Raw genomic sequence first — 64,277 nt, forward strand, 5'->3', positions numbered from 1 at the left:
TGATTAAAAAATAATTGAATATTATATACAGTAAAAAATTGATATTATTGAAGGTTAAAATTAAAATGTATTTCTATGTATCGTTTTTGTTCCCAATATTTTTGTTCTATTTAAGTCTCTAACGTTTCAAAATCGTTTCAATTTTGTCCTGTCTTCAATTCGGTTAACGGATCCCTAATGACAGGATAACATTGAGCCAATTTTGAAACGTTAGAGACTTAAATAAGACGATTAAAATGTTAGGGACAACTTTAGGACTTACTCCAAATGTTGAGGATAAAAATAATATTTTACTCAATTATTAAAAATTAATTATACATTTTCAAATTCTATAAAAATATTTTATCTTTTAAATAAATAATCAAAAATAAAAAAAAGAGTATTTACTCATACTATTAGTACCGGTCAAATATATATGTATAATATGAAGAAACATATGTTTGGGAAAATATTTGGATAAAATGTATGTGTGTATAACACATATTATTGGGTGGAACATTGAGATTGCAATGAGCCCCAAAAATTTGACAAATTAGCAGAATGGCCCCACCAACATTGGAGTCCTTTTTTGCTGCCGCCCTCCACACCAACCAAGTTTTAGAAATTCTTATGAATCAGTGTTTTAAAACAAACATCTAGATAAATAAAAAATAAAATATGAGTAAACATGAATACTTTTAGACAATTGATGAGTTCATAATTTATTGATTAAGTTCTTCACATCTCTCATTTAAATTAATAATTATGTTTTTTATTAATCTTTTTTTCCTTCATTACCTTTGATGATAAACATATATATATTAAATAAATTTAAATAACCTACAAAAATTTATATGGCAGGTATGTCTTGTGGTCCTAAATATTTCGTTTTCTCTTTCGTAATTTCCTACATGGAGCTGACACGATGATATGTTTGAGTTTCAAGGGCAAGATTTCATTTTCTATAATAATAAAATATCAATTTTAGATGAATTTGTCATCTATTATCAGTTCATTGGTCAGAGTTTTTCTCTCAAATTAATATTTTTAGATTGTCTAATACTGGAATTGTTGGGAATAAGGAGTATGACCACAATCCAATCAATCATATTTCAAATAATTTGTTATTGTTATTATATTAAATGTTAATATAATAACGTCCTAGATTAAATTTGGAGATTTATTATTTTGATAGTGATCATAATATTGAGAAATAAATCTTTTATAATTTAATCTAAATTGTTCTTGGTCATAGGATTATTAAAAAGGGCATTAATAATCCGGAAAGACCAATATATATATAATGATCTTCATTGGATGAAGATTAATAGATCTCATTTATTAAATTATATATATAGATGGTGCATATAGAGATATGACCATTGAACTGACTCACTTTGAGAATTCCTAATAGTTATAATTACCGTATATTTGTCAATAGGATATTCTCAAGATGAACATAGTAATAGAGTTTCCTTTGACCTGCGACTGTCATAGTAATTAACAATGTATTTATTATACTTTGATTCCAGACACCTAATACCCTAGGGTGCTAGTTGAATGGATATTGGGTATGATTTAAATACTTGTAGAATTAATGATTTGTCAATAAGGAATCCGTCAACTCTCGGTAAAAAGTTTGAGCTCTATGATTATAATGACTGGATGAATAAAACCTTGGCCAAGGGGATTGAATGAATGAAGAAATGAGTTTCTTAAGTCATTCACAGTTCATTATAATAATGGTAACATGTTAGAGTTTGACAATTAAACCATACTCTAAGAGTTAACCAAGAGCTGGAAAGATGGAAGGAAATATACTTTGTTCTTCTAAGGTTCTTAGTAAAAATATATTACTTCATACTATCGGGCCGTTGAGGAGTGTTGCTAGACGCCAACCTTGATTAGTAAATTTAGTATGACTAATTTACTACCCGCTTAGTATTGAACCTATGAGGTCACACACTAACGAGTGTTCTAATATTTGCTATAGAATTATTTAATTTATGTTTTGATTTGATCAAATAAATAATTATATTAATTTAAATAGAATATTATTATATTTTTTGCTAGCACCAAAAATATAATAATAGTATGATAATTGAGAAATATTAAATGAGATTTGAGAATAATTAGTTATTCTATTTCTAAATTTGAATTATAAAGCTGGATGAGATCCTAACTGATTTTGTTTCAAATTGAGTTATGATATGATTCATAAATTTAAAATATTCAAATTAAAATAGTAAGATATCATTCAAATTTGAATTGAGATTCAAATTTAAAATCAACAACAAATCTCATACTATATATAGGTATGCCAAGAGTAGAGGCAAACATGAGAAAGACAGAGAGAATAACAAGGGTTGTTATTCCTTTACCTCTACGCACATAAATGTATATGAGCCTAATTCTTAGAGAAGAATTTTATGGTGTGCAAAGAGTTGCAAGAGGTTTCTCAATTTAGATCAGATGTCCATTGGTTAAGGGGTTGACAGCAAATGTTGGTCTCGGTGTGGATACGCATAGCGCCTTTGTACCATCGAAGGAGAAAAGGATTTTTATTAGCGTACTCAGGTATTTAAATCTGATCTACTATATATTATATTATTGGAATAAAGTTTAAGCACAAAATAGATCTTTAGGATTACTTTTATTTTCTTCCGCTGCGTGTTATGAACACAATCACACATGGTAATCCTTCAGAATTAATATAATATTCTTATAAAATATTGTTAGAAATAAGAGATTAAATTTGAGGAAGAATTTGTGTATTATTGAGTGTATTTAAGTTGTCTATTCGAATTGTCTAATTGATATTAATTATATTCTAACATTCCCCCTCAAACTCAAGTGACAACTTGATTTTGAAACTTATTTAAAACAATGAAATAAAGAGAAAAAATAACTGCATAAACTGATAAAACGAGTGCAGACAAAACTGTCTAAAAAAAGCGAAAACTGCAGCTTGTCTAAAGGAAGCGCAGATGAAACTGTCGCTATCTGAAGGAAGTGCAGATAAAACTGCAGAAAAGAAATGCAGACGGCCTGCCACAAAGAAACACCAGACGAAACGCTGATGAAACTACCACGAGAAAATGCAGACGGAACTACCACGAGAGAACGCAAACGGAATTGTCATGAGAGAACGCAAACGGAAGAGCGCAAATGGAATTGCCACGAGAGAACGTAAACGGAACTGCCACGAGAGAACGCAGACGGAACTGCCGAAAGAGAGCAAAAGCTATATGATTTATTCATGAGAATAGGTAAGCAGCGGATGACAATGGTGTTTGATCATTAAACTCAAAATAGGCTAGTCGGTGAGGTGAAAGAGCATCAAAGGAATGACAAAAGAGAAAGAAGAATGACATCGAAAAAAAGAAAAAATAACTACAGTGATTTCACCACAAGAAAAATAACTTATCCTCCTCAAGGAGGATACCATGGTTCTGATACCATGTTAGAAACAAGAGATTAAACTGGAAAAATGATTTGTGTATTATTGAGTGTATTCAAGTTATCTGCTCAAGTTATCTGAAATGGTTCAATATAAAAGGGTATTTAAAGGTACTAAGAGAATCATAATAATAAAAACGTAATCTCCTATAATAAATATTTAGATATATTAAATAATACTAATTGATCCTAATTATATTCTAACAAATATGTTTCCAGTCTTTATCACTTTGTATCGTATTTGACATATATTTTTTTCAATCACAATTAATATTTATTTGTGTTTTATACGGAATATTTTTGAATTTTTTAAATAAAAATATGGATAGTATTTTTTATTATAATTTTTTTAAAGTTAATTAAATTTAAAATTTAGCTATTTTAATATTGAAAGTAATGAAAACAATGAGTAATAATTATACTTGTTTTTAAGATATAAATTATTTATTAATAGTAATATATAGTTTGTAATTAAATTATAATAATTATAATAGAAATCTATTTATGAGTAAAATTTTTAAACATTCTCAATCTTATATTAAATTTGATTTGAACAAGTATAATAATCTAATATGAAGCAAAATTTGTCTTTAAATTACTTTATCTTTTTAATATCATAGCAATATATATATATATATATATATATATATATATATATATATATATATATATATTATATCCTAATATTATATTCATTCTTAAAATTAAAGTAATATGACCAACGTTATTACCTAATGAACTTTATCAAAATAATATTTTATTTATTCTTGAATTAAAATAGTTGTATTTGTACCTAAAATTTATTTTTTTATCTTTTTGTTTGTTTAAACACCTATTAAAACTACTAAAAATAAGACGAATATATAATTCAATGCATAATATATTATCACAAGCATAACAAATTTATTGGTCGAAAGTAATTTACAATATTTTTCCTATTTTAAGATAGATAATAAAAATTTTACTAAGATAAAATATGATATAAGTTATACTTATCATTTGTGCATATATAAGCACCATTGTATATAAATTACTCATGATCCCTAAAACAAAGAGATAAGTTAAAAAGACAAAAAAAAAGGAGGCACAACAACGAACATTAACAACGAAGATTAAACTATGTTATTTTATCACTTAATCTCTCGATTAAAAATAAAATTAAGCACATACAGAATATAATTTAAATATTGAGAATTCTCAATATGTAAAGAGTTATAATAAATTACTTTGTATAGATAAAAATGATAAAATTTATAATGAAAAATAAAAAAGTTAAAATAAATAAAACTAAAATAAAAGAAATAGAAGAAATAGAGTGTAATAACAATTGATAATGATTTTTACTTTACAAAAAAATATAGAGTAAAAATAATGAATTGATAGGAGGGAAAAAATATTATTGAATGGAAAAATAATTAATAAAAAAATAATATTCTTTTTTAGTATAAATAATTTTTTATATTGAATAAGTTATGAAATATAGAAATAAATAAAATAAAAGAGAACGAATGAAATTATATTTTTTTAATAAATTGGATAAATATTCATGACCATATATTGATGGTGGGCATATAATGATTATACAATAAATTGTAAGAAAACACTAATAAAATATTAAATTTGATATTAAAATAAATTAAAAAAGATATAAACGATGAATAAAAATCTGAAAATATATAAAAATATTTAAAATTAAAGAAGGAAATAAAAAGAACTTTAAGTAAATAATGGCTCAAATATTAACGTGACAATCAATTGAATAAAATAATATATATTTAAATTAATTAAATTAAATAATTGATATAATAAATTGATTATAATTGTTTGTCTTAATGAAATAAATTAAATAAAGAAAATATTTTATAAATATATGATGTAAAAATTATAACAATTTTAATAATAATCATTAATCAAAATATATAAGATGAAAAAATTAATGTAAATTAAAACAAAATAAATTTATTTATTTCAGTCAAATTAAATAATTAATATAATTAATTAATTATAGTTAATGTGATCAAGTAAAATATTAAATAATCTGATATTTAATTCAATCGAATCAAATAAATAATTAATTATAACACTCTTAAATAATATTAATCAAAACACACAAAATAAAAAATTAATACAAATGCAACAACAACAATAAAGCCTTGTCTCACTAAGTGGGGTCGGCTACATAAATCAAATGATGTCATTGTACTCTGTCATGTATCATGTCTACAGAGAGACCGTTTACATGTAGATCTCGTTTGACCACCTCATGGATGGTCTTCTTAAGTCTTCCTCTGCCTTTCGCTCTTTGTTCATCTTCCATCTCATCCACCATCCTGATTGGATGTTCTATCGGTCTTCTTCTCACCTATCCAAATCACCTGAAACGCGATTCAACAATCTTTTTCACAATGGGTGCTACTCCAACTCTCTCTCTTATATCTTCATTCCTTATTTTATCCAATCGCGTATGACCACTCATCCATCTCAACATCTTTATCTCTGCCACACTCAACTCATATTCGTGCTCCCCTTTAACCGCCCAACACTCCGTACCATACAGCATAGCCGGTCTTATAGCGGTGCGATAGAATCACTACAACAATATAGATTATTTTTGAGAGTTATAATGTGTAAAAAAAAATTAAAATTTGTCAAAAAAACAAATTTTGACACTATTTTAACTATGAAAATATGTTAATAAAAGTTTTGTCAAAAATAGTATTTTTAACATATAAGCGATTGTGAAAAAAATTTAATTCTTATTTTGATAAATATTGGCTGTCAAAAATAATTTGTTAGAAAATTTTGAGAACATATTTTCTGTGATACTTATTAATTGCCAAAAAATACTATTTATTTTGACACTTATTGACTATAAAATATTCTCAACAAAAAATTTTAACAAAGAATGAGATGTGATCTTGAAACTAAAGAATAAATTGAGATTTTGAAGATAAAGAATGAGTAGTATAATCCTAAACTGAGAGCAGTGTGATGTCAAAATTAACAGAGCTCAAAGAAGAAAAAAATAGTAGAGTAAATTGAAAACAAATGACTGTCAAAATTGAGGAGCAATTTTTACGGTCAAATTTTTCGTCAAAAAAATATAGAAAATTTGACATTTGTGATATTTGTCAAAAATATATATTAAATTTGATATTTAATTATGGTGTTAAAAAATAAAGTGTCAAAATAACTCTATTTTCTTGTAGTGAATTTACCTTTAAGTTTTAAAGGCACTTTTTTGTCGCATATAAAACCAGATGCACTCCGCCATTTTGACCAACCTGCTATCCTATGATTTACATCTTATTCAATCTCTCCATTATCCTGTATGATGCACTCAAGATACTTAAAACTTTTAACTTTTCCTAGGATGTTTTCTCCAATCTTCACCTCTATATTGGGGTTTTCCCTTCTCAAACTGAACTTACATTCCATATATTCCGTCTTGCTACGGCTGATGTGCAGACCATACACTTCTAAACCTTCTCTCCATAACTCCAACTTCTTATTTAGGTCTTTCCTTGACTCTCCCATAAGGACGATATCATCGGCAAAAAGCATGCCATGGCAGAGGCTCTTGGATGTGCTCTGTTAGTACTTCCAAGACTAATGTGAAAAGGTATGGATTTAAGGATGATCCCTGGTGTAATCCTATACCAATAGGGAATTCCTCCGTCACACCACCTTGAGTCTTCACACTAGTTGTGGCCCTATCATATATGTCTTTAATTGCCCGAATATATGCGATCCTTACTCTACTCTTTTCTAAAACCTTTCATAAGACTTTCCTTGGTACCCTATCATACGCTTTTTCTAAATCAATAAACACCATATGTAGATCCCTTTTATTACTACAATACCTCTCTTTATTTAGGTCTTCCCTTGCGGTACATAGCTGGTCCCAAGTCCGAATAAAGGAGGGGGGTTGTGTTAGATATTCGATAACTAACATAAGAATATAGCCGAACCCCCATGACATGAATCAAAGACATAAAAATTAATACAAATGCAAATAAAATTAATTTATTTATTTTAATTAATTTAAATAATTAATGTAATTGATTAATTATAATTAATATGATAAAACAAATATTAGATATTTTTTTTTCAATCACAATTGCATTTATCGGTGTGGACCATTCTTATTTAACAAAGCATTTTGAGATGGGGTTTTAATTTAGAGTATATTTTTTTATTTTTATTTTTAAAAGAAATACAGTTTTACAACTATTCTAGTAAGATTATTTAATTTAAGTAGGATTCCTTTTAATAATAATAAAAAGTAGACATGATTTGAAAAATAAATAAATAAAAAGAAAAAAACTATTTTCTCCATACAGAAAGTGTGATCATCCAGATGTTTATAATAACTAATGAAATCTAAATTGAGTACATAAAACTAAAAGATATCTTCGTCATCAGTTTTTGTTGTTATTTCATTATAACTTATAAGATCATGCATGCATGTCGCTTGTTTATTAATTAAAAATGGAGAGTTGAGAATAGAATAGTGATGTTGTTTAATTTATTTATTTTCTTCTTTATGGAGCATAAATTAAACTATTCTTATTTGGTAGCTGAATCCTGCATGGATCTGATGATGAGCTGAGTCAGTTTAATTCAGCCAAAATACTTGGATCCAACTTTGGAACAACCAATTTTGGTCCTCACTCTCATTCAATTTTATACCAAATTAAAGATTAAATTCGTCTGTGACCACAATTTTTACCTAATTAAACCAGCTTGATGTTGATTTTTTTTTTACAAATATTTTATATATACTAAAAATTATTAATTATTAAATTAGTTATTATATAATTATATATTTTATATATATATATATATATTTTATTTTTAATATATTATATATTAATGACTAAATTTTAACGTACACTTAATATAATTATTTTTTTAATTTTAAGATAAGATAACTTATTGAATTTGAATATACATTAATTAATTTGTGAGCAGAGGCATTCTACATTCGAAAATATTTAATAATAAAAAAATATTAACTAAAAATAGTTAAAATTTATTTTATTTAGAATTTATTAATTATTATATCAATTAATAAATAATAAATAAAACATATTTTAGGATTTTTGTTGTCTCCCTAATATTATCGTTCTACATTATATATACATATTAATCTTAATAAGTAATGTTAGTAAGAATTAGAACAATATTATATATCTAAATTTTTTTATTAACTAAATTCAACTAAATTAATATAATATAACAAAAATTAATTATAATTAGTATTATTTTAAGTCCTATTGTTTAATTTAGTTAGACTTTGATTCATAAAAAAAATTATATTTATAACACTATTTTTTTTATAATGCTTTATAGTTTCTAACACGTGAGATTTATTATTTACCAGAATAGAATTCAGATATCATTAAATTAGGTAGTTGTACTCTTGTAAGATCTTATATATTGTAGTTATAAGATCTATCTAGATTAATCTATATATATATATATATATATATATATATGTTATTGAAATCTGGTTAATTGAGTTTCTTCAATTAATAATGTAGCTGATATATCATATTTTAAGGGTATTTTTAATTAATTTTATTTAATTCATTTAAATGTGCTAATTAATTATTTATTTATTTGATTTAACTAAGAAAAATAAAAAATTATTTAATATTTTGTTTGACCATGTTCTGTAACTAATCAATTAACATTATTTAATTAATTTTTTTATCAATTAATTTTTTTCGGTAATATTTTTTCATCCTAGAATTCAGATATCATTAAATTAGGTAGTTGTACTGTTGTAAGATCTTAAATATTGTAGTTATAAAATCTAGATTAATTATTATCAAATTAAAATATACACTAATAATCCTACTACAAAGATAATTGCCAATATAGAATATTGTGGTAATATATGATAAGAATATTTAAATAATATTAATATTAAAAATATCATAAAATACTAAAATGTATGTAATGTTATATAAAAATAGATTTAAAAGAGTCATGTATAAAATACTATGATTTTACTTTAATAAATTTTAAAGTATGAACTATATTTGTTTGTCATAGATAGTACAGTCAGCATAAGTCAGTTTATAAATTCAATGGTCAAATTCAAATTTAAGGACCTACATTAAAAATTGATAACTTTGTTCTATCCATTTTTGGATATGTGGCGTTTTCTAATAAAACTATGGAGAGAAAAAAAACCTTGTATATATTGTAAAGAAAAATGTAACATAAATAATTGGTTTCAAGTATTCAACAACTATATAAAAATAAGAGACGTATATTTACTATCTATTATGACAATTAATTTAATTTTGTTACTTTATAAACACATCAATAAACAGGACAATTATTTTAAAATATTAAAAATTTCCTATATCTAAAATAAAAATAAAGATCGAATTGTTGACATTTAATTAAGGAAATATGAATTTCTTTAGCTCAATTCAATTATGAAACATAGCATTTATTTGGATATAAATTTTTTATGCCTATAATATATACATTTTCCTGTTTTACTTTGGTAAATTCCAATATTTTATTTTTAATTATTTTAATGTAAAAATATATCTATTTTAACCCTTTATCCACCCTTTTGTCTCTAATATGACATTGTTGTTTAATTTTTTTATCTTTTTGAACTCATCTTTAAACATTTTTTATTAAATAAAAAATAATTTTAGTACAAAAATAATATAAAATATTTTATAAAATTATTCAATTACAGCTAAAGTTTTTTAGCTAGTCATTCAGATAAACAAAGTAAAAAATAATTAATTTTAGTAATATAATTAAATGTTAGTATAAAATCGGGATATGAAAATCGTTTTTTAGATAAAAATTAATTTTTTAGCAAAAATAACTATATTTTATATAATTTTAAAAACGAATTTTAATACATTTTATACAAATATTTAAAAAAATTAAAAGTGAGACTCGAATCCACAATTTTTAGATAAATATAAAAAAAGAGAAAGTATAGAAAGTCAATGAAGTATCTGTACAATGTGTATAATGGGTTTAGGAATGTTCGATTAATAGGATATTACATGTTTATTATCACTGGTATTCGGATAGTTATTCTAGATAATATAGATGTATTGTATTTAAAAAATTAATAATATTTTATTTTAGATGTTCATTTTTAATTTATATTATACCAAATAAACAACTCAATATATACATCATACAAATATTATATTAACTTCCTAACAAAATTAAAAAAAATTTATATCATTTAAATTATAATTCATTATTAATTTTATACGGATATTTAATTACTTAACTTACTCCCGTGCATCAAAATTAAACTCACATAAATTTATAAAAAATTGGAGTGCTTATTTTGTCTCCTCCCTCTTTCTGTGTGTGAAGAGAAATTAGAAAATATATGTCTTTGTCAATGGAATCATGAGAATTGAGAAGGAGCAATGCTAAGTGTGTGTATATATAAAGCAATCCATTGCTACCACTTTCCTTCCACCTTCCATCTTTTCCGTTTTCCGTTTCCCTTTCTCTTCCCTCTCTCTGTTCCCTTCTTACCTTCTTCACTCACTCACATTCAATTATTGGAAACCTAACAGCACAACGAATTCAATCGAAACAAGAAACAAAAATGAAATATGTTTTGGTAACCGGTGGAGTTGTGAGTGGACTTGGAAAGGGAGTAACTGCCAGTAGTATTGGCTTGCTTCTCAAAGCTTGTGGACTTCGAGTAACTGCTATCAAAATTGGCATGTTTTTCTTTTCCTTCAACTATTTAACCATGCACGCGCGATAATTGTTACTTTCTTTTCGGATTTAGATTTACAAAGTGTTCAACTCTTTCTTTCAATTTTGGAACGGAGCGAGCTGGTACGTTAAATTGAAGTCTCACATTCTGAATTTTGATTTACAGATCCTTACTTGAACACAGATGCCGGAACAATGTCACCATTCGAGCATGGAGAAGTGTTTGTGTTGGATGACGGAGGCGAGGTACACAATTTCTCGCTAATTATCCATCTTCAATTTTCAATTTGACGCTAGATTCTCCCAAAAATGAAAAGGAAAAGCATGTTTGTTTGTTTGAAGAGAAAATGAAGGGAAAAGAAAAGTTAGTTAGGTAGCAACTTTAGGCAAAATTTTCCGGAGTGAATAGATCAAAAGCACATGGTGTTTGTTAATTTCTTACTTTTTTTAAGTAGAATTATAAAAAGAGAAATGATGAATCTTGATAGGTGGACCTGGATCTTGGAAACTATGAGCGCTTTATGGATATCAAGTTGACTCGTGATAATAACATAACCACTGGGAAGATTTACCAGGCAAGTTTCTTTTTTTCTTTCTTTCTTCACACTCCAACATGTTTTCAATAATATATGATGTTGTTTACTTGTTTCAGTTCAGTGTTTTCTCCTCTTTTAGATTCTGAACAAAAAAAAAAAAAGAAATTGCAAATTTACAAAAGAACCCTTGTTTATGTTTATCTCCTTCAGTTTTGGATTTTTTAAACCAGTCAAGAGTTAACAATATTCAACTCATACAATGAAAATTTGTGGTTGTGGTTGCTGATGCAGCACACATTAAGATTAAGACTGTGTTTGGATATTGTCACTGGAGATAACAAAATTCTTCTGTATTTCTGAAACAAAATGCTATCCAAACACTAAAAATCAGCTACCAAATATGTTTAACTCATTTTTAATGTATATTTTGTATTACAACATATATTCTATATGAACGACTGATGTTCTATCTAAGCGTGAAAATAGAAATAGAAAATATCTGTTTTTATGGTTTCTCCTTTTTTTTTTAAAAAAAAAGCTCAGCTGAGCTGAATGTTTTATTTTATTTTATTTTATTTTTAATTTTTATTTGTTTATTTATTTTTTGCAGTCTGTAATTGAAAAGGAGAGAAGAGGAGACTATTTGGGAAAGACTGTTCAGGTTCCACAGCTTAATTTTGTGATTTTCTTTTTAATTCTTTTTTCAATGTTTGTGGTGTCTAATGATGTTTTTATATTTCATCTTTTTAGGTTGTCCCTCATATCACGGATGCAATTCAAGAGTGGATAGAAAGGGTGGCCCACATACCAGTAGATGGAAAACCAGGTTCAGCTGATGTCTGTGTCATTGAATTGGGTGGAACCATAGGTAACACACTTACACTCTTCTAAACAATCTTTTCTTTTTCTTCTTCTTTTTTAATACACTTTTTAATGTCTAAGATAACATTATTACTAAATCCTTGGTTTTATTATATGCAGGTGATATTGAGTCCATGCCATTTATTCAGGCATTAGGACAATTCTCATATAAAGTAGGTAAGAATGATACTAAATTTTATGGCAAAGATTGTTTCTCTGATGAATACTTGATGTACAAATTGAAGTATGTGTATCTGTATCCGTATGGAGTACTTAAATACTACTAATTTTATGGAAAAGATTGTTTCTCTGATAATACTTGATGTACAAATTGAAGTATGTGCATCGTATTTGTATCTGTATCCCTATCCATATTGAGTACTTAAATGTGTGTGTATGTACGTATGCAGGTGCTGGCAACTTCTGTTTAGTTCATGTCAGCCTTGTTCCTGTTTTGAACTGTGTTGGTGAACAGGTAAGGATAATAACACGTCTTTTGAACAATTCTTCAAGGACTGTGTATGATTCATGTAGAAGATTTGTTTGGTTTCATCTGAACGTGGCAAATTTTGATTTTGATTTTGGTTTCAGAAAACAAAACCAACCCAGCATAGTGTTAGAGGACTAAGAGGTCAAGGACTGGCTCCACATATCTTAGCATGCCGCAGCACAATGGTTCCTCTCTCCTTCCCTCTCTCACACACACGCACGCATGCACACACACATATATAAATCAATCTTGTCCATGACAAAAAAAAAAAACATACTGGTGACAAATTAGTTGTTCAGGATTTTGAAAGGCGACGAATTTGTCTCTCACTAGTTCTTTAGTGGACAAGTTCGTCCTTAGCCATCTCGATACATGTACAAATTTTGTATGAAATGACTAACCTGTCGCTTTTTATATCCGTAATGATGGAAGACAAATTTTTTATTTTTTAAAGCCCGAGAGTCGGGTTTATACCTCTTATTAGTGAACAAATGTGCACAAAACACACAAGAATTTCGATGTATATTTTCATTTTAGGGGTCTAACACAATTGCTTCTCAGGTTCTGGATGAAGCTGCTAAAGGAAAACTCTCTCAGTTTTGCCTGATTCCGGTATGTGGTTTTAAGGATTAAAGATATTTAGATGATCTTAAGTTTTGAAATGGTTATCAGTTTTCTGAATTGAAATTATGTATGTATCTATGTATGTTTCCAGGGAGAAAACATAATTACTCTGTATGATGTTCCCAACATCTGGCATATTCCTTTGCTTCTAAGAGTAAGTTTCTTCCTAAAACTGCTGAACTTCACAAATCATATCTTAGTTTTAGGTACCAATTTCTTACAAAATTTTCTTATTCTGGTCTATAGGATCAGAAGGCTCATGAAGCAATATTTAAAGTGCTGAACCTTAATTGGTTAGTTTCACAAACTCCCTCAAGAATTGTTCTATTTCTTGTCCTTGAATTAATGGAAATTGAGGATTTTTTTTTTTGTCCTTTTGATCTTTCTTGACGGCTTAATTTGTGGTTTTGTATATACAGTGTAATTAAGGAGCCTAGATTAGATGAATGGACTAATAGAGCTGAGGCTTGCGATTTGCTGCATGAACCAGTGAGTTTCTGCTCGAAATCCAACCTTGTTCGTTGTTCGTGATTATTAGCGATAGTTTCAATGTTATGTCTTGCAAATTTCAGGTTCGTATAGCCTTGGTGGGAAAATATACAGAGCTTTCGGATGCCTACCTCTCTGTTCTTAAGGTCGAGTTAGTTATATAAACTCTTGCTGCATCATTATTATGATTTTCCTAAGATTCATTCTGCTATGAACATGTAAAGCTTATTTAGATTTTCTTAGAATTAACATTGTTACTTACAATATCGACTTTTCAGGCCTTAGTGCATGCTTCTGTTGATTGCCGAAAGAAACTTTTTGTCGACTGGATTCCAGCAAGCAACCTTGAAGATGCAACTGCAAAGGAGGTAACATCAATTTGATTCATTTACATTGCATGAGCATGTTATTTATTTATTTTTTTATAATCTCAGCTTCTTCTCATTGTTCCTTTTTTTAATGTTGCAGAATCCAGATGCTTATAAGGCTGCATGGAAGTTGTTGAAGGTTTGAATTGCAGTCTTTTAATATCAATTACCTTCTCTTTAATTCCAAGAAATTTCAATGTTCATTTATCTAACTGGAGTCTTTATATTCAGGGTGCTGAAGGTATTCTTGTTCCCGGAGGATTCGGGGATAGAGGAGTGCAAGGAAAAATTCTCGCAGTTAAATATGCCCGCGAAAACAGAATTCCATTCCTTGGCATTTGTCTTGGAATGCAGATTGCTGTCGTAGAGTTTGCACGATCTGTTCTGGGTGTAAAAGATGCTACAAGCACTGAATTCGATCTGAATACCAAGAGTCCATATGTTATATTCATGCCTGAGGTGTCTATTCTTGTGTCAACTATGTTCAGTGCTAAGAAAAGTGTCTGTTATTCCTATGTGTGATTTTCTTAAACCGATTTTTTTAGGGATCGAAAACACATATGGGGGGTACCATGCGTCTCGGATCGAGGAGGACATATTTCCAAACCAAAGAATGCAAATCTGCAAAACTGTAAGTATTAATACTCCACAGAATTATTTGTTGAAGACCATTTTTATGATCATGCAGGACAATATGATCATTTTTAATTTTGCATTCAATAAGTAGATAAACATATCCATATACATATATACTGTTATTAGGATTTTAACCTTTAGACCCTCCCTCTTAGATATGGCTGCAGAAGCTTCATTGATGAGAGACATCGGCATAGATATGAGGTATTGCATTGCCATGCATGAGAAATTATTATTCTGTAAACTTTGTGTATCGGACAGAAAATGATCGTCGCCATATATATGCAGGTGAATCCTGATTTTGTATCTCGCCTCGAAAATGCTGGTCTTTCGTTTACTGGGAAGGACGAAACCGGCCAGCGCATGGAGGTTAATACATTCTGATGGAACTTACACTTAGTATAAGTCTATCAGCATATGCTTTAAATCTAAATTCTTGTTTGTTTATTCATGCTGCAGATTGCTGAACTACCTAATCATCCATACTTTGTTGGTGTTCAATTCCATCCTGAATTTAAATCAAGACCAGGAAAACCTTCTCCTTTATTCTTAGGTAATTCTTTGATTCTTGTCATCCAAGTTAAATTTCAAGTTTATCATCTATTGCATTCTGGTACTAAGACTAGATTGAGACTTGCGCGATGCATAGACAGAAAAATTGGATAGTAAAAATTTCTGTTTACATGATCTTGTCATGCACAGGGTTTATTGCGGCAGCATGCGGCCAACTGGATGTGGTCTTACAGCGCTGTTCAAACGTTGACAGCAACGGTCTTCTAAAAGTCCCACCAATCAAAACATACCAAAAAAAAAGTTCACTAAAGCCAAGTTATAGGCCCCCAGAATATGTTTTGGAAAGTGTCAAGGGTTTGAATTTCTAAGTTGGCTATGCTGGTCTTTTGTTTCTTGTGAATTGGTGAAATTACTGTGGAGGGCTTTTCAGTTATTGATGTTGTCTCTGAGAACCAAGTCTTGTACAGTCAATTGAACCTTGGTGGTAGGGTATATAGTGTTTTTCAGAGGATACAAAGAGAGAGAGAAAGAAAGAAAGAGCTTGGGATCCCTTTCTTTTTAATGGGGGCAAGCTTGTTTTATGTTTTTATTATAATTGTGTCAGCAGGGTGAGGAACTCTCTTTTAGCTTCCTTTTTATCTTATGTTTTAGTGCAATGGCAAAGCTTTGGTTTTTGCATAGATTTTCATGATGTCTATAGAGTGCAAAGAAATTTCTTGTGGACTTTAATGTTTTATTTCTATATTATTGACTGAATGACTGTAATGTTAAGCTTCTTTTTCCTTTAGGTTGTCATGTACTAATTATTTCAAAACCAGCATATATGTATCACAAATTTACAAAGATTAAGAAATGATTTAACCAAACCATATTATATTTAATGTCTTAGATTCTTAACCATCAAAGTAAAAAAATTGGTGCATCAACAGAACTTGTCATAAAGTTTGGTCCCCTCTCTTTTTGGTTCCCTAAGTGAAAGCTGAGGTGATATCCACATCAACTTTTTATTTTAACTTGTAAGGGGAAAGTGGAACCAATGCATGTGATGTTTTTCCAACTTGACAATGAATCCCTAAGTTGAGAAGGGTCCTCCTACTTACCCCCCAACAAAGATGAGGTAAACAACTAAACATACCACAACATCAGTCAACCAACAATTCAAGGGGGTTTGATATTTTTCGTTTGCCATTGCTCGAGTCTAACTGTCTAAGTTACTCTCATGCCTTTGGGAATATGGTGCTCACAACACCTTAAAAAGAAGAAACATTTTAGTTTATTAACTAAAGATGTAAAGCTCACTTGAATTATTATATATTTTTTCTCACCTTATCCTAATCTGACAAACCAAAAATTAATCCGCTTTAAATCTAAACTACATTTAAGGATTGTTACTGACCAATAGATTACTGCGTATACAAAACATGATTCAAACATCCCGACACATGCTTAAACAGACGAGTGAGCTGAACACTCGTCCAACTCAAATTTATTAGCTCACTTGAATTATAAAATTTAGTCCCACATTATAACATGAAGCATTTTTTTTTCTCTTTTTTGGATGAAACAACTAACATTTGGGTTTTATTACCTGGAAGTAAAATCCTAACTAGTTCTGCCTGACCCAACGGAGGTCTCACAAAGGGCAGAAAATTTTCAGCCATTTTTTAAAAAATTATTATTTATTTCTAAGGATCAAAGCTGTTAAGTTTGAAAAACTAATATGATCAAACATTATTTTTATGATATGAGGGGCCATAGGCCCAAGAAAGGTAAAAAAAAACAAAAGAAAAAACCAAAGAAAGCACACTAGCGCCTACGGGGAAGCATTATTAATTAATTGATTTGTTTGATGAATTTGGTGGGTGTGCAGAAGAACAACTCAGTTTTTATAATGGGCCAAAAGCCAAACAAGCCCAAGCTGATCATTGAATTAATTTAGCCTTGTACATATTAATAATGGTTGAAACCTTGAAATTAAAAGAAAAGAAATCCTAGGCCCAAATTAAACAAGCCACATATCAAATTGGTCCAACATTAGTGGCTGCAGAAACAAAGAGAAATCAAAATGGGCTAAACAAATGGAACCAAGCCCAATTAAAGGAAACAACCCAAGAGTCAAGAATGATAATTCAAAACAAAAGAAAAGAAGAAAATGGCCCAAGGATTTTAAGGCATGCTTCGATTACTCCATGACTTAGGAGCCGAAAGTAAAAATTCAATTGAGTTTAATTTTATTAAAAGCATGCTTCGGTTACTATATCTCTTCGTAACTGTAACTTCAAATTCAATTGAGTTTAATTTACATTGAAAGCTTTACACGTTACTTTATGTATTGGGTAATGGAAGTGAGAATTCATTTTAGTTTAATTTCATTTAATGCTTCCATCAAAAGTTTCTTTCTTCTCTCTTCTCTCTTCTCTCTCCTTCGGTCACGTCTATCATCAGAAAAGAAGATAGAAGAAAAAATAAAGTCTCAGAGAAATGGCTATAAAGAAAGGCTCAGAAAGATATTTTCTACAGAAGGAAAGATTTGAAAAAAGACTTCAAGATTTTGTTGCCAAGAAAAGGAAAGGATCAACTTCGGTCAGGAAGTAGGTTTACCTTGATAAAAATTTTATTTTTGCTTTTTGTTCCACCAAGAAGAAGATAGCCTCTGAGTCTCTAGAGGGAAAGAAGCAAAAATGGAAAGCTTGAAGCCAGTCTGGATCAGAACTACATCAACACTCATAATCAAATCTTGGGGCCAAAGTCAAGTTCTAGGGTCCAGATTGAAGAAGATGGATGAAAAAGGATGAGAGAGATGCATGCAACAGATTCGGGTGATCTCTCTCTCTCTCCTCTGGTGAAGCCGCCGCTACTCTGATGTTGGAAAAAAAGACAGTGGTAGGGTTGAACATGATTCAACCTTGGAAGTTTCACTCTTTTATATTAAGGGTGAACGGCCAAGGGTTGAAGATAAGGAGTGAGAGACACATTTAGGTTTCCATAGCTCTTTGAGATGTTTATTCTTCTCCTTTATGGCTTTCATTGAATATTTCTTTTTTTTCAGTTTAGTCTGTCTGTGTTTCATTGGTAAAAGGCAAAATGTGAGGTTTTGTAAGAAAAAGCCAATGAGTAGAAAAAGGCAGAGAGTTAAAGAAAAAGCCATAGTTATCTCAGAAATTCTTTGTATGTATTTCTGTTTTGTTGTTATGAACCTGAGGGGATTCTCTTCCAAGTTGGGTTAGCACTTTGCGGTTGAAAGCTAGGTTTGAGTCCTAGTCAAGTTCAGGTTGGGTTAGAATCTGGACTTGTTTTCTTACAAGTTGGGTGAGCACTTTGCTGTTAAAAGCTAAGGTGAGTCCTAGTCAAGTTCAGATTGGGTTAGAATCTGGACTTGTCCCAAATAGGATTGGGTAGATCCTAGAGAGAATTGGTGAAATTCTGTCACTGTTGTGATGGAGACTGGATGTAGGCTGCATTGCACTTAGTAGCTGAATCAGGATACATCTTGGTGTGATTCTCTCTTCTCTACTTTGTTTCTGCTTCTGGCACTCAGGAGACAAAATAAAAAATGTCTCTCAATTTATTACGAGACAAAATAAAAATGTCTTTTAACTTTTTATGAGACAAAAGTAAAAATATCTTCTGAAATTTTTTTACAAGGGCAAAAGTAATATTCTATAAAAAGGGTAGCTAAGATTTAATTTCCCCTTCTCTTAGTCACTGATTACCATCAATTGGTATCATAGCTTGTTCTCAAAGAGATCAAGTTTCACAGCTTGGAGGAAAGATCTTGATGGTGAACTACATGGGTTCCAACACAGTGGCTTATATTCTGACAGAAGGACAGTCCAACAACAGACCTACATTCTTCAACAAAAAAAAGGAATTATAATTATGAGAAAGAAAGAATGAAGATCCTTATTCAGTCAGTTGATTATAACCTGTGGAAGATAATCATAAATGGTCCTCAAGTCCCTACAAAGGCTAGCGCTGGTAGTGTTGTCTCTCCCAAAGCCAAAGCAGAATGGAATGAAAATGACAAAAAAAGGGAAAACTAAATGCTAATGCTGTCAACATGCTGAACTATGCAATCAGCTTTAAAGAATACCGGAAGGTTTCAAGATGCAAAACAGTAAAGAAAACCTTGGATAATCTTCAAGTCACACATGAGGGCACTACACAAGTAAAAGAAATCAGAATTAACATGCTGAGCAAAGAGTATGAGATGTTCTCTATGAAGGAAGGAGAATCAAGTGATGACATGTTCAAGAGATTCTCTATCATCATTAATAGTTTGGATGCTATAGGGATTACTCATTCCGAACAGATGCTAATGAGAAAAGTCTTGAGAAACTTGACAAGGGAGTGAAAAACTAAGGCCACTGTTATCTTATCTATGAAAGCAGTAACCTAAGTCAAATGATCTATAATGAGTTGAGAGGAAAAAAATCACTCACAAAAAAAATGATACAAAAAAAGAAAACAAGTGGCTCTTAAATTTTGCACTGAATCATTGGATGATGAATCCAGTGACTGTTTATAAGATGACGAGTTTGTATGTTTTGCTAGGAAACTTAAAAGGATGATGGGATTCAAAAAAAGAAGCAGAAGTGACAACTCAAAGAAACTAAAAAGGAAGGGACTTATGTCTTCTTGGGAGGATCTCAAGATTGACTCAGATGAGGAAGAAGACTCCGAAGATAGAGCACAAATATGTTTCATGGTTGATGAAGATCAACAAAAAGAGGTAAATTACTATGACTTATCTCTTGATGATTTGCATGTAACTATTGATGATCTCACTCACTATTATGAAATATTGCTGAATAAATATAATAAATGCAAATCTAAAAATAAAGTTTTGAAAACTGAAAATGAGTTTTTGAAAGAAAAAGGTGAAGGAGACCAAATGTGCTTTTGATCTCTTTGAGAAAAATAGATTCTTAAAATCTGAAATGAAAAAGTTCAAAGAAAAGCACATTATTGATCCCTCTCAAGAATTTGTTGTTGAAAATAAAAGATTAAATGATATGATCAAAAGTTTGAATAATGATTTAGCAAAATGTGCACATAGTTCAAGCAATTTGGACAAATTACTTGCTAATTAAAGACCTTTGTTTGAGAAATCAGATTTAGGATTCGTAACAAAAAATTATGCAATTTTTGAAAAAAATCACTTGCAAAATTCACAGAATCATCTTCAAAATAAAATCATCATTTGATAAATCTGGTCTTGGATATTCATCTCACATTGATGTTGACTTTAAAAAAATCATATTTTAAAAAAAATGCATCTTATTCAAAATTTGAACCTGCTTCAAATAACTCTGGTTTGGGTTACATCTCTAACAATGAGGCCGTTTTTAGAAAACTCTTCTTTCACAAAAGAGCCTCAAGTTCTAGAAATTCATATGTGGCAAGAAATTCTAGATTAAAATTTTTTTGCAAGAGGAGGTACTAATGTTAGATATGGATTTTTCAAAAAATACACCATTTTTTAAATACCAGAAAATTCAAATCATTTGATCACCATCAGCATCATATCTTAAATTGTTCTCAGCAACATGCTCACACAAATCTCTCTTTTAATTGCAATAAATTTTGTCATTCTTCTTCTTAATGTTTTATTGATAAAAGAAGAGTAGAAAACAAAATATACAAGATTGTTTGTAATTTTAATGCACTTGGGCAACCAAGAAGGATTAACTTCAAAGAATCCAAATTATTTTGGATACCTAAAAAATTTGTGCAGTTTTACTTAGCATCCAAGAAGAAGAAAGACATGTGATACTTGAATAGGGGATGCTCTAGGCACATGACCGAAAAGTCCACTTTCTTCATCAGGCTTGATATATATACGATGGAAGCTTTGTGACTTTCGGTTACAATGAAAAATTGTGACCGTAGGTAAGGTTGGTAAGAATTTCTCAACTTTCATTGATGTTGTATTTTGAGTTGATGGGTTGAAACACAATCTTCTAGACATTAGCCAATTGTGTGATTTATGTTATTTGTTTATTTTCAAAAAATTGGAATGTTTGGTGGTAAAAAAATTTTGAAAATAGTGTTTGAAGCTAAAAGATGCAATAATGTGTATGGACTAACCTTAGAGGAACTAAAAGAACAAAATATAGCTTGTTTTACTTCTATGGAATCTGAAAAATGGTTATGGCACAAGAAACTGGAACATGCAAACATGCTTTAAATTTCTAAGCTTGTGAAAAAGAATATGGTTAGAAGTCTTCTTAAAATAAAATTTGACAAAGACATCATTTGTGATGATTGTCAATTGGGTAAACAAGCTAAAAATTCTTTCAAACCCAAAGATAACATCTCAACCAAAAGAACAGTGAAAATGCTATATATTGATCTTTTTGGTCTTATAAGGACTCAAAGTCTTGGTGGTAAGCACTATAGCTTAGTGATGTTTCATGACTATATTAAGTTTGGATGGATTATTTTCTTAGCTCATAAGAATGATGTCTTTCTTGCTTTTTCAACTCTATGCAAAAAGATCCAAAATGAAATTTTTTGAAAATTATTTTCTTAAGAAGTGATCATGAAAATGAGTTTGGAAATCAATACTTTGATGAATTTAGTATTTCATATAATTTTTCATGTCCTAAAATACCTTAATAAAATAGAGTTGTTGAAAGGAGAAATAGAGGCCTTCAAGAAATGACTAGGGATATATATGTTTTGGTGAAAATGAAATTCCAAAATTCTTTTGGATTGAAGCTATATTTTGAACAAAATGAGATTAGAAAAGTTTTAAAGAAAACACCATGTGAGCTTTGAAAAGGAGTACCACCCAATCTTAAGTACTTTCATACTTTTGGATGTAAATATTTTGTGTTAAACTCTAAAGATAATCTTAGAAAATTTGATCCAAAATCTTATGCAGGTATCTTTGTTGGATATTCAACCTCTAGTAAATCTTATAGAATTTATATCAAGAAACATAGAATAATTAAGGAGTCCATACATATCATTTTCTTATGATTCTAACTCTATTTCAAGTGTTGTTGAGAAAATTGATGCAGAAACTGAAATTGTACAAAATTCAGATAGAATTCAAGAAAAAGACAAATTTAAATCTACAATAAAAGATGTTGTTCACAATTCTACAGACCAGAATCTAGGAGACGATTCTGTTTTGTCTCCTCTTGACATAGAAATTTCTGAAAATCTCAATGGAACTGATCATGTTCATACTCAACCTGAGATCACCTCACCAAAATCAAGAATGAAAGTTCTTAAAGAACTATCCACATGAAGAAAATACTTGAAGATCTCTCTTGGATAAAAGTGATGGAGGAAGAGCTGGTCCAATTTGAGAAAAATAAAGTTTGAACTCTAATGCCTTATCCGAATGCTGGGTATTGTGATGCAGATTTTGCTGAAATCGTGTGAATAGAAGCAGTACTTCAAGAATTTGTTGTTTTCTTGGACAATCCTTGAATGTGTGGTCAAGCAAGAAGCAAGTTACTGCTGCTCTGTCAACGGCTGAGGCCGAATATATCTCGACTTCCTCTTGTTCTCAATTGACTTGGTTTAAAACACAACTTGCACATTACAAATTACAAGTCAATAGTATCTCTATGTTTTATGACAACTTGAGTGCAATAAATTTTTTTTTTAAAAAAATCCTATTTTACACTCAAGAACTAAGCACATTGAAATAAGATTTCATTCGATAAAAGAACATGTGCAAAAGAGAACAATTGACATACAATTTATGAAATATGAGGATCAATTGGTTGATATTTTTACAAAACCTCTATGTGAAGATAGATTTTGTAAATTGAGAACTACTCTAGGGACTGTTGATTGATGAGTTTTTTGAAATAAATATTCTTAAAGATTTTTCTGGTTATTTTTGTCTCGCAGATTACAGGGAGACAAAACCGGGCAGATGATGACTCCCTCTAAGTTCCATGAAGTTCAGATTATGTGTTGATAATTTTAAATGAATTTGGATCTGAACTAAATCCTTGGTGGTCAAATGTGCTTCCTTAAAATCACCACTAAGCATAAGAAAAAGTTGTTTTGTTTTATGAAGTGGGTCTCGTTGTTTGTTTTGATCACATACAACAAAAAAAGAAGTATTTGCATTCATCATTTTTCAAGTCAAATAAGTTTCGAATTCTTTTTCAATTTTTATTTGACTTATCATTTTAAAACTGCCTGTATTGTTTTTTAAAATTCAAAATTTTTTGAATCTCATTTATTAAATTGGTTTGTGTTTTCAAAGGATTTTTAAACATTTAAAGAAGTTATTTTGATAACTTCTCATCTTCTCCAATATTTTCATTTTTCTTTACATATAAAATATTTTTAACTTACATTTTTCAGTATTTTGGTGTCGATCTGAGTAATGAAATCCAAGACATAATTTTATATCTTAAGGGTACTGGTGCTGTAAAGAAATCTAAGAAAAAGTGCACAAAGGACACGATTTTGAATGAAGAGGAAGATCCTCTTACAACCAAGGATGAGGGATCCGACGTTTAGTCCTATTTGATGCAACTGTTTTCTTACAATTTGCTTTTTGATGATACATTTTACAACTTCTATTGACACTAACACTATTATCTATTTTGCACTTGTGGTTTGCATATTGAATTGTTTTCTGTGCAGGTTTACTATCCTTGATAACAACAGGGGGAGTAAGTAATGTGTGAAAATAATTTGAAACAGTTGAACTTATGATACGTGAGACTGGCTGCAATTTTTTTTGTTTTAAACTATTATTTCATGCAGCTATGATTATGCATATTGCTCTATTGTGAATATTGCTTTGTTTTGTTATCTGAGTTTTTTTTAGGCTGCTTGCTGCTGAAAAACTGTTTCTGAAATATTGGTTTATCATTAATTTTTGTTCTATTTTTAGATTTTAGTTGTTGAATTCTGTTAGATGACTGTAACTTAGCTTTTACTTCTTTACATGATCTACACTTTTTGCATATGTGTTGAACTGTCTCTCCATGCAGGTATCCCTCCTTAATGAAAATAGGAGAAAAAAGAAAATAAATTGAAAGGCTGCTGTTTGTTTTTATCTATGATGATAATGTTTGAAGCTACTGTTTTTTATTTGAATTTATTTTTACAAATATGCAGTTTGATATGCTATTTTCATTTGAATTTGTTTTTTTATAGCTTAGCATCTGAAGTCTTGAATAAATAGCTTTTAATTAATATTTGGTTTAGCTTTGATTGATGCATATTTCAAGGCTGGTCGATGATTTTTGTGAATTAATAAGAGTCTTGCAAATTTTGATATATGATGTGTCCCTCCTTGATGACAAAAGGGGGAGAAAAACGAAAAAACAAAAAAATGATGAATTGAAACTGTTTAGTTTCCTTGATTAAAATTGTTTTTGCCTTGTTTTACTCTGTGTTATGATCTGATTTTGCTTTATTTTGAGTATTCTGATTTTAGTAGATATATGTCAACTTGAGCCTTGATTATTTTGATAAATGTGATGTTTGGATTATGAAATTTTATTAGGGTATTTGATAAACATTTTTGTTGTGAAAAACTGGCTCGGCCTTAAAGGTTCCAATCCTTGAATTTTTTATTTCTCGGAATTCATTGAAGCTTGTATACAAATTTTTTTTTGCTTTCTTGAATATCTTGTTGAATCAGACACATATTAACGGGGAGCTTATTGAACAAAAAGAAAGGAAAAGATTTCGGCAAATCTTCAAAGAGAAGTTATCTATTCTAACTCTTTCAATTCAGTTTAATAATGTTCGTCATCAAAAGAGAAATTGTTGAGTTTAAAAAATTAATATGATGATCAAATATTATTAATTAATTATTTTGTTTGATAAATTTGGTGAGTGAGCAGGAAAACAACTCAGTTTTCATAATGGGCCAAAAGCCAAACAAGTCCAAGCTGATAATTGAATTAATTTAGTCTTGTGCAAATTAATAATGGCTAAAACCTTGAAATTAAAGAAAAGAAATCCTAGGCCCAAATTAAACAAGCCACATATCAAATTGGTCCAACATTAGTGGGCTAAGAAATAAAGAGAAATCAAAATGGGCTAAACAAATGGAACCAACCCCAATTAAAGGAAACAATCCAAGAGTCAAGAATGATAATTTGCAGCAGAGGCCTAGCACAGATGGTTCAACTATCTGCCTCATACAGTGCTGCACCTGGGTTCTAGTCCCAGCTGAGGCTGGTTGTTGGTTTAAGGAACCTATGATATCCAATTACCCATGGTAGTGTGTGTGAGTGTGTTGTGTGTGTGTAACATGGGTGTAATGCTTAGGATTGGGAGTTGTCCAATCCACTTGACAAAAAAAAAAAAGAATGATAATTCAAAACAAAAGAAAAAAAGGAAATGATCCAAGGATTTCAATTCCATGACTTGGGATTAGAAAGCTTCACACGTTACTTTATGTCTTGGGTAATGGAAGTGAGAATTCATTTTGGTTTAATTTCATTTAATGCTTCCATCAAAAGTTTCTTTCTTCTCTCTTCTCTCTCCTCTCTTCTTCAGTCACGTCTATCATCAAAAAAGAAGATAAAAGAAAAAATGAAGCCTAAAAAAAAAAGCTATGAAGAAAGACTCAGAAAGATATTTTTTACAGAAGAAAAGATTTGAAAAAAGGCTTCAAGATTTTGTTGCCAAGAAAAAGAAAGGATCGACTTCGGTCAGGAAGCAGATTTACCTTGATAAAAAGTTTATTTCCGTTTTTGTTCTACCAAAAAGAAGATAGCCTCTGAGTCTCTAGAGGGGAAGAAGCAAAAATAGAAAGCTTGAAGCCAGCCTGGGCCAGAACCACATCAACGCTCAGAATCAAATTTTGGGGCCAAAGCTAAGTTGAAGGGTCCAGATTGAAGAAGATGGATGAAAAAGGATGAGAGAGATGCATGCAACAAATTCGAGCAATCTCTCTCTCTATTCTCTGGTGAAGCCGCTGTTACTCTGATGTTGGAGAAGAAGACAGTGCTAGGTTAAACATGATTCAACCTTGGAAGTTTCACTCTTTTATATTAAGGGTGAACGACCAAGGGTTGAAGATAAGGAGTGAGAGCACACGTTTGGATTTTCATAGCTCTTTGAGCTGTTTATTCTTCTCCTTCATGACTTTCATTGAATATTTCTTTTTTTCAGTTTAGTCTGTCTGTGTTTTATTGGTAAAAGACAAAATGTGAGGATTTGTAAAAAAAATCTAATGAGTGAAAAAAGGCAGAGAGTTAAAAAAAATCATAATTATCTCAGAAATTTTTTGTATGTATTTCTATTTTGTTGTCATGATCTTGAGGGGATTTCCTTATAAGTTGGGTTAGCACTTTGCAGTTAAAAGTTATGTTTGAGTCCTAGTCAAGTTCAGGTTTGGTTAGAATTTGGACTTGTTGTCTTGCAAGTTGGGTGAGCACTTTGCTGTTCAAAGCTAGGGTGAGTCCTAATTAAGTTTAGGTTAGGTTAGAATCTGAACTTGTTCCAGATAGGATTGGGTAGATCCTAGGGAGAATTGGTGAATGTAATTTTGTTGAAAGATAGTGAAATTCTGTCACTGTTGTGATGGAGACTGGATGTAAGTTGCATTGCACTTAGTAGTTGAACTAGGATACATCTTGGTGTGATTATCTCTTTTCTGCTTCGTTTCTGCTTTTGGCACTCAGGAGATAAAATGAAAAATGTCTCTCAATCTATTACGAGAGAAAATGAAAATGTCTCTCAACTTTTTATGAGGCAAAAGTAGAAATATCTCTTAAAATTTCTTTACAATAGCAAAAGTAATATTCTGCAAAAAGGGCAGTTAAGATTCAACCCTTCTTTTAGCCAATGATTACCATCAAAAGCAAACCATTAGTTAGGGTGTTAAGATGATAGTAGAATTTTTTTAATAATTATTTCATTAAAAAAAAGTAGAATTGTCAAAATAATATTTTAATATAAAATTAACTACTAGTCTATATTATATTTGATATCTTTGATACTTAGCCAAAAAAGAATATATATTGTTTTTTCCTTATAAGCAAAATTGTAAGAGATATTGCTATTCAATTCCAATAGGTGGCCAAAGATATTGGTACTTAGTTAGAAGAAGAAAATATTTCTAATAATTTGATATTCCTTATGATTAATAATAACCGTCAAACTATAGTAGTGTATAATATAGACACCCAAAAAATAAATAGTAGTGTAATATAAAATTATAGAGAACCCTATATTATATTTTAAATATTTGGGGGTTTTTCTATTACCAAATATATATTGGTACTTAGTCAAGCGAAGAAAAGTTTCTCTAATTAATTTGATTCACTATAATTCATTTGGTATTCATGGAGCATTTTTCTTAAATGTATGAAGTTTTTGATTTGTGATATACCACTTTTTTTACAAACACTTATTACTTGTTAAACCAAGAAGCAATAACTTGCACAAGGAAAAACCATCCCTTATTGGTGGTCCAAACCAATCTAATTTTGAGTTTGAATGATTTTTTTTCCCCATTCTTTGACAGAAATTTAAGACACATTCAAGGGTACTAATTTTAACAACTGTATTCACTAAATTTAAATTACAACAGAAACTCATCATTTTTTTACAATGGTGGCACTGATACAAATTAGATTACAAACAAGTTATACAAAGTGACTAGCAACATATATGATATTTTTTAACTCTACAAAACATATTATTGAAAAAACTATGGCTTTATTCAATGTACATAATACTTTCATGCTGATCCTTCACAAATTTGTTTGGATAATTGGATTTGGTTTTGCTCTTCTATTGTAAGATCAAAAGTTGCAACTGGATTCAACGCACAACCATAGACAAACTTTTTGTGCTTGAAGTCTCCATTGATTGATTCTTGAAGGATGGATCAGACATGGTTCTAAACAAAGCATCTTGATGAGTAACTTCTGTTTAACCCTTTTCAGAAAATATTATCCATATCAATTGAGGTAGAAAGAACACCATCATCTTCCCACTTTATATCCTTGGCCACTGGAACTTTTTCTATCAATTTTAGAGGAGCCTCTAATGGAGGTGGATTCTGCATGAAAATAAGCAACTCAAAGGTTGTTAGTATAATAAACCTGCTACAAGTGTTAGTTTCGAAATATTGATCTTGAGTTGAGGGGTTAATAATTTATTTTTCACTTTGTTTTATCTAATAATTGAAGAGGAGCCTTAAAGTAATGATTGAGTTGTTTCCGTGTGAACTCAAGGTCATGGGGTTTAAACCGTATAATCAGTCACTGATGTAAGATTAGGTTAGGCTGTCAACATTACACCCTTTGGGTGTGACCCTTCCCCGGACCTTGCGTTAATGCAGAATGCTTATGCACCAGGCTTTCCTTCGTCTTATCTAATAATTAACCACTCTAATTCTGTTAAAGATTGCGGCTATATTTTTCTGACTATGTTACAGCATGACTTTATTAACAAAAGAAGGAAAAAGAAGGGAGGTTTCCCATTTTAAGGTAATAACATCCACTCGAATAATATTGATAAATTCATATTTTATGATGATTTTTAGATTGAAAGGAGTGGAATTTATCAACTTAACTTGCACATATTCCTTGTAAATGCATGTTTTCGTGAATTTTCTCCTAATTATGCTTAATTGATTGAAACATACTTTTTAGGCTTTTAGAATTGTCAAATTCGATGCCTTGATATGTTCGTTTAAGTTGTTTAAGGTTTAGGAGGCAACTACCATGTTGCGGATTAAAGGCCAGTTGATTCCACGGAAGAATGGATGTTGTTTGATCTCATTGGCACCGGTGGTTGAGCCTAGACGACTGGCTGGATCTCTTTGCAGTAGTGCATTGATCAACTGCCTTGCTGCAAGGCTTGCCTGGAAATTTGCAGAAAGCTATCAATTGATGCATGATCATAGTATCCGGTGTGTGAACCGTTTATACATTTAGGTGTATAATTTAAATCTAGATATATAAAGTGATGAATACTGATCTTTCAATGCAAAATAATAATTTGTGTACCAAATAGAAATTTGAGAGCAAATGTCATGCATGTTCATGCTTATGCTTTATTATATGCATTGTGTACTTCACTTTACTCAGAATTGAGAATTGCATGATGCAATAACCTATTAGTATTTTACCGGGATGCTGCTCGGAAAGGTAAGATCCTTGTGTAAGATGTTGGAAAATGTCCTCTGTCTATTCTTTCCTCGAAACGGTGTACGGCCGTAGAGCATCTCATACAACAAGATACCTATATTTAGAAAATCAAAAACATAATTTGTAGATATTAGAAAAACGGGTACATATTTGTTATTAAGAATTTGATTTGATGCATTGTTAGTATAAATATATAGAAGGGGAGCCTCGGAGCAGCGGATGAGTTGTCTCCACGTGACCTCAAGGTCACGGGTTCAAGCCGTGGAAACAGCCACTGATATAATTATCAGGTTAGGCTGCGTACATTACAACCTTGGTTGCGGCCCTTTCCCGGACCCTGCGTTAAACGCGGGACGCTTGTGCACCGGGTTAGTATAAATATATACTTGAAGTTGAACAGTTTTCAACTGGAAAGTACACTAACAATAATTTAATTATGAAATTATGATAATATAGCAATGAATGCTCCTCCATAATTTGTGTGCAAGCACAAGGATGGAAGAACTTACCAAGGGTCCACCAATCAATAGCACTACTATGCCCAGCTCCAGTAATAATTTCCTGTTATATAAGCACTTTAGAAACCTTGTACATGACAATGATGATGATGATAATACATAAACAACAGAATAATACATTGACACTAGTCTTCTCCCTGGTTCAATTTTTTAACATAACAAACCTAATCTTTGTAGTGTACTAAGGTACTATAAAGAAAATACTGAACAGAAATCCACCATACAGGAGCTATGTATTCTTCAGTTCCAACAAATGAATTTGATTGTGTGACTGGCTCTGCAACAAATGTCGGAGGTGGTTGACTTCTCGATCTTCTTCTATTGCTAGGGGGAGGATGCTTAACAACCTGTAGGAATAACTTCCAATTTGAGTGTTCTAAATATTTCAAAGTACAACTCTAACATGTTGATCCATTTAAATTCTCCTATGAAATGGTAGTAAAGGTAAATGGTTTTATCAAAATGAATTCAATATGGCACAAGGATTTAAATAAGTAAGCCTATGTTTACAGAGAATAAGGATGCATACCTGGGGTTTACAATTTGTCATAAATGATAGATCAAAGTCAGTCAATACAACATGGCCTTCCTTGTTAAGTAATATATTTTCGGGCTTTAAATCTCGATAAATTATACCTAGACAGATGAAGTAAAAGAAAGCATTATTCATATTATTTAAGAACTAGAATTTTTTTTCTCTTCTCTTTCTTATCATCATTGAGCATAGTGACAATGTCGATGATTATATGCGAGCCATGTAGAACACACAAGCACAAAAGATATTATATAGAAGAAACAACCAGAAACAATGCCGAAATTCGTGGAAAGCTTGGAACTTGGGAGAAAGAAAACATGCCTATCTCAGTTGATGTGTCAGAAATCTTGGACTTAAGATTCTAAAATATGTCCAAAGGTACCATAGCAAATAGCAACACACAGATTGAGGATGTATTGAACACCAAACTGCCTAAGCAGGTGATACGAACCGATGAAAGGAGGAGATAATGATCAGCATACCTAAACAGTGCAGATATTCCAAACCAATCACAACCTCTGCTGCATAAAATCTGGAGATATGATATAAGTTAACATCATATAGAAGGGTCTACAATATGAATTTATAATAATATAGACATATATCTTTAATAATATTTAGTAAGATTATATAATTAGGTGAAGTGAGTATAATGATTTAGTAGCTGTAATTAGGCCTCCCAAGCTATAGCTTGATTTCTTATATGGTTAGTATATATTCAGCTCCATGTAACTGATTAAGGCACACAGTTAATATAGGAGTAATTAGGAACTACTCGTAATTAGATCATAATAACCAGTAGTTAACTAATTATAACTTGGCTATGTATTCTAACACAAATGCTAATTACTATTTTGATTACTCAATTGTTTAACTTATAATAAAACTATAAATTGTTAAGGGCATGAGATGATAGATTCCAATACTAGCAACCAAATAATGAAAAATGGAAACAAAAAGTACCTTGCTGAATCCTCTTTAAAAATCTTCATAGGTTGCTTGTCGAGCAATGCAAACAACTCTCCCCCGGCACAGAAGTCAGTAATCAAACATACATGGGTGGACGTCTGTAGAGACAAAGGAAACATTAGAACCATTAGTCAACAGCCTAATGTGTGTATGCCGGTCGTTTGATCCTCCACTATAGACCACCTCTCTACTCTACTATCAAGTGAATGAAGTAGATGGTTCTGATCGTAGACCTTACGAGATGGATAGAACGATGGTGACAGAGAAAGTGTTGAATAGAAGCTTATAAACTAACTACTCCCTACCACTTTGGAAGGATCTCATGTTAATCATACTCATTAACATATTTTTTATGTAATTTTGTATGTAATACTTAATGGACTTTGTCATAAGTTTTGTCATGTTTTTTCAATAGATTCATCCTAAGTTCAACTGACATGTTTATAACACTGAAGGGTTTCTGGATTTTAAAAAGGAGCCATGACATTTATACACAAAAAAAGAAAAGTTACCTCAAATGAAGTGTACAATGTTGGAAGAAAAGGATGATCTAGTAATGATATAATCTCTCTCTCGATACATGCTCGGTGGACCTGTAATAACAACCCGGTAACAATAACTAAACAAAAGATAACAATAACAATAACAGGATAGAGATTGGTAATTTGATATGGTGTGTTGAAAACAAAAATGTGAAATTATAACTACACTTGAGTCAGGTACTAGTTAATTAGTACAAAACAAAGCCACAGATTCATATAAATGGTATATATCAATCAAAATTTTCCCCACTTGTATTTCCAGAGACCTTGTTACGGTTTAACATTATAGACTTTTCCATTGCCTTCATTGCATATAGTTCGTTGGTACCTTGGAGTTCCACCAGATGAACACTGTCGCATAAATGAAAACACCAAGGTTTCAGTGAATTTAAGTCCTTGTAAATTTTAGTTTGTTGCTTATGTAGATTGTCAAGCACCAACTTTCTATAAAGCTTGAGCTACTAGATAAAGATACAAGAAGGCCTTTAGGCTTGAAGCACTAATAATGCATAATACTCTCTATTAAATGTTGAAATTCAAATTAATTTGAAGTATGATGAAAACAACGATTGAACTATTGACCACTTGATCAAAGAGGCCTTGATATTATGTCAATAATAAATAATCTTCTGTTAAAAGCTTTATCTACAAGAAATTACATTCAAATAGCAACATAGCCTTTTCAATGGAAAGGAAAAGATTATCAATATCAATGTATTAAAGGAAGTAAAGATGGGAAGGAAATCTGTTTAGAGAAGATATCCATAGTATGCATGCTACATATACAATTTATTCAGCCAAAGCATCTGAAAATTGTTACCTGCCAGTGTCTCCACAACCCAATGGCCTAATAGGCGAAAAATGATGCAGGCTGATTTTCTCACCCCTTGCAGCAATCTAAAATATTCAAACAAATAAATTCATAGAAAAAAATTTGTAAATCTCACTAAACAATGTCTATAAATTTAAAAACATCACACATTTCAGATGTAAAAATTTGTGTTACTATAACAAGACTTATATTTCAAATAAGATAATTTTATAGAATGGATCAAGTATTTGTCTGTCTTTACACCATCAAGGAACATTGCTGGTACAAGTTACATGAAACAAAGTTTGATAAGAGAATACATATTATTTGTGTAACTTTGATGACAAAGGAAGTAAAATATATACATTGGTACCTTTTTTATTGCTACCCAAGAAGGATTATCCTTCTTGTGAGGTAGTGGAAAGACAGGTTGAGAATGAATTGCCCATAAATCTTCTGGTCTCTTCAATATAAACACCCATAAAATGTCAGTCTCAAAAATAAATAAATAAATAAATAAATTCAAATGTAAAAACAATCTGCTAAGGAACCGTAGAATTCAGGCAGAAAATCCTTTACCAAGTTGGCATCAGGAAGTTCTCGAACAGCTTCGTCAACATTTTCTGCAGTGGCTTTTACCTGGAGGAAAAAAAGAATTATTCAAGCAAAATCTAATGTTGAGCAAGGTTCCTTGGGAAAAGAAAATGCATACTAAACTAATAACTTCAGTAGCATCAGAGTCACCTATGAGTTCATGGTACTTGCTGCTATTACCTTCACACAAATAACATTTTCACATATCTTTCATTTAACAATACAAGTTAATATTTTCACTAATTTTAAATATTTAATATAATTCTTAGATGCATTGCATTCACAAAATATTTAGATTTTACAGAACTAGAAATCAACAGGAAAATCTACAGAGTTTGAACAATTGAGCTAAAGGAGCATTTCTTAGAATTACACAACACTCACCAACTTAGCACTTTGTAACTCAGCATTCTCAGACAGGCGATTTTTTAAGGGTTCGACATGATCACTTCCATCTAACTGAACACCAATGAAGTATTGAAGTTCACCCTAAACACAAAATAGAGAAAATAATATTAATAAGATAACAGATATTGACTTTTCAATATCAAAATTTATTTGTTTTCTAGGAGCGTTGCAATCACCTTTTGGTCACGCATAGGTTGCAAGTGAAATAAATTCCAGAACTTCTTTCCTACAGATTAAAAAAAAGAAAAAACAAGAACAGGAGGGGGTTAGATTTAGAATACAAAAGCTGCAATGCACACATTAACCTGTTGATATATTATTCAAAGCTTTTAGGCATCCTCAAAAATGCAACTTTTTGTTTTCAGTTACTTATGCACACACACACAAAAGTGAAAATACTCAACAATTTGATCAAATGCTAACCACTCTTAGTATAATTGATCAACTGAACAGTAATTTCCCTCTGCTCTCTGATGGCATCTCTAATCTTTTGGACAGTTGCTTGATCTGTTTCTGGTCCTTGAAGAAACCTACACAATGGAACAAGGACATTACAGTTTCAAAATCCGAATTTAATGAAGTTGATATCAATTTAAACTTTAAAGATCTAAGGAAAAGGACCTTATATCCAAACCGCATATGATTTATCAGTCACTCATTTATCTTTTTAATTTACAAATAGTAAAAAATTGATTACCATAGAATTGAAAATGATAAAGTTTAAAGACTAGCTAACTCTAGTATAAAATAAACATCCAACAACCATAGAGGTTATTAAAAAAATCTCAACATTTGAAAGCATTCATATTTCTTTCTTTTATCACATGTTATTTCATATCTCATGTTGTACATTTGTCTCTAATACTAGAACATTCGGTTCAAAGAAAAACTACTAGCAAGTGGTAGAGGACAACAAAATCAGGAAACACTGAAACTATATGCCTCGTAGTTAATAGAATAAATTTAACTTTTATGTAGATAGAGTAAAATTTGTACCGACAATTTCTTCCCAAAATTTCTTCTCGAGTATATTCAGTAAGTTCAAGGAAGCTATCAGATGCAAATATCTGCACAGGGATCAATATTAATCACTTGAGGCAATGTTAGCAAACGCCAAAAATTAGTCACATTAAAGACGTCTGTTAAGTATATGCATGCATGTAGAACAATATGACAGTAACCAATTCAAGCTAAGATAATAAGATATTACAAATACAATACCAGCTCCAATGTCATAAAGAAGAGAAGAAAAGACAATGTCATAGATCACAGTATGAAGAGTTTGATTAACATAACAAATGAACTTGTATATCTGATATGTTTTCTAATCTCATAAAGGATGTAGAAGAATTAAGACTTCCACGATAATGTAGCTTAAACTTTATTTGTTATGACAATCTTATTAGAGAAGAACATAAGCAAGTGTCAATATAAAACTTCATCTTACAATTGGGCAATCTGGAAGTCTAGGATCAGAAATCACAAAATTCTTTTCTATCCGCTCCAATGTGGTTGCTAGATCTATTCCCTGCCTTATATCCCTCTCTCTCTCAGCGCGCTCCCAACTTTCGGTCCGGGTTATTTCCTGGGTCATCAATACCTCTGGCTCAATGATGGGTGTCTCCTCATCTCTCCCAGTAGAACTTGATCTCCCTTTAAAACTGGAAAAGGTTGGAAAACAAATTAAGCACATTTTCTGAACCCCACAAAGAACTCATACTCCCAAGCTAAACATTCATCCATAACATTGGATACAGTAAATACAACATGTAGTTACAAAGCACAAAAGTTCACTTTCTTTTTGTTTTTCAGTTAAATACTATTGAGAAAAGAGCCGAATTTTGAGAGAAATTTAAAGAAAATAAGTACCCCTTTAAAGAAACTCGTGCAGATTTTCTTGAAGCCTTGCTTCTCTCCTCATAAGAACTCAAGCGTGATGCATCAGTTTCAGAATTCTTGGGAGGAGTTTGTTTGCTAAATTTACTTGTATTCCCAGCTTCAACAGACTTTGGCAAAACAAATTCAAAATCAAACTTCTCTTTCTCTTCATGCTTGGTAGCATTTTCTTCAATCATAGGCTTACTAGAGGATTTTGGATCCTTCACAGTTTGGACAACCTCAGTGATGGAACCTAAAGCTCTCTCCTTCTGACGAGCTGATAAATGAAATTAGATGATTAGATGATTACACATAAACTCAAAATCACACATAATGCTAAAAGGGTTCAATATTTTACCATCATAACGAATCAATGATGTAGGTAATCCATTCGGTCGTAACGCCTTTTCACTCAATCCTTCTGTGTACTTGCTTACCTCAACCTGCATTCTGTAGTAACAGTTGTATAAGACCAACCCTCTTGAAGCCTTAAGCTATTGAATAAATTTCCAAGGATGGTTATATTTCTCTAGAATCATGTAGCTTCAAACCTTTGGTTAGGTAAATATAAAATCAAACCACATTTGCAATTAGTCAATGGAAGTTTCCATTAAGTTTTTACTAAAAATGCCAAGAGATCATTCTAATTAAAGCTTCTAAAGTAAGAAAACCAGGTAGGTAAGCCTGGACTAACCCGATGAATTTGATAGTGTTGCCATTGTCATCTTTAATGGGGGTAATAGTGAGAAGATTCCAGAATGGAGTTCCATTTTTCTTGTAGTTTAAAAGCCTGCCACAATAACTTTTCCCATTTCTAGTTGCATCCCGAATTTTCGCCACTTCATTCATGTCTGTATCGGCCCCCTGAAGAAATCGACTGAAACCAGAAAATTGCTGGTTTGATTAAAAAGATAACAATATTTTCTAGCTCAATACCTACTAAGAACCACTCTCACAATTTAACCCCAACCCTCACTGAAAATCACTAGAAAAGTTTTCCATTCATTGTTTAGTAAACAGGTTTCGGTTGAGATCCGAAACTAAAGATGCAAGTAGACTCCAACAGCATATATATATAGAAGCAGCACACATGCTCACCAATTCCTTCCAATAACCTCCTTTGAAGAATAACCAGTCATATTGAAAAAGCCACTGCTGGCATACATGATAGGACAGTCTGGCTTGGTTGCGTCTGAGACAACGAAAGTTTGTTGCAGCGTCGCCAACGCTTCTTTCAACTCTTGTGAGACTCTTGGGAACACCCCTGATGATGATTCGGATCCATAGTTCGAGTCTCCGGATGTCCTTGTTGATTCAACAAATCTATCTGATAAGTTTTTGGTTCTGTCACCATCAAAAGAGGAGCTTGTTTTCTCTGCTATTGCCTTTACACTACTTGAGTTCATTGGAAGACCCCATTCAGCAGTTCTCTCAGCTATGCTTGCTTCGGTTAAAGTTCGATGATTCGTGGAGTCATTGACTTTTGCTGCACTTTTAGCCCCTGAAAGATTGTTCATTGCAGAGTTACCATCATTGTTGAAACCAGAATCTCTGGAAAATGCCATCCACTTGTTCATAGTTTCTCTATTGCCGGAAGAATTAGAGGGTGCGATCGCCGGTACAGAACCCACGCCGTATTCCTCTCTTCTAAGATCTTCACTCACAGGAAGTTTAAATATTGGAAATGAATCTGGATGATCACTGCCAGAAGAATCAGGATCACACTTAACAGGTAATTTGAGTTTCTCCATTTATGAATTTCCTCAGTCACTTGGTGTGCAAACTAAAGGGTACCACCTAAATCATAATGGAAAAAAATAAATACATCAATATATAAACATATAAACATGTTCTTCAGTCTAATGGTCTTTGAATAACTGGAAACAACAACAATCATTGGAAGTCACACAAAAAACTTGTGAGTTATATTAAATGTAAAATGATGAATGCAGATACATACTTTATCATAATTGCATGGTGCTAATGGAATGACAAAGACATTAATTTCATACAACATATCACACATTGCATAATCAGAAGCTATAAACTATAATAAGGAGTTTCTTAAAGGGAAAGTAAACTCTAAAAATGGCAAAGCCTTTTGAAACTAAGCTGAGGGATTAGTTGGAGGATGAGTAACCTGGATTGTGTCAGAGCTCAAGCTCCAAACAGAAAGGATAATGTTTCAGAGTTCACATAATAAGTACAAGAACTTTGTCCTCAACAAAACATTATATGTATCTTCATAAATAATAATAATAATGTCTAAGACAAAGTTATGTCTAGTTAACCACTATTTTTATTCAATATTTTTTTTTTTGGTTGTTGACTAGGACTTGGATAAATTACTATGATCCCTTTTGTGGTTAGGTGATATTAAATATAATAATGTTTTAATTTTTAATCTTGAGTTTAATTTTGATGTATTGATAGTGTAAAATATTTTACACAATAATCTAATTATATTTGTTTTTTGGATGATTAATCACGTGGTTAATATAAAAAGTAATTATTTTTTATGACGTGTTATTATATAATTGGATGTATGTGTAAAACGGTTTTACAACGACAGCGCATTAAAATTAATTTTTTTAGAAAATAGAAAATTATATAATGTAATATCACCCAAACTTCAGGTGATATTAATGTCATATTTTATAAATTTATGTAATATAATTGTTAATTATATTTATATATCACTGAAAATTTTACTAGAATCAAAATTAAATAATTTTCTTACAATAAACCAAATTGGCCAAAAGTAGATTAATAAATTCAAGTATTATGGATAAAAACACAACTAACATGAAGAAATATCTTTTCCAGTATAATACAAAGTGTATATTATATGTGTACCATTTACTACCATTTATTTATCCCATATTTCTTGGTTGGAGGAAAAGCACAAGAACAAAGCATTAAAAATCATATAAAAAAATGTAAATTTTTTAATAAAAATAAAATAAAATTGAGGAGGTAAAGGGCTAAATATTTGTGAGGTCACAAAGGAATTGGCGTGGCATGTCGTTAAAGATAAATTTCACTATCATGTATTTAATATCTGGGTTCCCTTCTGAAAAATGACAAAGGAAAACGATATATACATATATTTAATATTTAGCATATAATATTAAACAAAATAATATTGGTATTTGCTATATGAGGTTAAGGAAGGTTGTGTTTAAATGGTGGTGGCAATTGGTGGTGTGGTGCTTAGAAGTTCCACGTGCATGGTTTCAACTTTCAATGGAAGAAGCTTCAATGGCTTGTCACCAATCACAAATGATCAAATATAATATGTATTGTATTATTTTTTTATTATTACTATTACTATTATAAGAAGGACATACATATAGATCTCACCATATTAATTTATTTATGGATTTAAGTTTTCTAAGGTAAGTATTATTGTGGAGTTAATTTCTATTTTAATATCTGAGATTGGTGAATTATACTGATTTAATTTTAGATCCTAATTGTGATAATTTAGCTTTTAAATTTAAAAAATATATTACATTAATTTCTCGTGTATTTTTTGTTACCAAAATTTAAGGTTATTGGTGACTTAATCCTTATGATGCCAGATATAGTCAAATGATGTCCTATGTGTTTTGGCGTTAAATAAAGATTGAAATAACACCGTTTGAAATTTTTCTCATATTAAAACATTACTCTTTTGTATTCTCCTTTTCTACTGAATTTCACAAAAAAAAAAAATTCATGAGTCAAACGCAATAAAGATGGGTGGAAATTGAGTGTTTGTGGTGACATTTTTGTTTATCATAAAGTGTTTATTGGCAAGCTTGGAGGTTGAGAACGGATATAAGAGTTCTTTTATAATTTTTTGGTAAGGATTAGACTACATCACTAATGATGATGAGTTCTGATAAACGAGGGACTAAATTATAACAATTGGAATATCAAAAATAAAATTAGTGTAATTTATTTAATTTAGGATTAAAATAGGACTTAACTCATTGTTGTGTGAAGTTTAATAAAAAATAAGAATAATATGTTTGGTTTGTGTTATTGTTTTTTATTTTTATTATTTAAAAAAATTTATATACAAAAAAGGTAAAAAAAATTAAAATAGTAATTTTTTTCTGTTTTTTTGTACAAAATTTTGATAATAAATAATATTAAAAATAAAAATACAAACTAAATACATTTTAAAAGTTGACCAAATCCATTTTTCATTTGACTTTATTATATATGATTACTAAGTATTCATTTAAAAAGTGAGATTGAAACTAAATAAGTGATATAAGAGAATAAATCATATATATGATATTGTAATGAGATCACTGAAAATAGTTGCATCTCTCCTAAGAAAACCTTATATAATATACCTAAAATTAAGGTTTTAACAAATCATCAAAAGGACTTATATTTAACAATGGGTTAGTTTGTTGTACTTATTTTTCATAGTATATAAACTTCAATAACATTAATATCTCACAAATGTTATATATAAATAATTAACTCATGTATAATTTAATATAGTTTGATATGATTTTAGAAATACATTAAATACACAATTTCAATCATTTGTGATAACATCTTATCACATGTACATGTACCAAAGTATGTTTGTTGCATTATTAATTTTATTACTATTATTATCATCCAAGACAAAGACCATGTGAGAAGTCCCTTTTACATGTTGTGCTTTAATGTATTGACTATGGAGGCATGACCCAAGAATTAGGGCAAGAAGGAAATCCATGAATTGATTATGGAATTGACAATTGCTTGATTCATAGAACAACGTCGGTGAAAGATTTGGTTTTGGTAAGGGTAAAAGACTAATTGTCCCCTTCTTGTTTTTTCTTCATTAATTAAATAAATAATATTATATGACTAATAAAATTTATTATTTTTAACCAATAATTGATCGATATTCTAAGTTCTCAGTATTATAAATAGAGTTTAATTATTCTGTCGGTTTCTATAATTTTACTGAATTTTCAATTAGGTTTCTGTACTTTTTTTTTTCAATTGAGTCTCTATATCATATAAGATTTTATAATTAAGTCCCTACCATGACAAAAATATTAAAATTAACGGAATATTCTGTTAAATTATACAAAATATTCAGTCAAATGTTTGATATATGAGCAATGCTAGGGAACCAAAAGGGTATTAACCAAAAATCCAAAATTTCTACGAGTTAATATATATGGATGTTTCTTCTGCTAAGTATCGGAATGTTTGATGTTCTTTTATATATTTTTCGAATTTTTTTGTATTGCAAATGTGAATGTCTCTATTTCTTTAAAAATTTCATTTTTTTTAATTTTATAGATATTTAATTATTTTTGCTAAAATATAATTAGATGTTTCTTTTGTTAAGTATTAGGATGTTTTTTTTCATACTAAATGAATGTTTTTTTTATATTTCTGTAATTGTTCAATTTTAGCTAAGATCAAGTGTGTAGTTTATAGTCTCTTTAATCATCAAAATAGCACCTAAATATCCACCAAACTATAGGAGAACGAAATGCGCATTCCCCCTACTCATCATCAATAAGATCTGAGGAATATCAACACCCTTCATGAACCACAAGAAATCCGATACGTTGAACTTCCCGCTCAGCTCCACCGTGTCCTCCCCCACCTTTCTCAGCGCCTCCGCTTCTCCTCCCCTCACCGGCCAACCCTTTCTTCGCCAAATCACTAAGGAACTTTTTCCTCTCTTGCACACCTTCTTCATGAACTTCCAATAGGATCCGTACGGGGCGAACACGAAGTCCTTGAATCCATATGATAGGCTCTTCGCGGCTATGGTTTGTGTGTTGGGGGGTCGGAGAAAGAGGTTTCGTGGATTTTGAGGAACTCTCTGGCGGCTTCAGCGGTGGAAGCCATGACGCAAGGCGGAGAGGGTTGAGAGAGAGAGAGAGGGGGTCTGTGTGATTGTTGGAGGTAGGCAGGTTAATGTGAGAGAGGAGAAGAAGGTTTTTATAGGTTTTAATTAAGTTTACCTAATTAATTTTAAATTTTTTAAATTTTGAATTTAAAAAATTTAAAATTAATTAATTATTAATATAAATTAATGTGGTTTTGTTTAATTTTTGGCCAGTAAACTTTTGGTTCCATATACTTTTTCTTGGTATATTTGTTTTGTTTAACGAAATATTCCGTTAATTCCAATGTTTTTGTCACGATAGGGACTTAATTATAAAATCTGATATGGTAGATCGAAACGGAAAAAAAAAGTATAAGACCTAATTAAAAACTCAATAAAACTATAGAGACCAATAGAATAATTAAACCTAAAAATAAAATATTGACTAAAAGTATTAGCTAATATTGGTAAAATGTGTTGGCCTTTTAATATTTTTCTAATTAAATTAAGTCTAGTACATATTTGTAACTACATTAAATGATTTTTTACAATTAACATTGATCAACAATTAAGTTTAAATTAAACTTATATTTTTAATTAAATAAAATCTATACAAGTTTTTAGTACTTCAGACGGCACCATGAATCTATGATATTGCATCACATTACAACGATCAAGTGAGTAGTGACTAATGAATTTTTTATTTTTTTGGTCTTGAGTGAATAATGAATATGAACTTATATGTGATCTTGATAATGAAGCCCATTTCAAGCCCTTCTTTTCTCTCTGGGGTTTAGGCTTTTTTCAACATGCATGGACTAACAAAATCTTTTTAATGTTGTAAGAAAAAGTTTTTGGAAAAAAATTCTCCAACTAATGTATTATAAGTTATAACCAATTCCCATATTAGATAACTCTTGGTCAAAGTCTTCAACCTTCAAGATCCCAATGGGTCGTGTGCTGAAGGCCCAAGATCAACATAAAACACACTTTTGAGTTAATATTCCTTGAACAAAAAAAAAAAGAGAGTTAATATTCATTAACAAAAAAAAAGAGTTAATATTCATTCATACAAGACTACGGTCAAGTGATTATTATTTATGTTTTGCAATAAGTGTATCCGAGTTCAAAAATTAGCTGAGGGTATAAGACATTAAGCAGTAGATAAAATTCTTACGTATACACAAATGTGGTATGAGTAAATTTATAATACCTAGAATTAGGAGATATCTAATTTATTGATTTTCATCTAAAATTAGATATAGTTTAAAAATGGTTTAATTACTCTGTTGGTCCCTATAGTTTTGCGAAATTTTCAATTAGGTCCCTATACTTTTTTTCCTTTTAATTGGGTCCCTATACGTTAATTTTTTTTCAATTTAGTCCCTATTAACGTTAAACGTCAAAAAAATGTTAATAAATTGTGAAATTACTTTTATACCCTTAGGGACCTAATTGAAAAGAAAAAAAATATAGGGACTTACTTGAAAATTCGGTGAAACTATAAATATTGAATAAAAGATATTCCTATAATCTCTATTCAATGATTCTAAGCCATAAAAAATATTCCTATAATTGCAGAACGGACATAGCATATCAATGATATGTTTTCCAGTTGATTAAGAAAACATATATCACTCGCAGCCTACAAACAAATATCTCACTGTTTCCCATGTATCCTCCTCAAAATTCGGTGGCATCGTTGGTTTACCTTTACAAAAAGAAAAGTTACAATTATTACTAATTCAATGCATACAAAGAATTGAAGCCAGGAATATACGTCAAAGAAGGAAAATAAGCTTGCAGTGTCAAATTATTGGATGGAAGGCCAAGGCACAGAACTGGATGGAAGTGGTTAATACTTGATAGATACATCAGATTAGTATCTTTTACATAAAAACTAGATTTAATTGGACCTGAACCTACAAAAATCAGGTTGAACAAATTATTATTGTGTTAGCAAGCGACCACTTACTGAGGGGTGATTAAGAAGGGTGGTAAGGAAATTAGAGGACCAACACCTCAAGTAGGCGCCATGAAAGTGTGGCAAGGGAGTGGAAAGGAGAGAGAATCATTTGTAATCACAGAGATATAAAGGAGAGGAAGAGAGAAGTAAGTAGAGGGAAGCAAATGGTGAGACCATGCCTGCTGAATTGTCAGGACAGCCATATATCTTTTACATTTTACATTTGCAAGATTTTATACTAATTTCTGTATGCAAGTCTCCCTTAATATTGCTATTATACAGATATCCATATCAAAGAAGAAGATTCAGTGGGTTAACTAAGAATTTCATTATATAATCTGTCATAGTTTCTGCCATCTGGCAACAACAACACATGGGCCCATAGTGGGGATATATTGCAGAGAACAATAGAGGTTAGTAACAGCTAACTTATTGGCATTCTTCCAAAATCAAAACACCCTGTACAAGATTTATCATCATTATCATGATGATCGAAAGAATCAGTGAGTAGAAGTAGAACTCAAACAGTGTTTTGAAAAGTATTACATCAAAATTGAATATAACATGCCATAGGAAAGAGGCATTTGGCTTGTTAACAGCAAATGTCAATAAAAATACAGAGAAAGCTAGCACACATTATAGAGTACGTGCAAGCAATGAAAATTTTTTTCCTGCATAGACAGATGGACACATCTTGCTTTCAGCTTATAACTTGTGCTTATTGCTGCAACGCTGAAAATGAATAAGAGTTCTCTGGCTTCCGATTTTGCTTCTCAAAGTTTATTTATTATCAATGTAACCAATGAACAAAATCTTATATATCTGCTCTATAAGATGCTTACCAATTAACAAACTTCGATTCAATTTCTAACCCAAAAATTGTATTAAGAACAAGCCATTAACATAACTCAAATCCCTAGTGTTAACTAAGCAGCTAAGAAATTCACTAAAGTGAGGCCCTTAACACAAATAAAATAACCCATTCATCACCCCCGAATTATACAAAATCCTCAAAAGGAAAAAGGACAAAAATTGAGGAGTATGGAACCTGTACGGAGCTTGATGAGGAGCTTCTTGGCGGGTTGAGGAGGCGTGGCTTTCTTGCGGGACAGATTTGCAGCGACGGCTTTTTTCAACATGCATGGACTAACAAAATCTTTTTAATGTTGTAAGAAAAAGTTTTTGGCAAAAAATTCTTCAACTAATGTATTATAAGTTATAACCAATTCCCATATTAGATAACTCTTGGTCAAAGTCTTCAACCTTCAATATCCCAATGGGTCGTGTGCTGAAGGCCCAAGATCAACATAAAACACACTTTTGAGTTAATATTCCTTGAAAAAAAAAATGACAGTTAATATTCATTAACAAAAAAAAAAGAGTTAATATTCATTCATACAAGACTATGGTCTAGTGATTATTATTTATGTTTTGCAATAAGTGTATCCGACTTCAAAAATTAGCTGAGGGTATAAGAGATTAAGCAGTAGATAAAATTCTTACGTATCCTGTGTATGAATGTGGTATGAGTAAATTTATAATACCTAGAATTAGGAGATATCTAATTTATTGATTTTCATCTAAAATTAGATATAGTTTAAAAATTCATAATATGTGTAAGTAAATGTGTGTGTGAATTCTGTATAATACATGTTACGGGAGTTTGACTATATTTTTATATTAGTTGTCGAAAACTTAACACAATTCTCTTCTTTTATCCGGATTTAGAATCGATTATGTACCGCAAACATAAACATAAATAAAATTGTGTGAATAGCGTATAATGACTTAAAAAAAAAAGTTAACATTCATCACAAAGATGTTAGTCTTTACTCATTTGCTCTTACAACATGATTAAGGTACCAAGTACCAACCTAACCACATACCAAAACAGAAAAAAAAAAATCACCCAATATTTTTATGAAGGTCAATGGAATTACTCACCAAAATTCACTCTATTTTTTATTTTTATAAGACAACTTAATATTTTAGTCATTTTTATAGTCATCACATTTAAACTCTTGTCGAAAACTATTTTTGATTGTCTATGATATTTTCTATTTTGATAGATTAAAGCGAATCTGAATTTTATTTAAAAGTCTATCGTTGGTCAATGAATTTGTGCATATGAATTGTTGCATGCACAAAATAAAATTCAAATTTCTAATACTTGTTTAAATAAATGAGTGACCATTTGACTAATCCAAGTTGATTTTTTTTGTCCAATACTAATATTCTAGGCTGACACTTAAACTCTAATTAATGACAATCCAATTATTTCTGATAGCAAATAACGATAAAATTATTAGAAAAACTGTATTTTTTCACAATTCACAAAGATTACTAACAGTTAACGTGACCTTTCTTTTGTGTGAAAATTCAGGTGAAGTCGACTTCACGTAAAATTGATATTTAAAAATCATTAAACAAAAATGTAGTCAAATCAATGAAATTATGTAACGAACTCTCTAGTATCAATTTCCACCTTGCGTTGACCTATGAAAACAGAGAGCGTTCAAATTGGCACTTCACTCCTTACAACATCTAAAATTTTCGGAATTTGGTGCTTTTTAATTTGTTTAATTATTTATTTTAGAACATGTGTTTAAAAACAAGTTGCAACTTGGAAGTAAAAAGAGATGATCTAACTAATAATGATACGGTTTGCAATTCACTTCACTTTCCAGAACGAACCAACTGCCAGCTATGGCTTCTGCTACGTCTTTCTTTGCACTCTCTCCAACTTACTCTCTCAAACACCAAAACGCAAACTCTAACCGTCGTTTATCCTTCTTCTCGCTTTCACCTTCAACGACGCCTCGTTTTGTCCCCGCCACTATCTCTTGCAACCTCTCTAACAACCATAATTACGTCGACGACCGCAACCACAACAACAACAACAACACTGAACGACCCCAATCTAACGCAATTCAAGTTTACACCCAAATTGAAAGGTAAAAGCTTCACTTTTTCGGTTTTTTTTTTTTATTATAATTCTTAGTTGATTCTTGTTTATAAGTCATGTTACTATAATCAAAGATTAACAAATATGATTAAGGATGATTAAATTTGGTCCTGAGATTTAAAATATAATCACCTTAGTCCTTGCAATCCGTTAATTGGATTAATTTAGCTTAGGAAATGAAAATATCATGATTATTCTGATTGAAAGATTATGATATGGTGTTCAAATATTGGGATTATTTTGATGGACTCTTGCAATGTTAGGATTTATGACTAACTTGACTAGTTTCTTAGCATTTACCAGCATTTACAAATGGAAATAAAATACTTAGGGGAAAAAATGTGGCTTTTTTTTCTTGGATTCCAGGTTGGTTACGGATTCTGTTAGACAATCACAGGATGCCTGGTGGGGTTCCAGAGATTGGAGTGAACTGGAGGTATATGCTTAATATTATTTTGATTTAATGTTCTTTTATAATTTGAGTATGTTTCTTTCTAATTTTTGAAAATTTTGATTTTACAACTTGATTTTTGTATATGGTTGAAAACTGATTTTTCTTAGAAACTAATCTGCTTTTTGTTTTTTGAAGTTGTAATTATTTACCCTGCCCTGACTTAGTAGCTGTGAGTTCCTTAAACTTCAAATGCAACAACTTGACTTTTGCTTTCAAGAATTCATTTTTAGAGACAGATAAATCTTTCCATACCATTTTTGTTTTCAAAAGTATTCTTAATCAATTTAGCACATCTTCATTGTACAATTTTTCAGGGAGCATGGATTATCAAACCCAAAAGTTCCAAACCGAAGTTTGTTGCACATTTTATCGGAGGTATATTTGTTGGAGCTGCGCCTCAACTTGCCTATCGGTGGTTTCTTGAGCGTCTCTCAGAAAAGTAAGTACCTGTGTTTTGTTCTTGAAATATTCGAATTCCAATCTGATCAGGAAATTCAGTTGAAAGATATTGTAATAACATGTTGATAGGGTGTCCCCAAAGCTTTTCTTCTTTTTCTTTCTAATTTCTTATTACAAATGCATATATTGTTATATTAGCATAGGACTGTTGCAATATCCCATATCCATTCCCTAACAAACTCTCTTCTCTTGTGTTAATTATCTTTATGTTTGGATCATGTGAGACTGACACTCATAGATCTAGGATCTGTCAATGAAAAAGGCTAATTGCAAAATCCTCTGTTACTAGGGGTGTAGTGATCATTGCAACACCATATGCTAGTGGGTTTGATCACTTCCTGATTGCAGATGAAGTACAGTTCAAATTTGATAGGTGCTGCCGTGCGTTGCAAGAAACAGTAAGTTTCTACTTATGATTCAAGGGCCAGTTTCTTTCTGGTTTAATTTTTCCTATTTAAGTTAAAATATTGAGTACATTCATTCATTCAGATCCAAGATCTTCCCATTTTCGGTGTTGGCCATTCTTTGGGATCAGTTGTCCACCTTTTGATAGGTATGTTTGAGATCTTCTGCCAAAGTTGATTGTGGAACATAAATGGATTTAAAGTTGTTTGTCTCAATAAATTGCTTTATTGTTTCAGGATCAAGGTATGCGGTGCAAAGAAGTGGAAATGTTCTGATGGCATTCAACAACAAGGTATTTAAATAGGGGAAAATTTTGGAAAACTTTGCTGTTGACCTTTAATGTGTATCTAAATTCATGGGTAGGAAAAATGAGAAAGTTGAAGATTATCCTATCCTTGTGCAATCTACCTAAATTTGTCACTATATGCAGTGACTTGGTATAAAGTCAAAGATCCAAGATGCAACATTTTTCCTAAAAATCTGTTTTAATAAGGTTATGTATTTGAGGTCTTCATTTTGAAACATGGTCACTTTAGAATAGAACATTTCTTCATTCCTTGCTTCTTTTTTATATCACTGTTCATTTTATAAGTATTTCTACCATTTTAGGCAGTAAGCAAGATGCGAAGAATTCTTAGTATCTCCTATATAAGCTATTATTGTAAGCTATTATTTGATTGACTAGCTTTTGTTCCATTGTTATAGGAAGCAAGTTCAGCTGTCCCTTTGTTCTCTCCAGTTATTGTCCCAATGGCTCAAAGCATTGGTCCACTCCTATCAGATATTTTTGCTTCACCAACTCTACGTGCAGGGGTCAGTATTGCTACATAAACTACCTTGCTCGGATATTGAGAAGACATCTATTTATGTTTCATAGGAGAAAAATCAATAACCTCCCTTGAGGTATGTTAAATAGACTTTGGCTCCTTCACTGATTAATGTCGTATTACAACAACCTTCCCTTCAAGTTGACAAAAGAAGGGGAAGAGATGAAGGAACGGTCATATTAAGATGTAGACAAAAATTCTATAAATATCTTGCTCCTTTTGGTGTATAATCCTATATTCATATAGGTCTATACTACAGGACCTTTTTTTCAGTCAAACTCTTAACATGATACTGTAACACATTGTTTTAGTCAAGTTCATAGAAACTTAAGGTGGTGTTACTTTATTTATGTGAAAGACAAATTTGCAATATCGCATTTTTTATAAAAAAAAAAAATAAAGGTTCCTTATGATGACAATTTGTTTCTCTTGCAAAAAGCTTTTGAAATTCAGGATAGGGAAATTGAATTGGAGAGTTTTACCAACAAATTAAAAGATGAACCAGCCTAGATTTTCTCAAGGGAGGTTGTTGCTATATGATGTTTATAAGTTAGGGCGTCAAGTGCTATATTACAAATACGAGGGGAATTCAATTCCTCATCTTTTGACCATGTCTCAACACTCAACAAAGGGTACTATAATTTCCCTTGAGTGCAATAAAGTAATTTACTAATTGCATAAATTTCAGCAAAATCCTTGTTGATTAATATTTTGAGTGTGGGGAAACTGTTAATTTCCATCCTGTTTGGAAGGACTGATAAATATGCCTTTTTCTATTGATGTTACTTCTTTAGATGGCTAATTTCACACACGAAACACTTGCAGGCAGAGATGACTCTGAAACAATTCGAAAATGTTAGTCCCCCCATTATGAAACAGGTTCTTCCTTTAGTTGAGCAGCTCCCCCCCTTGTACATGGATTTGGTCAAAGGAAGAGAAGATTTTATACCAAGGCCTGAGGAAACACGTCGACTTGTATGTGACATCTTTGTTTGTTAATATGCTTCCCATTAAAGTAATTTTGAGAAGGATTTATTTTATCCCTTATGCTGCATAACCTCTCAGCAGGCATCTTGGTTTGTTGTAGTTAGTTTAGAATCCTTGTCTAAATTCTAATTAGATTAGGTTCCTAACTGCATCAACTTCAACTGATAGTTATCTGAGGATTATTTTTTATACAAAAATAGTCCAAACACCAAAGTTTGTGAGGCTCTTATTGAAACTCTGGTTGTTAGGAATACATTAAATAAAATTGTATTTATGTGCTATTTTGTTTCTTGTTTCTTCAGATAAAATCATACTATGGCATATCCAGGAATCTTCTGATAAAATTCAAGGATGATTTAATAGATGAAACCCCAACTCTAGCACAGGTGCTTAGTTCAGAAGCAGCAATTAGCTCAGTGCTAGACATGTCAATTCGCAAGCTGCCTGGAGATCATGGTCTTCCATTGCAGCAGGTATTTCTAGTTCTTGCAATTATAAATTGATCTCTATAGATGCTGCTACTACCATCCTTAAATTTTTATTACACTCCTTACAGGCCTTACCAGATGTTCCACCAGCAATGGCCGATGCCGTTAATCGCGGAAGTGAGATTTTGTCAAATCTTACGGTAGGAACACCATGGGAGACAGTTGCCAAAGAAGTAGGGAACACTTTTGGTATCGACTCACAAGTTCTCCGTGCAGAAGTGTCGAAGGACATGGATCAGCTTGTGGATGTGATATCTTCTTGGATGGCCTCCAACGCAGGCCCTAAAGTCTTGAGGCCGTAGGGTGCAAGTTAATACTTATGCACCCTTTAAGTTTCAGTTTGTGTAGAAATGTATAGAAAAATCAAAGTTGGCATAAATATTGTGTAATACCAATCATGTGAATCAGTGAATCCTTACAGGTAAGTGATTAGAAGTTTAGAACTTTGTCTATCATTAGGTGATGTAAAAATGTGATATATGTTGTGATAGAAAAATTGATATGGAAAATAAAATTTGAGTATTGGAAGACATTCAAAGTTGCTTGTATGTTGTATGAATTTGAAGGCAATAGAGACCCTTTAAAGGCAAAAGGTAATCTTTCATTATTTCTTATCATGGGTCTATTGTTAATAAATATAACAGTTTTCTCATGTTTTTCACTAATAATGGATGTATAACATCACAACCTTCATTATGTTGATAGTATTATGTAAAATCTTTGTATTGTTCCAGGCTTATGCCTTTGATTATTAATTAAAAATGAAATTCTTGGTCCAAGAAGAAATTATGAATGAGTTCAGCATCATCGTTCTGAAAAAGCATGCAATAATTTCTTATTACGTGCTACTCGTCCATAAAACTGGATTGACTAATTAGTTGACAAATCTTACCCAATTGGCCAACTCAATACAATATTTTTTAACGTCTTTGTTAAAACCAACAAAATCCAATAACATCTATGTTATCAGAAATTCATCTTTTTAGCTGTGACCCGTTTATCCTTTAATAATTCAACAACCAGAAACAAAAATACACCATTGGAAAATTTCAGCCAAATTACTCTCTTTGATCTAAAATACATGCAATGCTAGGGCAACATTAATTCATTGACAAAATTAAGATTTCAAATCTTGAAATTACATCTTAGCATAAATTATGAATGTTTCATTAGCCAGATTCTATTCAACATTTTCAAAGATAGTAGTCTATATAGTAACACAATTTCCTTGCAGACACTTCATTCCTATTTCCCATATCACATTTGCCAAAATCTCCCTAGGATGGCAAAAGCCAACTTCAGGCGACAGATCTCTGCTAATAGAGAACCTGAAATGTTCTTATTTGGTCCGTCTTCGCCGGTCCCGGTCCCTATCTCTGTCCCTGCTCCTTTCCCTGTCATGATCATCCCTCTCTCGGCTTCCACTCTTTTCGCGGTGCCGGTCCCTTCCTCTATCACTGTCGAAATCATGACTTCTATCTCTTTGCCTGTCTCTTTCCCTATCAAAATCATGTTCTCTATCTCTATCTCGACTTGATAATCTTTGATGTGGACTATGGCTTGGACTCGGGCTGCGGTGCCGTTTCCTTGAGACATCGTGCCTATCCCTCCTCTCCGAAGACGTTCGTCCTGCAATTATAAAATAACATTATTCGCCTTCTAAGAATTAATGGTGCGCTTGGCATTGACGAAAATTGTGAGGCTTGTTTCAGGGTGTTGTTTACGAAGAATAAAGACGGGATCGGAAGATCAAATACAAAATTATGATTGGAAAATTTGGAAATTGTCATTAAAACTGAAAACAAGAAATCAAAAACTTTGGGTTTCCCTGAAATAGAAAGAACTTACTATTGCCTTGACCATCTTCGCCAGAATCTGATAAACCATACTCTGATTGCAGCCGTTTCCGGTGTGCTTCAACTTTCTTCTCAATTTCCTCCAAATTTTTAATTCCCCTCTCTTCAAGAGACTCCCGATATTCAATTAGAGCAACCTCCAAGCGTCGTAACTTTTGCCTGTATAACAATGAAAAAGGTAAGCTCCATAAGCATCTAGAAAACAAAAAAAATAAAAAGATAACATTTTACTGAGATTCTGAATAGCTTTAGAAGGAAAGTGAATTCACAAAAATAATGACATGGAATAAGGGAAGAACAAAAAGGTCACAACCTCTGCTCTTCATTCATTCCACTGTCAGTGTGAGCTGAAAAACTTGTATCTGCAGCAGACTCGTGTTCATCAGCTTTACTAAGACCGTCTCCAACATTCTCACTACCAGAAGACGAGTAGCTTAGTCCAAGATTCTTTCCATCCCTCCTATGCTCGTCATCACTCTCATCATCCTCTCGAGCCCATTTAGAGGCAGGCAAAACTGGATCATTCTTCTCCTTTTTTGTAAAGGCTTTAAGTTCAGGCTGTGGAATAGAAAGGGTTGATGCTAAAGGTGAAGACCCTTTGCCTTGTGAAGGCAAATCTTCATCTGAATAGTGGTTCCATCCAGATAATCCCGCTGGCTCAGGCTCAGCACTCGTTTCCCGCCGAGTACTTGTATACTTCCCTGCATTTGCTTGGTTTTGAGCATATTTCAATTCGTCATCCAGTTCATAACCCCTTTGCTTTTCTGCCTCTTCAAGACTTAGCAACCGTGCAACCATCATTTCTCTGCCACCAACAAGTGACAATCCATTGTGTCGGCACCGTCTTTCCAGCTCGGCAAGAGGCAAACTCATTAGCTCCCTTGTTGCAGCTCCTCGGCCCATTGCCAATGCAGCATCTTGGTTGGCCTTGCCGCCAACCGTATCTTCAGAAGTGGCCTTCTGTTCGATCTCAGGAGCATCACCACATATGGAATGGAATGGTATAACACCGGAGTTCCCAGGTCGAAGAAAAGTGGCTCTTAAGCCATTCACATAAGCATCTGAAAAGAGGAACCAATCGGCCCACACTTGCAAAACTTTCAGTACTCGTTCCTGGAAATATTTCAGACAAAGGTCAGAAACAAAACAAGAAAAGAATAGTAAGAAATTATATAAAGGCAGTCATGATTGATCAGCTTACTTTCAGTGCTTCAGCAGTAATGCGCCCCATTATGCTACGATATAAGTCATTAAAACTCTCCATTACGTCAGGTAATGTTGCTTCAAACTTGGTGCGATATGCTGATGCGTTTCTTACAGGAGCACTACTATTGTGAAGAATATCAGATACAAGCATGAGCCTTGCAATTTTAGTTGGAATGGGGGTTTCTTTAAGCGTCAATGATTCTGTTAAAACTTCAACAATCTGCATGTTAAGAAAAGATTAGACTGCTACCACTATAAAATACAGATAATATGCAAAATTTAAATATTAAATGATAGCACGCTAACGTCGTCAAGGAAAGAAAACTCCAGTCATTTTTACCTCGCCAGCTGCATCGGCATTATCCAAAGAAAACCCCATGGCCTCTTTTATCTGGCTCCTCTCTAATGTTAAAGCCCGCAGCATATCCTCAAACTCGTCCCTCTGTGCATCAGTCAGTGTTCTTTCAGGCTCTACACGCTGCAAAATATAAACAAATGGAAATGAAATGAGTAAATCAGGAGAATGTTGAGAAACTGTATTCATCCTGATTGAAAATACAATTATAAAGAGTACCCTGCTTCTTCCTCCTGCATGTGTTGGCCCAGACTCCTTCTCATGTTCTGGACTTTTTGCTGTTGGTAATGAGGGGGGTATCCATCTGGCAAAAAAAAAGGATATATTTGTCAATCTGATGCGCATTATGTGTGATCAATCAGAGACAAATAGAAAAATCAAAGAACCAACCAACACACTTTTCCATTCGTTCCGTTTTCATTTTTGGTAATAAACAACAATAAACCTTGTACTAAAAAAAAGATTAGAATATTTATGGTACCTTCCACTACCCGTTATCATGATAAAAGGTTCAGTCCGCCATCTTTGAAGAGTATCACCCTGTATTGCAGGAAAAATAAACACATTTTCAGTCAACAATTCAAATACATCATACATGAACTCTTTTCTTGGATTCGTTAATCCAAGTTCTAATCAATACATTCATGAAAAGCAAATAGATCCTCACACAAAATCAAAATTGATGTACCTGGGCAAATGAGTAGAGTCTCCAAACATAGTAGGTGTGTTCCTTTGAGCCAAGAACAAACAAGAAGTTGAAAAGAGGATTTCCACGACCTCTCTCCATGATAGCTTGTTCAAAAGCACACCCTCCATCCAGAACATATAAAGCCATTGTATCAATTACATGCCTCAGATGTTCATCCTCAGGAGGTGTAACCATTATATCAGGAATATTAGGAGTAAGGACCTATCATCATCAGGAACAATACATGTAATAACTGTTGTATAAGGAGAATTATGGACACAAAAATTATGACTGTCCGAAACTGATAACTTACCAGTTCAGAGTTCTGATTAGGCACAGAAGTCACAGGTGGACCGCCTGATGGACCAGATAGGATAACAGTACTACCCTGCAAACCAAAGATTATTCTTTATAATTATTACATTGAAAAGATTATACAAAATAAAGATGGTCACTGTTCTAGTGTTTTTTTTTTTTTTTTTTTTATCATCACACTAGATACACATAGCAGGCTTTAAGATGAATAGATCAATAAACAATAACCACGTTAATTATTTACTCTATTAGAATTGAATAAGCTACTGAAGGGTTAATGTTCCCTGATTGAATCACAATACAAAAGGAAAACGATAATAATACCTCCTTACTCCTGATGGCCATATGCCCTGGTGGGGGTGCAGGTAGGGCTTGCGATGGGAGCGCAACAGACTTTCCCCACCCAATTTTCAATTCATACTCATAAACCACAACTCCTGCATAAACATTTGTCCAGTTTCGTATTATATCTTTTTCCAAGCATAAACTCAATAATTATCCATGCAAATAGAAAGTCAGCTCAATAATGTTTTTCTTTAATCTCAAAACTCAAGTAAGATGCAATTGAGGAACAGATTACATAGCATCATGGATGTTGATCTGTTAATAATATTATGAAAAAAAATACAGAGGAAACAAGGGAGCCCTATCATATCTTCCAAATTAAGAGAATTGGACCTTGCATTTCATCCTTTGCAGCCTGTCCATCAGCTCTGTTCATGAAAGCCACAAAGCCACAGTTTCTTTGTCGTCTTCGCTCCTCTTCTGTCCTAGGCCACATTATCTTCACACTGGCAATAGGTCCAAATCTTCCAAAAGTACGGAGCAGAAAATTTTCATCAACCTAGAATTATAGAACAGCCAAGTTGAGATTCATGTCCTTAATTCTCAAATAACAAGAAGCCCATATACTGAGGAGACAATCAAACCTTGGGTGAGAGGTTTCCAACATACAGATTCGTAGTTTGGGGATCGCCATCATCAAATGATCCAGGAAGTCTTCCACTTGGATCAAAGTCATCAGGTAGTTCGTCAAAGCGACTTGACTGTTGGAAAGGGGAAAACTATCAATAGGAATGTTTCATAAATTCATCAAACAAGCAAATCTAATTACAAGGGATAAACATATACTGACAATTAATTTCACGGAGTAAATTATATAAAGCACAATAGGGCATATTTGTAATGGACAAAAATACGAAAATAGAAATACCCAATTACTTTAATATGTTTATGTGGATTTACCCAACATAAATTCACAAATCTACAAGCCACAAGCAAGTCATTTAAATATGGGACAAAATCCAATAACAAACAACTCTATTCAGCATGCTCAGCATGATAAAAGTAACACTTACAGTGGAATGTTCTCCGCGCCCATCACGCCAATGTTCACGTTCTTGGTTCCGCCTCTCCCTCATCTCTTGCTCGTGCTTTAGCTCCTCCATGAAATGATCAATGTTCCTCGACTTTCCTTTCTCTTTGTCCTTAGGTTTTTCCTCCTCTTTCTGCAAAGTACAACACAAAAGTATTAGATCTGTATACATGAAAACTCCTTAACAACAAAATCAGAGATCAAAGGTTGAACTGTGATACAGACTTTCCTTTCCGATTCTTTCCCCTTGGTTGCCATTGGAGGTGGTATAAAAGATGGAACATACCTGCAAAGAAAAATGAATGATGAAATTACATGCTAGTTTACTAGCAATGTTATGACTAAATAGAAGTGTCAGACATATTACATTCATCATTTTCAAATAGTCCTTCGAACTTGGTTCTTTAAACATACAGCTAATTTGAAGCCTCAGGAATTGCGACTGGGGTAATCCAGCAAAATCCTCCAGAAGGCCACTAAGTTCCATCTCAACTACTAATGACAGTCAAAAAGCACAACTCCTCCACCTACCAAACTGGGCAAAGCACTACCCCGACAACACACACAAACACACAATAAACAAGAAATGGAAACATTTGCCCAGTATCAAATAATTAAGCAAGAACTTATTATTCTTTACTTAACTGGTTGCTTGTATTGTAAAATTTATCCAATATGACAATAGTTAATTAAATACATCGAGCATCATTGACTTTGGATCAAATAAATTGTATCCTAAGCATCATGCCATGTAGAACACTCTCTACTGGACTACCACTCAAATGCTAATATGAAAAGTCTCATCAAGCACTGAACCAAGAAAGTTGACAGCCAAATATAAAACAACTCCATACAGAAATCTAACACGAATTATTTTAACAAAAGAATAACTTCATTAAGACAGATAGATTGAAAAGAGATGGGATGGTAAGGAATCCTCCTCAACACAGAACAAGAGAAAACAATAAAAGAGAAAATCAAGGATTACTATTGGCCAATCTCTAAGCATATATGCCAAGGAACCAAAAATTAAAGGGTTTGTGCTCCAAATCAACCAATGTCCACCTAAAGTTCTTTTAGGTCCTCATAAAAGTTCTTGGATTAGCCCACTAACTTTTCTATCCCATTGTAAGTTCTATATTTCAACACGAGCTATACTACATTTATATTCACAACCTCACAACACATTTTCCTATGAAGGTTCACATATGGATTAATCAACCTTCTGAGGATAGGATATAAACTTCGTCCTCTTCCAATATAATTATGTAAACCCACCTTCTCTTTTGCTCTCTACTCTCCAGAACTGTGGCATTTTTCTTCCCACTATAGGTGTTGATATTCTAACCTCCATAAACATTCCCACCTCAAAATATGCACATGACACACACAATGACACAATGTAAGGTTGAAAAAAATCCATCTAAAACCAAATTCACAATTTGGTATAAGTATAACAGATTTGGATCATCAAGTGCGAATGAAGTTTAAAAATGCACACTATAGGTATTGGTCAAACCTACTCCATTTGTTAGTCTTATTTAAGCCACAATCATAGAAATATAAACATAGTTAAGGAAGAATTTATACTTGTCCATCTCTGCAAATAAATATAATTGCCTATTTTTTTCACATAGGAGTTTACAGAAAAGGATTAATGGCGTCTCAAATGTCCCAACAAACAGCATTCCTAACAATGAACCATATCTAGTGCAATATACATTTACAGTAGAAGAAAACAAATAAAAAGTAGTATAAATATGATATAAATATGCACTAGAAGATTAGATTATCTAAAACCTAAGATACAACCATAATGAAACAACACGACTAATGCTTATGATGAGGTATATCAACCTGTAAACTTAGACAGGAAAGATACATTAGAGGTTTCCATTGCTCATATGCCACTTTTTTACTCTTCGTTCTGTTACATGCAAAGGATACCTCAATGTGGAAGGTCAGAACCGTTGTTTACATTTTCTTTTGTTTCTAATTCATAGTATCAAGGAAGCTAGAAGCCAAAAAAGATCGACCATTTCATAAACCCGATTTCTATAACAAGCATGAAAATGACTTGGCTAAATTTCAAAGGCAATCATTTACCTATCATGCCGAAAATCAAATGTCCATAATGCGATGTAATACAAGAATATTGATTTGTTATGCACTGAGAATGATACATATTTAATAAGTTGACTTTCAACCATTGCAAATGCACCAACCCACATTGTATAACAAATTTCCATCAGCAATTTAAAATTTCTTCATAATTAAAAGAATATATAATTCTCAGTCCTTGCAAACAACTATAATATCTACAGTAGCAACAATTAACAATCATCCATGACAAGCTTTAGCTTATGATTTATAAAATGCATGATCTTCAAAAGCAATGTTAAGGGATATCAGTCACCAAGTTTTTATCTACGTAAACTGAACATACCACAAATTAAAGCTGGAAAAAAACTACATCTTTTTCATATACACAAGCAGATGAGTGATACCACAATTACACAAATTTTGTTCCCATTATTTAAATTAAATCATTAGATGTACTGCTATTCATAAAACTAAATTACAGTATTCATTTTATTATTCAACAGCTACAACCCTAACAAAAGTATACTATACCTGAAGACAATGACATGTGATTTTTCTAATTATGATGCCTAATTAAAAGAGCACATAAACATTGTTAATCAAAAGCATTTATTTACCTACTTCCCTTCTTTGGACCAGAAACCCCATCTTTGGACTTTTCACCTGCCATCCGCGAATGAATAAGAAAGGTCCGTATTTTTATTAAATTTATTATACAAAATAATAGCAAAAACTATGTATTTATCCACAACAGGAATAACATTATATAATCAAGACTTCCAAGAGATAAAGCAGAAGAATATATTGAATGCTAGGAAGTATAGTATTCATACTAACCCTCAGTATCATCCTTCAATTTATCATTGGGATTAATTGTTCCTCCTCGTACAAAAGCCTTAGACCCAGGAGTGGTATCACCTTGAAATGACTCTACAAATTCGGCATACAAACGAGCAGTCTCATCTTCAGCTCTCTGCAGGAGACAATACCCATTATGATCATTAGCAAATGTCCTTACTTAAAATTATAATAAGAAGTAACTACTAACTACAATGGATAGATCAACCCTACCTTCTTCTTTGCCTCCTCCTCTTCTCTGTGCTTCTGAAATGGTGTCTTTTTCCGTGTGATGGAGAAGGAACTCATCCTCACATTAGCAAGAGAAGAAGCCTGCCCAAAAATTTAACATGTTACAATGACCTTAAGTCAGAAATAGCTCCCAACCTTTTTCAACCCATCATTTTCCCTTCTCAGGTCGAATTTCTTATCATTTACAACCTCAATTTGGTCCTCAAAAACAAATACTACAACAAATTCAATTGGAATTGCTAAACCCCATTCAGGCAATGCAGGACAAAAAAAAGTGATAAAAATGCAGTTGCCACTTTCTCAACTCAGCCACCAAATACAAGTGACATCTCCAAACCCCACCTCATGAATAATAATTTTAACAAATAAAATCACCAAATCTTAACAAAAGGACATTCTTCTGAACTTAACTATGCACCACTACCTAATGCTATTACGAAAGAAACACAACAACATTGACAGAACATAAATATATTTAAGCAAACATAAATTGGCTACTCAATTAAGGGCACGTTTGGGGTCATATATAATCACTTTCAATTCAGAAAAAGAAAAAAAAATCGATTATAAGCTGTTTTAAACAGAACTAAAAGCTAATCCGAAAATAAGCAAATCCAAAACACAAACTTTAATGTGCATATGAGAAAAATCCGAACCTCAGCGAAATCAGCTACACACTTGAATGAGTGAGTGATTGAGCACTGAAATCAGCAACAACTTGAATCCGAACAGAGGCTGAAGAAGAACGAATGTGATGAGCACTTCACTGAACGCACGAAAACAAAATCAATCTCATTATCGCATTCTTATTGTAATAATTGTTAAAATCATATTAATCGCAATTATTTATTGAGAAAGCATTAATAAAAGGGTTTTTTATATATAATCGATTCAGAAATCGGTTGTTTGAAAGAGGGAAAGAGAAAATTTAAAAAAAAAAGCTCACCTTTTTCTTCTGGGTTTGGTTTGGGTTGGGTTTTGATGTTTGTGGAAAGTGGTGAACGGAGAGAGAGAGAGAGAGAGAGAGAGAGAGAGAGAGAGATGCGCAGTAAAGTAGCTTAGAAGAAGAGGAAGAAGAAGTAAGGCAAAGGGCATAGGGTAACGTTTTTTTTTTTCTTACTTTTTTTTGGGAGTTTTGGTGATGATAGCATAGGGCAATGTTAAATGTGAATATTCATTTTTTTCTATTTTCCTTTTTTTCTCTCCTTATTAAAGAATTGGGTTGGTTATAACTTATAAATAAATAAATAATACAATTATGCTAAGTATATATCAAAAGATAAATTTTTTTGCTAAGTAATTTTTTACATTTTTTGTTATTATTTGATTAACACAGATACTAAGTTATTTTTAACAAATAAATTTTATTAATTTATGTATTATAAATTCTAAAAAAATGTAGATACAAACTATATTGATTTATATATATATATAAAATTCTGATAAATATAATTATATAAATTATATGCTTTTTGTATACAAAATATTTATAAATATGAGTACAAATTATTAATAGTTAAATATTAGTAAAAAATTAATAATATTTGCTTTTCCATAACATTGCTCATATAAAAAATTAATAATACATATTTAGTATTTTATAAAAAAATATATTTTATTATAAAAAAATTTAATTATTTTATTATGATAATTTGATTATTCTATTATAACAAATTTGATAATTCTAACAACTTATTATTTAGTTAAAAAAAGTATGTGAACCAATATATATACACACACAAAAATATAGTTATTAATTTTTTGTATATAGATAATATTATAGTATTTTACATACACAGAAATGAGTGATTAAATTAGTTATTATATATTTATCTATAAATATTATTTAATTTATTTTTAATATATATTATATATTTTAATTTATATTTTATAAGAATAATTGATTTAATGGTTATTTTTTGTTTACACCCACTTTAGTTGTTTTGTAAATCATATTAGTGTTACTTGATTGATTGTCAATTTATCATCGAGTAAATTTTTGTCATACCAACTAGGTTTTAATAATTAAGTACCTAGGTTTTGATATGGTTATTCGTCGAGAAATGGTTTGAAATAAGTTATATTGAGAGTTTATTTTGAAAAAGTAATAGTATATAATAACTAATAAAATACATATTTTGATGCATATACACTCTTAAAAACTTATTTTTATGCGCCAGAATATGATACTATTACAGTATTCTTCATGTTTTGTGTTATATCCACGTTAAACTAGAGTTAAACACTAAAGTAGTCTTTGAGATTCACAAAATACACCGATTTAGTTTCTGACTTCCCAATTGCACTATTTATGTTCTCGACTTTGGAAAGAATGCACCTGGTGAGTCCCTTCATCCTTTTCCGTCGAATCTCCTTCCTGGCGGCAATGATGTGGCATTTTAACCAACTTACTAGCCAACCATGCTCTATTTGTAGCCCTATTTGAATTTTTCCTTGGACATGTATGATCATCATAAAATGTCTTTATCTGCCAGCAACAGTCTTTATAATCTCTTGAAGCATACACAATCCATGCACACTCTTCTACTTGGTAAACTGCCCTACACCTGATATTATCATTTTTAACAAACTTAATCCCCCTTCCCTCTTGAATGGTAAACTCTCTCATAGCCTCCCTGAATTCTTGTTTTGTATTAAACTTCATGCCCACTTGAAGTTGCAGCTCACCAAACCTCTGGCTCTCTTGGAATATGAGAAATTCATCTGAATCCCCTTCGGATTCCATCTCATCCTCAGAGTTAGGAGGAGTTTTCATCTCCTCCGAGTGCCACGAGTTGGCTCCATCAGATTTTGCACCAGGGTCGAGAGCTTCATACCAAATTCCTTCACCTGGATTTCCTACAAAACCTAGGTCCACCTCTACATCTGATAAATCCTCAACTATTGCATCATCATCTTGCATTATATTATCTTTTCCTATATTCTCCTTCCCTTTAGCCATGCCTGCCTTCTTTTGAACCTTTTTGACCTCTTTCCTAATTGGTTTCGAAACTCTTGCAACCAATTCTTTATCATTGCTAGAGCTAGCCTCTTGCACTGGGACATAAGACGTATCCTCTGAGCTGCCATCACTACTTTCTGATTCATTGACAGTTAAATCCACATGAAGAGGTCCCTTGTCTTTGTTGGTGCTCTTCCCCTTTGCCTGAGATCTTGTTATTCTTTTAGGTGGGTTAAATTTGGGTTTGGGTTTGGAAGTGAAGTTAGACTTGGGCTTTGATTGAGTTTTGTTGGGCTTCAGAAGGTTCTTGGGCTTTGGAGTTGGCTTCTGATTATGTTTCACAATGGGAGCTGGGTTGGATTTTCTACTGGATTTTAGGTTGGGTATATAATTGGGTTTGGGATTTTCAGGTTCATCCATGGGGTTTGGCTTTTCATTGGTGGGATTTGTAGTGAGGGGGTCAGCAGCAGGATGGTTTGGAATGAGAGTTGCAGTAGAAGGAATTGTGTTTGCAGTTGAGAGGTTTGGAATTGGGTTTGTAGTCGATTTGTCAACTGGGGTTTGATTTGAGGTATCCACATGTGTTTCCTTGTTACTCTGTAAGTCACCATGTGAAACCTCTTCTACTTCATAATCAAGTAACATCACAGCCCTTTTCCCCTCCATCAGTTCAGGTGTGGAAACTCCATGTTAAAAATACACATCAACTACTCCATCATTCCTCTCTGCATGGAAGCACATCTCCCTTAGTTCATCATCACTTGTCAGAGCACCTCCAAGCTCCTTCCGGGAACCAGCCACCAGCACTCAACTACTTTGTCATACCCCAGCTCCTTGAAATAGTTTCTCACGAAAAAAACATCTATGGTATCCTCATCTAAATCTCCTAAACAACTTCTATTGTCAGGTGAGTAAACCAATTTTCCATCATCATTCTTCTTAAAGGTCCCACCATGGTGGAACATGATATCCAGTAATTTTTCCATCTACAGTGAAAAACAAGTATAACAATTTATCTAATGTATGCTACTGATAATATAATCAACAAACCACAGTACAACATAATCCAATATTGTTTAAAAACAGATACTTCATCACATTGCCGTTGTAGAAACACCCTCATTCCTTGTGTGAAAACAGAGCATTTACAAAATCCAAACCCACACCACCCAGTACCCTAAACCCTACCTAATACTATAGCATTCAATAATTTTTCATCAACTAACACAAAATTTCCAACTCAAACTCACAACAATGGATACCTTAACTCTATAAAAGATAAATAAAAAATAGTTTATTCACTGCATGCCTACCTCTGTGTCACGGAGTTCACAAGGAAGCTTTGATCCTTCCTTCCCCGATTTTGAACGAGCGACGAGCACGTTTCGACCCTCTCCAATTTGTGTCACCACAAAAAACCTTGAAGGACTAGCAGAACCCAGGGTATGGAGCTTTCAGTTCAAACGTGATGAAGAAGATGAAGTGACGAAGTCTTTGAATATGGGGGTTATAAGTTTTGGTAACTCCTTCGTGAATGAAGCGGCGTCATTTTTATTTTTTAGCGCCAAATACTAATACGACGCCGTTCTCCATAGTCCAACATGGCAAAAAAATTGTCACATCATTACCGCCGGGAAGGAGATTCGACGAAAAAGGGAGAAGGGACTCACCAGGTGCATTTTTCCAAAGTTGAGGACATAAATAGTGCAATTGGGAAGTCAGGGACTAAATTGGTGCATTTTGTGAATCTCAGGGACTACTTTGGTGTTTAACTCCGTTAAACTAGCATCTGTTGTGATAAGGATGAATGATGTGAATGACTATTTTTTATGAGACTTAGTTTACCAAGGGTGATTGCATTTAATTATGTTTGAAAAGTA

At 31.8% G+C, this 64,277-nt stretch overlaps 4 protein-coding genes and 1 long non-coding RNA gene across 9 annotated transcripts; 2 read left to right on the plus strand and 3 right to left on the minus strand.

Annotated features, from left to right (window-relative positions):
• Positions 1–10,748: 10,748 nt before the first annotated feature.
• Positions 10,749–16,454, plus strand: LOC112796241 (uncharacterized). Its single transcript, XM_025838613.3, has 21 exons — positions 10,749–11,174; positions 11,339–11,418; positions 11,661–11,747; positions 12,319–12,369; positions 12,459–12,576; positions 12,690–12,746; positions 12,980–13,044; positions 13,161–13,244; positions 13,621–13,671; positions 13,775–13,837; positions 13,930–13,976; positions 14,103–14,172; positions 14,256–14,318; positions 14,451–14,540; positions 14,641–14,679; positions 14,772–14,999; positions 15,086–15,171; positions 15,332–15,380; positions 15,465–15,545; positions 15,636–15,729; positions 15,879–16,454. The coding sequence occupies exons 1-21, from the start codon at positions 11,057–11,059 to the stop codon at positions 16,055–16,057; spliced, it is 1,800 nt and encodes a 599-aa protein (XP_025694398.1). The 5' UTR covers positions 10,749–11,056; the 3' UTR covers positions 16,058–16,454.
• Positions 16,455–28,184: 11,730 nt separating this feature from the next.
• LOC112796249 (phototropin-2) lies at positions 28,185–38,404 on the minus strand. 2 transcript variants are annotated; one of them, XM_025838629.2, is made up of 23 exons: positions 38,193–38,404; positions 37,151–37,849; positions 36,747–36,929; positions 36,411–36,502; positions 36,044–36,329; positions 35,622–35,835; positions 35,171–35,241; positions 34,598–34,704; positions 34,351–34,400; positions 34,151–34,255; positions 33,752–33,811; positions 33,546–33,635; positions 33,182–33,258; positions 32,628–32,712; positions 32,332–32,412; positions 31,814–31,917; positions 31,333–31,382; positions 30,845–30,951; positions 30,540–30,662; positions 30,307–30,358; positions 29,779–29,891; positions 29,371–29,511; positions 28,185–28,704 (listed from the first exon to the last, which is right to left on the minus strand). In XM_025838629.2, the coding sequence occupies exons 2-23, from the start codon at positions 37,801–37,803 to the stop codon at positions 28,585–28,587; spliced, it is 2,964 nt and encodes a 987-aa protein (XP_025694414.1). In that variant the 5' UTR covers positions 37,804–37,849; positions 38,193–38,404; the 3' UTR covers positions 28,185–28,584. The 2 variants fall into 2 exon arrangements, with proteins under 2 accessions (XP_025694414.1, XP_025694422.1); XM_025838637.3 differs by having other exon boundaries at positions 38,013–38,229.
• Positions 38,405–42,470: 4,066 nt separating this feature from the next.
• LOC140182536 (uncharacterized) lies at positions 42,471–45,125 on the minus strand. 2 transcript variants are annotated; one of them, XR_011878375.1, is made up of 2 exons: positions 44,912–45,125; positions 42,471–43,608 (listed from the first exon to the last, which is right to left on the minus strand). It is a non-coding gene; the product is annotated as an uncharacterized lncRNA (long non-coding RNA). The 2 variants fall into 2 exon arrangements; XR_011878499.1 differs by lacking the exon at positions 42,471–43,608 and adding an exon at positions 44,167–44,322.
• Positions 45,126–46,393: 1,268 nt separating this feature from the next.
• Positions 46,394–50,980, plus strand: LOC112796267 (uncharacterized). Its single transcript, XM_025838646.3, has 10 exons — positions 46,394–46,817; positions 47,195–47,264; positions 47,597–47,721; positions 48,031–48,139; positions 48,231–48,294; positions 48,383–48,438; positions 48,852–48,959; positions 49,799–49,948; positions 50,263–50,433; positions 50,517–50,980. Exons 1-10 carry the CDS (start codon positions 46,570–46,572, stop codon positions 50,748–50,750), a joined length of 1,335 nt encoding a protein of 444 aa, XP_025694431.1. The 5' UTR covers positions 46,394–46,569; the 3' UTR covers positions 50,751–50,980.
• A 515-nt stretch (positions 50,981–51,495) lies between these two features.
• Positions 51,496–60,613, minus strand: LOC112796276 (protein RRC1). 3 transcript variants are annotated; one of them, XM_072230462.1, is made up of 20 exons: positions 60,382–60,587; positions 60,092–60,201; positions 59,418–59,516; positions 59,184–59,319; positions 58,964–59,009; positions 56,611–56,790; positions 56,469–56,529; positions 56,227–56,376; positions 55,798–55,914; positions 55,547–55,712; positions 55,193–55,305; positions 54,867–54,941; positions 54,554–54,775; positions 54,347–54,405; positions 54,085–54,169; positions 53,851–53,988; positions 53,506–53,730; positions 52,618–53,417; positions 52,297–52,463; positions 51,496–52,077 (listed from the first exon to the last, which is right to left on the minus strand). In XM_072230462.1, coding segments are annotated over exons 6-20 (2,670 nt in total). In that variant the 5' UTR covers positions 56,613–56,790; positions 58,964–59,009; positions 59,184–59,319; positions 59,418–59,516; positions 60,092–60,201; positions 60,382–60,587; the 3' UTR covers positions 51,496–51,787. The 3 variants fall into 3 exon arrangements, with proteins under 3 accessions (XP_072086563.1, XP_025694442.1, XP_072086912.1); XM_025838657.3 differs by lacking the exon at positions 56,611–56,790 and having other exon boundaries at positions 60,382–60,613; XM_072230811.1 differs by lacking the exons at positions 56,611–56,790; positions 58,964–59,009.
• Between the last annotated feature and the right edge of the window lie 3,664 nt (positions 60,614–64,277).

Source organism: Arachis hypogaea, chromosome 1 (assembly GCF_003086295.3).
Source record: "Arachis hypogaea cultivar Tifrunner chromosome 1, arahy.Tifrunner.gnm2.J5K5, whole genome shotgun sequence".
In the NCBI taxonomy this organism is placed as follows: domain Eukaryota; kingdom Viridiplantae; phylum Streptophyta; class Magnoliopsida; order Fabales; family Fabaceae; genus Arachis; species Arachis hypogaea.

Bases quoted from the DNA above. Each gene is read 5' to 3' on its own strand.
- LOC112796267 (XM_025838646.3), top strand. From the start codon at position 46,570: ATGGCTTCTGCTACGTCTTTCTTTGCACTCTCTCCAACTTACTCTCTC. The intron at 47,265-47,596 runs GTATATGCTTAA...ACAATTTTTCAG, and splicing joins GAGATTGGAGTGAACTGGAG to GGAGCATGGATTATCAAACC. The intron at 48,295-48,382 runs GTATGTTTGAGA...TTATTGTTTCAG, and splicing joins AGTTGTCCACCTTTTGATAG to GATCAAGGTATGCGGTGCAA.
- LOC112796276 (XM_025838657.3), bottom strand. From the start codon at position 59,492: ATGAGTTCCTTCTCCATCACACGGAAAAAGACACCATTTCAGAAGCAC. The intron at 56,377-56,468 runs GTCTGTATCACA...TGTACTTTGCAG, and splicing joins GGAAAGAATCGGAAAGGAAA to AAAGAGGAGGAAAAACCTAA. The intron at 52,464-52,617 runs GTTGTGACCTTT...ATTGTTATACAG, and splicing joins GGAATGAATGAAGAGCAGAG to GCAAAAGTTACGACGCTTGG.
- LOC112796241 (XM_025838613.3), top strand. From the start codon at position 11,057: ATGAAATATGTTTTGGTAACCGGTGGAGTTGTGAGTGGACTTGGAAAG. The intron at 13,838-13,929 runs GTAAGTTTCTTC...TCTGGTCTATAG, and splicing joins ATATTCCTTTGCTTCTAAGA to GATCAGAAGGCTCATGAAGC. The intron at 14,541-14,640 runs GTAACATCAATT...TTAATGTTGCAG, and splicing joins AAGATGCAACTGCAAAGGAG to AATCCAGATGCTTATAAGGC.
- LOC112796249 (XM_025838629.2), bottom strand. From the start codon at position 37,803: ATGGAGAAACTCAAATTACCTGTTAAGTGTGATCCTGATTCTTCTGGC. The intron at 31,918-32,331 runs GTAACTTTTCTT...TTGTCTCTACAG, and splicing joins CATTGTACACTTCATTTGAG to ACGTCCACCCATGTATGTTT. The intron at 30,663-30,844 runs GTATGCATCCTT...TTATTCCTACAG, and splicing joins TGACAAATTGTAAACCCCAG to GTTGTTAAGCATCCTCCCCC.